The following is a 72,089-nucleotide window of genomic DNA, read 5'->3' on the forward strand; positions in this document are numbered from 1 at the left end:
GAAAAGTTCTATATATATCTGTTAACTCCAATTGGTTCAAAGCTTCAATTAGTTTCATTGTCTCCATGTTTAGTTTCTGTTTTCCTGACCCGTCCATTGGTGAGAGTGGAGTGTTGAATTCACCCACAATTATTGTGTTAGGTGCAATGTGTACTTTGAGCTTTAGTAAAGTTTCTTTTATGAATGAGGGCACCCTCATTCATGTATTTGGAGCATAGATGTTCAGGATTAAGAGTTCTTCTTGTTGGATTTTTCCTTTGACCAGCAAGTAATGACCTTCCACGTCTCTTTTGATGACATTAGATTGAAAGTCAATTTTATCTGAAATTAGAATGGCAACTCCGGCTTGTTTCCTGGGACCATTTGCTTGTAGAATTGTCTTCCAGCCTTTTACTCTAAGGTAGTTTTTGTCTTTGACACTGAGGTGTGTTTCCTGTATGCAGCAAAATGTACGGTCCTATTTACGTAACCAGTCTGTTAGTCTATGTCTTTTTATTGGGGAATTGAGTCCATTGATGTTAAGAGATATTAAGGAGTCGTGGTTATTGCTTCCTATCATTTTTGATTTTAATTTTATACGTGTGTGGTTATCTTCTTTGGGTTTGATGAAAGAAGCTTAATATTCTGCTTTTTCCAGGGTATAGTTTCCCTCGTTGTAATGGTGTTTCCCCCCTATTATCCTTTGTAGGGCTGGGTTTGTAGAAAGACATTGTGTAAATTTGGTTTTGTCATGGAATATCTTGGTTTCTCCATTTATAGTAATTGAGTGTTTCGCTGGGTATAGTAGTCTCAGCTGGCATTTGTGTTCTCTTAGAGTCTGCATGAGCTCCACCCAGGATCTTCTAGCTTTCATGGTCTCTGGTGAGAAATCTGGTGTAGTTCTGATAGGTCTTCCTTTATATGTTACTTGCCCTTTTTCTCTTACTGCCCTAAGTATTCTTTCTTTCTTTAGTATATTTGGGGTTTTTATAATTATGTGTCGAGAGGTATTTCTGTTCTGGTCCAGTCTGTTTGGAGTTCTGTAGGCTTCTTGTATATTCATGGGCATCTCTCTCTTTAGGTTAGGGAAGTTTTCTTCCATAATTTTGTTGAAGATATTTGCTGGCCCTTTAAGTTGTAAATCTTCACTCTCAGCAATGCCTATAATCCTTAGATTTGGCTTTCTCATTGTGTCCTGGATTTCCTGGATGTTTTGGGTTACAAGCTTTTTGCATTTTGCATTTTCTTTGACTGTTGAGTCCATGGTTTCTATAGTATCTTCGGCATCTGAGATTCTTTCTTCTATATCTTGTATTCTGTTGTTGATATTTGTGTCTATGGTCCCTGATTTCTTCCCAAGGTTTTCTATCTCCAAAGTTGTCTCCCTTTGTGCTTTCTTAGTTGTTTCTACTTCTGTTTTTAGATCCTGGAAGTTTTTGCTCAGTTCTGTCATTTGCTTGTTTGTGTTTTCCGCTAATTCTTTAAGAGATTTTTGTGTTTCCTCTTTCATGACTTCTGCCTGTTGATCAAAGTTCTCCTGTATTTCTTTAAGTGATTTTTTTTTGTTTCCTCCTTATTGGCTTTTGTATTCTCCTGAATTTCTTTCAATGATTTTTTGTGTTTCCCTTGTAAGGGCTTCTAATTTTTGATCCATTTTCTCCTGAATTTCTTTAAGTATGTCCTTCATGTGTTCCTGTACCAGCATCATGACCAGTGATTTTAAATCCAAATCTTGTTTTTCTGGTGTGTTGGGGTATCCAGGACTTGCTATTGTTGAAGAATTGGTTCAGATGCTGCCATAATGCCTTGGTTTCTGTTAGTAACGTTCCTACGTTTGCCTTAACCATCTAGTTCTCCCAGGTGTTAGATGGTCTTATTGTCACTGGCTGGTGCTTCAACCTACTGTGGGTCTTTAAGGTTATCTCTGCAACAGTGGATGACTGGGTTTCCTCTGGCACAGATTACTGATATGCTGCCTTCCTCTTTTGTGCCTTTGGAGCCCTTCTCAGTCTTGCCTCAAGTAATGTTATACTTGCGTTGTCAAGGTCAACCAGGTGTTCTCTGTCTGCTCTATTATGGAGCGAAGATGGTGTGGTGGGGGTCACTTCCTCTGTTGATTCTCACATAGGACACAGGTCCTGCGATGGACTGGCTTGCAGATGAACCGCTTATGTGCTCAGTTCCTGAGTGCAGGCAGACCCCTGGCACTCAGGAAATCTAAAGCTCAGGGTAATACAGTACCTAGTGACCCTTTTCTGTCCTGGCAGGCAGCGAGTATGGCCGCAGGGCTTCTCTCCTTCCACAGCTCTCTGGGCAGGACACAGGCCCTGTGCCCTGCAGGCTGGCAGACAAACCTCCTATGTGTTCAGTTCATGAGTGCAGGCAGACCCCTGGTGGTTTGCACCACCAGAGATCTAAAGCTCAGGGTGTTACAGTACTAGTGACCCTTTTCTGTCCTGGCAGGCAGCGAGTATGGCCGCGGGGCTTCTCTCCTTTCACAGCTCTCTGGGCAGGACTATCATAAGTCTTGATGTTGGGGTGCTGAGCTTCCCAGACAGCATCTTGTTACCCAGAATGTTGAATGGAACATCTTGGAAAGGGGAGGGAGGGGGGAAGGTATGGACTCTGAAATCAGAATGGCCAAGTTTGCTATGTGCATGATGTGTTACTTGCTTCCCTGTGCCTTGTCTTATCCCAGTATAAAAGGGATATTTATATGTTCTCTATAAAAGGTGGGTCCCTTCCATTTTATTTCTTATAAAGGGAATCAAATGTGACTTTGGGAATCTTTCCTTTGTCATCTGACACTGCCCTTTCATCAGCTCTAATTTCTGGCTCCACAATCAACAAGTAGGCTCACTGTGAACTCTAGGGAATGTACCCATTTTCCAGGTATTTTTCTACGTCTCTCTTACCAGCTGTGTATAAGTAGACCCAAGTAGTTCTCTATTCCAAGCGTTGATCTAGTTTGATTGATTTACCCAGTTTAAATAAGTAATTATGAACTTCTATATGTTACTTCTGCACTACATAATTGAAAATGAGACCCTGTCCTCAAGGAGCTGATAAGTGAGTGGAAGAGACAGGTAAGCCAACAGACAACAATAGTGGAACCATCTATTGCTAGGATATATGAAGATATAGGTAAGAAAGGGCATTTAAGCCAACCTGGGACTTAACTGTGGAATTCTAGGTGAAAGAGACATTTATATTGCCATCTCAGGATGAAGAGAAACTGGCCAAGCAGAGCCATTGATAGATTTAGCAGAGTGAATGTGAAGGGTAATGGGAAGTGCAGAAAGCATATCGTGTCATTGGATGGTCTAGGATTAGGGATGGGTTGAAATAACCTTGGAGCTGTCTCTTCTGGGGTTCCTGAGAGACTGATGGGTCTGGAGGCATCTCAGAGAGACAGAGCATAATTAAGGATGAGTGTAAAGAATTGTCCTTTTGTGGAGTATTAAAAAACATTTTATTACTTTTCAGATACTATTCTGAAATAGTCCCAGTGTGATACTTCTAGTGGTTAATGGGTAGATGTTTTGTGCCTTTATGTGTGGAGAGGGGCAAATAGTAGAGACAAGTCACTTCCCTCTTATCTCATGGCATGATGTTAAATCTGTTTTATTTGTAGGATGTGTATTCTTGAGGCTCAAGGACTTGGAAGAATAGACTGTGGCATCTTTAACCCAGCTAGGTCCTCCTACCCCCCTAAATTGCTCAGGTATCTCCCATTAATACTAAATGGTATGTTTCTAATTTGAACAGGGGTTAGGCCAGTTGTCTGGAAGGAGGGATTTATAATACTTGTAACAGAGATGAGGACACCTGTCTAACAATGGAGAGAATAACTGTATGTTTTACATGGACAGAGGCCAGTATATCTCCCAAACTGGTTGCTGCTTTGCCCTCTTTTGACATATACATCTTCCTTGCCTATCTTCTGTGCACAAGAATCATGGTACTCCATGATGGAGTCTCTTGGATCATCCAGTAAGGGCCAATGGTCAGTGACTTAAGGTCTATCTTGGTTATGTAAGACTCATCTAAAACCTGTAAATGTGACTTCTGAAGAGTTCTGTCTCTTTTCTCCTGCTCTTCCTCTCTGTATCCCCCAACTCTTTTATATAGAATCCAAGGCTGTTCTGTTTGATCTGTTTCTAGTACTGAGAGTATTTGCAATTATATCCCAGTTGAGCTATTCTTGTGTTACTCAAGGCTGATGTCTCTTTATACCCTGTTACTTTCCTTCTAGCACTGCCATTCATCCCCATCTTGGAACTGGAATTCCCTTTTGCCAAAAGACATCTCAGAGGTCACCTTGTTCATCTTACCCATGATAGTATGTGAGTTAACTTGTCAAGACACAGAGCTCTGTACAAACAATCTCTTGTGCACTATGTAAAAAGTCACCTGTCAATAAAATAATGTTTGGCCAATGAGCTAAGGCAGGATAAGAGGAGAGGAGAGGAGTAGGAGAGGAGAGAGAAGAGTTTTGGGATTTAGTCAGGGCGGGGAGATTCTCCTGGACACAGAGGAATATAACTATCATTGCTTGAAACTAAGGACCAGGTAACCAGCCACATGGCATGAGTTGGGCTATATTAAATGGGCTAACTGAGTTATGAGCTAGCAGAAATGAGCCAAAGCTATTGGCCTACATACATATTCATATACAAGAAATCTTAGAGTCCTTATCTAGGGATAACTTATGTGCTGTTGGGAAAGCCCACAGTTAGAGCTCACTGTTGTGGCAGGCACATCACACATCTCAGTTCAGTATCTTTCCTTTATGTATCACCAGCATTATCTTTCTTCCCTTCATGTTTTCACAATTGGTATAAAAATGAGAACTGGAACTAACATGAGTTGCTGATACATTATACTAAGTGTGTTGCATAGATGTTTACCCATCGATCTATTGTTGACCCCAGGCCTTCAAATGGGGCATTGACATTGGCCGTTAGGGAAGGGAGCAAACTCAAAGAATGAGTGCAGCAGATTGAACTGGAGTTTGGAGCAAGGTCCAAAGCTTGGATTTCTTCTGCTGGGAATTTGGACTTTGGCCTGTTGCACACAGACCTGACATCATAAGGCCTTTAGACCAGAGTCAGGAGATGCTGCTCTTTGCTATTAATATCTTACAGACATTGAACCTAGGTTTGACTCTCCTTTTGTATTTTCTACTGCCCACATTAGGTTTCAGGCTGAGTCTCACTATTTAGGATCTGCATTAGCTTACTCCTAATTAAGCCTATGGACTGTCTTTGCTAATGTGGATAGAGGACTGTCCCCTTGCCTGATGTCCTTCTTAGGGAGCACATTTTCTTATACAGCCATCTCGGTTCTCTCTCACATTTATTCTTAGCTTGTGGATACTTAAAGAATATTTGCTGACTATGGAAGGAATAATTTTAAAATGTAAAGTTCACCAGTATCAGAGAGGGAGCTCACATTCTTTCAGCTTGCCTTTCACAATGCCATCTTGAAATGACCTCTTGACTTGGAAGCTTGTAGGAGGCACATCTAATAGCCATTTGGTGTTCTTAGTGAGACTACCAGCAAAGGTGCGTGGAAAAGGTTGTATGACAAAATATTGTACATTTTTTATATATGTGTGTACGTATGTGTATACACACAAATACTCATAGAGATACACAACTTGCTCTCTGGTTTCTGTTATGGGATGTGGTAGCAAAGCCTTCAATTCTTTTCCTAGGCATTGACCCATCAGATAAAAACACTCTAGCTGAGACACCTCAATTGGTTTTTGACTCCTATTAGAGAATTGGAATGTACAGTTTAAAGGGGAGAATGCAATTATTATCATAGATTCACTGCACTTGGGTCAGGTTTTGGATCTTTTCCTGAGCTTTGAGGTGAGGTGCTTTTTTGCTTGTGAGTTCCATTGTACTCATGCATGGTTCTGCACGGTTTCTTATTTTTCTGAGTTTACCATGGCATGCTTTTTCAGCATGTTCTTTCATGTTCAGCCCCCATTGCCTTCTTTGGTGCATATTTTAAGAACATTTCAAGTCATAGCATCTTTCTGTCACTGTGTCCAGAAAATGTAACTAGGCTTCTCCTTGAGATGGTCTCTGTTTTGTGTATGTATTGGCCCTTTGGATGTACAGAGTAAGACAGTGAGTGCTTTATTCCAGACTAGTGCTGTCTTGGTTTATACTGGATTAATTATTGACTCATTGTGAGTGCTCATAGAATTTCTTCCTCCAAGACAAGCTGTTCTTGGATTGTGTATTTTATGAAAGAAGTTCTTAGCACAGAGGAAGGGTCAGAAGGGCACTGGAGAAGAATAATTTGTCCACATGATTCTTCATTGTTTAGTTTACTGTTTTCCAGGTTTGAAGATCAAACCCCAAACCTTACACATGACAGGTAAGTTATTTGCTGCTAAGCCAGATCCCCATCTCCTGCTCCCAAGATTCCATTGGAGAGATTTGGAAGATGAGATTTTGGGGCTCTGAAGACAGGTGGAAAGCAACATTACCTGCAGATGGCAACACTTCTTTTTCCAAAATCTCATCTGTTCTTCAGGCCAATTGTACAACTTTTATTAAGGTATGTAGGTCAGGTCTCTGAAAGAGTTTAAATTATCTATCCAGAAAAGACTGGCTGTTTCCCCCTCTTTTCCAGTATAAAGGGGACTTCTCTGCCTGCTGGTGGACATTCACTTTAGATTGCTGTTTTCAGGGACATACTTTCTAATCTTTCTTCCTAGTCCACCTCTTGTCTTCTTCCCTGAACCCTCCATCTTTGCCCCACACCCTTTCCTGAACTCCACCTCATCTAGTAGTTTACCTGCTCCTAAAATTTGTGAGTTTCTTATTGTCATGCATTCTGTGATGTGTCCTTTAGAGTTCCTCGTGGTTTATCCTTCTCTAGTCTCAGAGTCTGAGGCACAGTTCAAATGGGCCTGGGAGTTCAATGGAATCACCATGTACTGCTGTATTCATTTAAAGGCTGCAATTACACCCAAGAGGGTAGTAGCTGCCCTTTTGTATAGGGATACCCATTGTGTCATGGTGCATTCTTGTGAGTTGTTTTGTGGGTAGTCTTTGCTATTTTCTACTGTAGATATACACTGGCATAGTATCAAATGTCAAAGATAAGGTGAGGGAGTTTCTGAGGTGAAATGACAAATATTGTCTCTCTCCCACCTAAATTATTGAGATAGAATGGCTGGTAGAGCTGGGTAACAGTCCCTCTCTTCAATCTTCCTTCTTATGCTTACCCAGTAAATGGCAGGAATGAGGGGAAGATATGGATATGGCCTTCCCCTCTCTGGAACTCATTTATTGAGTATAAAGGATTCCTGAATAAGGTGGATTTTTCCTCTTCATTTTTTTTCTAACAGATTTTCTCCCCCTGTTATGTTGTAAGATTGATTTCTATCTTCAAAATGTGTTCATGAGGATGAGGGCTTTTCAGTGAAAGCATTACAAATCACCCACAAACCTCAGGCATCTTTGGAAGGAGCAAGGCTGTTTCTCTAAAACCCATTTTTCATGGAGAGCAGTACCACCTGCCATCTTCCTGCATTTCCAATTTCAGAATGTCCTTGTCTGTTTGGAGCTCCGGTGTGTGAATTTCAGATGAGCCCGTGCCAGCTTTTAAATTCACACGGTTTGAAGAGAGGATGCGGTGGCAGCTGACGGCAGCTCTGTGGCTGAGGAAGCCTGCCTGAATCAGAAGCCTGGATTCCAGTGAAATCTCCGCCTTGCCATCGCAGTGTTCTGGCTTGTCATCAGGCAGACCATATCAAAGTGACTTCACAGCAATCAACTGATTGACTCCTCCCAGCATCCTGTGGGTGAGGGAAAGAAGGAAGCCAAAAGCTTGAATGGTTTTGAGAACCTTGGCTCAAAGCAAGATACTGGTAGAGCTGGCACAAGAATTCCATTCTTCTTCATTTTACCAAGGATACAAGGCCTGGAGCATGGTATTTAGAACTCTGCAGAAACCTCCTTGGCCTGTTTAGCAGCAAGGAACTGGAATGGAATCAGAGAATTAGCATCAAGGTATCTGGTTTTTTAATTAGCCATCAACTTATCTTTATATTAAATTCCTGCCATAATATTTGACTTCCCGTAGGTAGTCAGCAAATGTTTGTAAAAGTGAGTAAGATCTCTTCTAGGCTCTGACAAAATAGAACTCTGCCTGGGCGAGTTAAAGCAGAGAGATTAGAGAGCAGCTGCAGAGGAATGACCCTGAGGCTCTGAACAGGACAACAATAACAACAACAACAACACCAACACCAAAATATGATGCAAAATGAGCCCTAGGACTTCTCTATCTCATACACAGACCTTCTGTGCTTTGGATACACATAGACACAGACACAGACACAGACACAGGCACACACACACGCGCGCACACACACACACACACACACACACACACACACACACACACACGCACACACACACACACACAATTAGTTTTTTCATTACCTGCTTAGATACTGGAAACCCCTCTGAGAAAAGAACAACTGTATTCCATTACACATTTATTTCCCACAGTGACCATTGTGGCTTTGGGGTACATGGCCCAGGCACAAGGCATAAAGAGTTTAGAGGCATAGTTGTTGGGATTTGATTTCTGCCTCCATGCCTGATGCTGTTCAACTCTTTAACCTTTTTATTGGGCTCATTGTTTTCTGGCTGGGAATAGATGTATCCTAATCAACCACGCACACTAGCTTTGTTGTTGGTGTTTTCTTGCTTCATCCTACATAGGGCATGGTGTTCTTTCACTGAGTAACTGAGTCTGCAACTTCGCATCTCCTTTGACTGTCACCTGTACAATATGTTGTACAGCTTCTAGTCTTGCTTGTTTTTTTTTATATGACAATTCCTACTCACTAAGATTTAATAGGGGTAAAATCATTTACAAGTTGGAAATATAAAACCTTATCAAAATACCAACCAAAGCAGTTTTGAATGCAAAACAAGTTGGATTAAGTCCATCCATGTATGGACTTGATGAGGAAACAGACTCTGGAGAGGTTTTGTGCACACCATCTTTTCAGAGAGCTGCTGATTGAGTGGAGCATACAACCAGGTCTTCTCATTCCCCCTTCTTTTAAAAGTTGCTTTTAATTTGTAAATAATAATAATAACAATAATAATAATAATAATAAAAAATCAGGTATAATATGGAGCCTCAGGACTGATTAAAGTGTGCTATCTCATATAGGTCTTCATTCTCCCTTCTCACTGAAACCTAATACCTGACAGAAACAACTTACTAGAAAAAGTATTTGTTCAGTTCAAGGTGTCATGAATGGGAAGGCATGGCAGCCCATGGGAGCCTTCATGCATTGTGAGTGCAGACTTCCATGTTCTCCTCTCCTTGCCTGACTGAACAGGGGGGAGAGAGAGAGAGAGAGAGAGAGAGAGAGAGAGAGAGAGAGAGAGAGAGAGAGAGGACAGAGACACTGAGAGAGACAGAGACACAGAGACACAGAGAGAACAGAGAGAGAAAGAGCAAGAGAGCTCAAGTCTTGCCTCTTAAAGATCTAATAACATCCCAAAATAGCTTCCTTAGCTGAGGATCAAGTATTTAAAGACACAAGCCTGCAGAGGACATTTCACACTTAAACAGTAAGGACATATTTAACTTTTAGAGATACAAACCTTTCAATTTACACTTTGTTTTTTTCAGAATTCATTTTATTGTTGCTGGCTTTAGTCACTATATTGATCTGTTGAATGAGTATTTATCATCCAAATGAAAACAGGTGTTCTTTGACAAGTACTTCTTAATTTTTTTCTTCTCTTGCTGTGACTTTATGGCCCCTCCTTCTTCAACATATAAAAACATCTAAGTTCACTGAGTTGGTATCAGGATCTTTAGAAATGTCTTCTCTAGCTTAGTGGGCACACTCAATTCTCTGTCCCTTGTCCTTCTTCACCCTGGGATCAAGGGGAGGAATCTCAGAAGCAAGAGTTTTCACCATCAAATACTGTTATCTCAAGAGTCAAGGCCATGGGCCATTAGCAAAAGCATTACAGCTAATTCCTACAAAGAACTTTGATGTGATTCCCATGGCAACATGACCAGAGTGGAAATGGCAGTTGTAATGCATCAGGGAGCTGATTGTCAGCTGTAGAAGACCAGAGACCATAGATATAAGGAGTTCCTTGGGACCCATGATCTTATACTGGTGATGCTGGATGCCAGCCAAAGTTTGTAAATGAATGAGCCTGAACAAAGTTGATTTGTTAAGCTGCAGAGAGAGAGAGAGAGAGAGAGAGAGAGAGAGAGAGAGAGAGAGAGAGAGAGAGTCAGATTTCAGATTTCATCTGGTTCTTGTAAATGATTGAGCTCCATATTGTTTTTTAAAAACTGATTTTTCTCTTATACAAAGCATCCTGACTACAGTTTCCCTTCCTTTCACTCCTCAGTTTCCTTTGCCACCTCCTCCAGATCTACATTCTCTCCATCTTCCTTCAGAAAAGAGCAGTTCTCCAAGAGACAACAACCAAACACAATAAAACAAGACACAATAAGACTAGGCAAAAGCTCTAATACTGGCAATCCAACAGGAGGAAAAGAGTCCCAAGATCAGATAAAAGAGGGGCTAGAGAGATGGTTCAGTGGTTAAGAGCACTGATTGCTCTTCCAGAGGTCCTGAGTTCAATTCCCAGCAACCACATGGTAGCTCACAACCATCTGTAATCCAGATTTGATGCCCTCTTCTGGTGTGATGAAGATAGCTACAATGTACTCATATAAATAAAATAAATTAATACATCTTTTTTCATTCTGTTTTGGAAATTATGTTCTTTAATTGAAAAAGGAAGTAAAATAATTTTATGATAACATTTTGAAGATTTATGTGGAAAATATTTCTGGTAAGATAGTAGAAATATATAGAAAAACATGTTAAAATTGACAATTTTCATGGAAAATTTAAGAGTAAAGTGGTAGAGATAAAAAACATTGCTAAATTAATTGAAAAATGAAATAGAAACATTTTATGATAGAACTGAAGATTTACATGGAAAATATTTCTGATAAAATTGTAGGAAAATGTAGAAAAACATGTTAAAATTGAAAATTATCATTGAAATTATACAGATAAAATGGCAGGCATAAAAATAATTCTAAGTTGATTGAAAGTAGAATTATAAACATTTTTAGGTAAAATTAAAGATTTACATAGAAAATATGTCTGATAAAGTTCAAGAAATATATAGACAAACACATTAAAATTGACTATTTCATGGAAAATTATACAGATAAAATGGTAGACAAAAAAACCTTTCTAAATTAATTGAAGATGGAATTAAAAACATTTTATGATAAAATCAGAGATTTACATGGAAAACATTTCTGATAAAATAAAAGAAATATATAGAAAAACATGTTAAAATTGAAGATTATCATGAAAATAATATATATAAAATGATAGACATAAAAACATTACTAAATTAATTGAAAGAGGAATTACAAACATTTTATGATAAAATTGAAGATTTACATGAAAAATATTTCTGTTAGTCTATGTCTTTTTATTGGGGAATTGAGTCCATTGATGTTAAGAGATATTAAGGAATAGTGATTGTTGCTTCCTGTTATTTTTGATGCAATTTTTATGTTTGTGTGGATATCTTCTTTTGGGTTTGTTGGAAGATTGCTTTCTTGCTTTTTCTAGGTTTTAGTTTCCCTCCTTGTGTTGGTGTTTTCCATCAATTATCCTTTGTAGACCTGGATTTGTGGAAAGATAGTGTGTAAATTTGGTTTTAATCATGGAATATCTTGGCTTCTCCATCTGTGGTGATTGAGAGTTTTGTTGTGTATAGTAATCTAGGCTGGCATTTGTGCTCTCTTAGGGTCTGTGTGAGATCTGCCCAGGATCTTCTAGCTTTCATCATCTCTGTTGAGAAGTCTGGTGTGATTCTGATAGGTCTGCCTTTATAAGTTATTTGGCCTTTTTCCTTTACTGCTTTTAATATTCTTTCTTTGTTTAGTGAATTTGGTGTTTTGATTATTATGTGCCGGGAGGAGTTTCTGTTCTGGTCTAGTCTGTTTGGAGTTCTGAAGGCTTCTTGTATGTTCATGGGCATCTCTTTCTCTAGGTTAGGAAAGTTTTCTTCTATAATTTTGTTGAAGATATTTACTGGGCCTTTAACATGTAAATCCTTGCTCTTGTCTATACCTATAATTCTTAGGTTTGGTCTTCTCATTGTGACCTGGAGTTCCTGGATGCTTTGGGTTACTAGCTTTATGCATCTTGCATTTTCTTGGACTATTGATCATCAATGTTTTCTATGGAATCTTCAGCACCTGAGGTTCTTTCTTCTATCTCTTGTATTTTGTTGTAGATGCTTGCATCTATGACTCCTGGATTCTTTCCAAGGATTTCTATCTCCAGAGATGTCTCACTTTGTGATTTCTTTATTGTTTCTACTTCCATTTTTTAGATCCTGGGTGGTTTTGTTCAGTCCCTTCCCTTGATTTTTTGTCTTTTCCTGAAATTCTTTAAGGGATTTTTGTGTTTCCTCTTTAATGGTTTCTTCCTATTGACCCATGATCTCCTGTATTTTTTTTAAGGGATTTTTGTGTCTCCTCTTTAAGGGCTGTTGACCAGTGTCTCCTGTATTTCTTTAGGGGAGTTATTTAAGTCCTTTTTGAAGCCCTCAATCAGCCTCATGAGATACAATTTTAAATCCAACTCTTGCTTTTCCAGTGTGTTGGGGTATCCAGGACTTGCTGTGGTTGGAGAACTGGGTTCTGAGTAGCCTTGGTTTCTATTGTAGGGTTCTTGTTCTTGCCTTTTGCCATCTGGTCATATCTGGTGCTAGTTGGTCTTGCTGTCTCTGGCTGGAGCTTGTCCCTCCTATGTGCCTGTAAGCCTGTGTCTGTACTCCTGGGAGACCAAGTCTCTTCTGTCAGGATCTGTGCACAGAAGGCTGTGGAGCCACTTGGCTCCCTGGTGCAAATGACTGTGGGAAAACTTCCCTCCCAGCTGCTCCACTGATCATATGCCCTGTGTGCTCCTAGCTGTTTCCCTCCAGAGAGAGGGTGGAGATCTCACCTCCAGGCTCAGAAGTGAAAGCACTGTTGGGAGATCACTCTCTCCTGGTGGGCCGTGCACAGAAGGCTCTGGAGCTGCCCAGCTCCCCAGTGACAAAATTAATACATCTTTAAAGAAAAAGAAAAAAAAAGAGGGCTGGAGAGATGGCTCAGTGGTTAAGAGAGCTGACTACCAGAGGTCCTGAGTTCAATTCCCAGCAACCACATGGTGGCTCACAACCATTTGTAATGGGAGTTGATGCTCTCTTCAGTGTGTCTGAAGACAGTGATGGTGTACTCACATACATAAAAAATAAATAAATTTTTTTTTAAAAAAAGAAAAAAGTGTCAAAGACATACTCACTCCTACAGTAAGAGAAGTCCCACAAAAACAAGCTAAGCTAATGGCCACGACGTATATGTAGAGGACCTGATACAGACTCCTGAAGATCCCTATGCTTGATGCCTTAGGCTCTGTGAGCCCATATGTGCCCTGCTTAGTTGATTTAGTGGGCCATATTCTCCTGGTGTCCTCTATCCCCTCCGACTCCTACAATCTTCCTGCCCCCATCTTCTGTGGGACTCCCCAAGCTCTGTGAGGTGATCGATCCAATGGAGACCTCCAATTTAGATTCTCTCTTCATATAATGTATGGCTGTGGACTTCCACATGCACTCTCATCTGCTGTGAGAAGTCTCACCGATGATGACTGAACAAGGCATCCATCTATGAGTATAGCAGAATATCATTTTATTGATTGTCTTTGTTTGGCTCTGCTCTGGATCTCTGGGCTATTTGGTCTCAGGTTCCTGGCCATCCAAGCAGTGTCCAGAATTGGCTCCATTCCTGGAATGAACCTCAAGACATTGGTTGGTTATTTCCATAATTTCTGCACTACCATTGAATCAGCACATCTTGCACCAAGGACATATTATAGGTCAAAGGTTTTATGTCTGGCTTGGTGTCCATGTTACTTTTTTGATAGCCTGCAGAGTCCCTCCACCTACTAAAGAGACTATAAGTTAGGAGAGAAGGCTCCACGAAAGCAGTCTCCATGTTCTGGAGCTCTACGTTGCTGGATCTCTCCGTGTGGATGTTGTTCTCAGGATTAGAACCCCACTGTCATCTTGCTGAGAGCAACCCTCTGTCCTAGCATCAACCTGGGTTATTTAGGGATCTCCACAGAACCCTCTTGGCTAACAACAACCAAATGAAACCCCATCCCACCATTGGAAACCTTTAATGGCTACAAGAGATGGCCAGACTCAGTATGCCCTATTACTAGGAGTCTTCACTAGGATCATTCTCATAGTTTTCTGCAAGCTTCCACTGCACTAGGTTTCTACACCCCCTAAGTGTAAGTGCTCCCCAATTCTAACTGTCACTACTTGTATTCCTTACCTCCATCCCATCTCCTCTACCTCCAATCTGATCTCTCTTGTTCTGTCTTTACTTACCCCAGTTCACTCACCAAATCTATTATTTTTCCTTCTCCAAGAAATCCATGCATCTCCTCTAGAGCCTTCCTATTCACTTAACCTCTCTGGTTCTATAGATATATACAGCTTTTTTTTTAAACAAAAAAACCATTTATGTAGCAGCTAATATATACTTATAAGTTAATACCTACCAGATTGTGAAGTGGAAACTTAAGGATTCTTTCGAATGTTAATTGTGTCAGATGGTGTTTTGCTGGGGCAAAGACATGAAGGAGTATTTTCCTGAATCAGACACAAGTGAAAGGATTTTTCGCTAAAGCAAACATGTGAAGGAATGTTTCACTGAAGTGGACACAGGTTAAAGAAGGCATGATGAAAGATTCTTTGCTAATGGCATGCATGTATTGGTCCACCTTACATTGTGTAGTTGAGCTCCTTTTGTAGGGACTCTATAGAGAGAAATGTAGCAAAAAACTTCTGATGGTGTACTGTGGCTTCTTGCCGCTTCCTCAGACTTAGGCCAGTTGGGAGAGTGATGTCAGCTGACACAAACTCACATGGATTTTGTTAGGACAGACTCATGTGCTGAGGCAAGAGCCATGGAGAACATGTGATGTTTGGAGGGAGGATAAATAGGACTCAATAGACTGAGAGAGGGGCTTTGTGGTAGAGCTAGCTTTGCAACCATTCTTGGTCTCAAGTCTTCACTAATCTTTGCTTCATTGAGAAAGGCACAGCTAAGAACTTCTGCTGGTATCCCTAATGGTCCTGCTCCCTCCTGCTGATTCATGCCAATTTGGCTGAGGCCTAGCTATTCCTGTTAGGTTATGCCACCACTGCTGCTATTCTGACTCTACCTAACTGGGTATATCTATGAAATGTTTACAAGTGGGTTGAGCTGCCACTGCTGACCTGTGAACTGAACTGATAATTTCCTGACAACACAGATGGGATTTGTTCCAAAGAACCATTTCTAAACACTTCCCCTGTACCATAATAACCTTTCTTTTCCATTACCCCTAGTGGGTGGTAGACTAGAAGGGAGCTTAAAGCCTTTAAGAACCATCATTAAAAGCAAGATTTGAAAAATGTAAGCCAACAGTATTTTCTTTCTGTGTCTGGATTACCTCACTCAGAATATTTTTCCAGTTCTATCCATTGCCTGCAAATTTCATGATGCTATTTTTAACAGCTGAGTAATACTCCATTATGTAACTATACCATGATTTCTTTGGATATTATTCAGTTGAGGGACATCTAGGTTGTTTCTAGCTTGTAGCTATTATGAATAAAGCTGCTATGAACATAGTTAAGCAAGTGTTGTGGTAGGATGGAGTGTCTTTTGGGTTTATGCACAGGAGTAGTAATAGTTGGGTCTAGAGTTTGATCTCAATTTTCTTAGAAACCACTATATTGATTTCCATCTATACAAGTTTTTATTTCCACCAATAATGGAGGAGCCTTCTTTTTTTTTATTCGATATATTTTTATTTACATTTCAAATGATTTCCCCTTTTCTAGCCCCCCACTCCCCAAAAGTCCCATAAGCCCCCTTATCTCCCCCTGTCCTCCCACCCACCCCTTCCCACTTCCCTGTTCTGGTTTTGCCGAATACTGTTTCACTGAGTCTTTCCAGAACAAGGGGCCAATCCTCCTTTCTTCTTGTACCTCATTTGATGTGTGGATTATGTTTTGGGTATTCCAGTTTTCTAGGTTAATATCCACTTATTAGTGAGTGCATACCATGATTCACCTTTTGAGTCTGGGTTACCTCACTTAGTATGATGTTCTCTAGCCCCATCCATTTATCTAAGAATTTCATGAATTCTTAGATATGAATGATAGAATTTCATGTTTCTAATGGCTGAATAGTACTCCATTGTGTAGATATACCACATTTTTGCATCCACTCGAACTCTGCCTCCCACCAGTCAGTTACGAGGCCTCCATATTGGTTCTCGGTCGCCAGAGAAATCAGACTGAGGTACGCAAATATAACCCGAGACCAACATCACAGGGGTCTAAGCCCGACGGGCGTTGGCCTGCACCCAGGCCCTGGGCTGATCGGGGGGCCACCGGGGTGCAAACCTGGCCAGGAGGTTGTTTGCCCGGGCTGGCGCACGGGCGCGCGCCGCCGCCATTTTGCCTACAGGAAGCCAGAGAGACCTAGCAGGCAAAACCAAACCAACTAACAGGCATAGCCCGAGGCGGACATAGCAGGGGTCTCAGACGGTCAGGCCCTGGACTGCCCCCAGGCCCTGGGCTGCTTGGTGGGCCATCTGTGTGCTGACCCAGCCAGGAGGAGTCTTCTTTCCCTTTATTCTACATCCTCACCAGGATGAGCTATTGCTTGTGTTATTGATCTTAGTCATTTCCATTTTGATGGGTATAACATGGAATCTCAAAGTAGTTTTGATTTTCATTTCCCTGATGGCTAAGGATTTTGAATGTACCTTTAAGTGTTTCTCAGCTATTTGAGTTTCCTCTATCGAAAATTCTCTGTTTAGTTCTGCACCCCATTTTTAATTGGGTTATTTGGTTGGTTGATATCTAATTCCTTGAGTTCTTTATGTATTCTTGAGTTCTATATACGTTCTTTATATAGAAGATATTAGTCCTTTATTGGATGTGGTATTTGTGAAAAATCTTTCCTCATTATATAGGGTGCTACTTTGTCTGCTTTACTATGTCTTTTGCCTTACAGAAGCTTTCCAGTTTCATGAGATCACATTTATTAATTGTTGATCTTGGTGTTTGTCCTATTTATGTTCTAGTCAGGAAGTTGTCTCCTGTGCCAATGCATTGAAGACTATTTCTATTTTCTCTTCTATGAGGTGCAGTGTACCTAGTTTTATGTTGATATCTTTGATTCACTTGGACTTGAGGTTTTTTTAAATTTTTTATATTCGATGTATTCTTTATTTACATTTCAAATGATTTCCCATTTTCTGGATCCCCACTCCCTGCAAGTCCCATAAGCCCTCTTCCCTCCCCCTGTTCCTCCATCTACTCTTTCCCACTTCCCTATTCTGGTATTCCCCTATACTGTTGCATTGAGTCTTTCCAGAACCAGGGGCCACTCCTCCGTTCTTTTTGGACATCATTTAATATGTGGATTATTTCTTGGGTATTACAAGTTTCTAGGTTAATATCCACTTATCAGTGAGTGCATACCATGATTGATCTTTTGAGACTGGGTTACTTCACTTAGTATGATGTTCTCCAGCTCCATCCATTTGTCTACAAATTTCATGAATTCATTGTTTCTAATGGCTGAATAGTACTCCATTGTGTAAATAAACCACATTTTTTGTATCCATTCCTCTGTTGAGGGACACCTGGGATGTTTCCAGCTTCTGGCTACTACAAATAGGGCTGCTATGAACATAGTGGAGCATGTGTCCTTATTACATGCTGGGGAATCCTCTGGTTATATGCCCAGGAGTGGTATTGCAGGATCCTCTGGAAGTGCCATGCCCAGTTTTCTGAGGAACTGGACTTGAGTTTTGTAAAGAGTAAAATATGGTTCAATTTGCATTCATTTACATGCAGACATTCAATTTGACCAGCACTATTAGTTGAAGATACTGTCTTATTTGTCTGGCATGTGTGTGTGTTTTCTGGCTTCTTTATCAATCATCAAGTGTCCATAGGTATGTGGAGGTATGTCTGGATCTTTTCGTTGATTACATTGATCAACATATCTGTTTTTATGTCAATACCATGCAGGGTTTTTTATTAGTATGTGATACAACTTGAAATCAGGAATGGTGATACCTCCAGCAGTTCTTTTACTGTTCAGGATTGTTTTAGCTATCTTATTTTATTCTTAGTTTGCTTTGTTTTTCCTTATGAAATTGATAATTGTTCTTTCAAGATCTGTAAAGAATTATGTTGAAACCACACACCTTTATGTTGCACACACCTTTAATACCAGCACTTGGGAGACAGAGGCAGATGGATTCTGTGATTGAGTCCATCCTGGTCTACCGAGTGAGTTTCACGATAACCATGATTACACAAAGAGACCCTGTCTTGAAAAAATCAAAACAAAACAAAAAAGTAATATGTTAAAATTTTAATGGAGAGTGTGGGAGATTTTTCTACCTTCTGATATTTTCTTCAGTTTCTTCTTTCAAAACATGAGGTTTTGTCATACAAGTCTTTCAATTGGTTGTGTAGAGTTACAACAAGATGTTTTGTATTATTTGAGGCTATTGTGAAAGATGTTTCTTTGATATCATTCTCAGTCCATTTTTCATTTATATATAGGAAGGCTACTTTTTTTCAGTAATCATGTATCCAACTATTTTCTAAAGGTATTTATCAGCTGTAGGAATTCCCTGGTGGAAATTTTAGGGTTACTTATGTATACTATCATATCACCTGCAAGTAATTATACTATACTTCGACTTCCTTTCCAATTTGTAGCCATTTGATCTTTAGTTGTCTTACTGCTCTTGCTAAAATTTCAAGTATTTTATTAAATGCATATGGAGAGAGTGTCTTATTCTTGATTTTAGCAGAATTTGTTTGACTTTTTCTCAATTTAATTTTATGTTGGCTATAGGCTGCTGTAAGTTGTCTTTACTGTGTTTGAGTATGTCCCTTGTATCCCTAATCTCTCCAGGACTTTTTTTTATCACGGAGGAGTGTTGAATTTTATCAAAGACCTTTTCTGCATCTAATGAGATAATCATGTGTTTTTTCTTTCAGTTTGTTTATATGGTGGATTACATTTACTGATTTTATTATATTGAACCATTGCTGAATCTCTTATATGAAGCCTACTTGATCATGTTGTATGATCTTTTAGATGTTTTTCTTAGATTTGGATGCAAGTATTTTATTGACTATTTTTATATCTATGTTCATAAGGTAAAATGATCTGTAATTCTTTTTTCTTTGTTAAATTTTTATGTAGTCTGGGTAGCAGGATAATTGTGGTCTCATACAATGAATTGAACAATGTTTCTTATATTTTTCTATTTTGTACAAAACTTTGAGGAAAATTGGCATTAATTTTTCTTTGAAAGTCTGGTAGAATTTTGTACTAAAACTGTCTGGTCCTGGGCTTTTTGTGATTGGGAGAACTTTAATGATACTTCTGTTTCACTAGGGGTTATAAGTATATTTAAATGGTTTATCTGATCTTGATTTAACTTTGGTAAGTGGTATCTATTGAGAAAATTATCCATTTCTTTTAGATTTTGCAATTTGGTAAAATACATATTTAATTTTCTTTATGTAACTGTCTCATGTTCTTTTTTATTGGATATTTTATTTTTTTACATTTCAAATGCTATCCACTTTCCTGATTCCTCCCCCCAGAAACTCACTTTCCCATCTCCTTCCTCCTGCTTCTATGAAGATGTGCGCCCACCCACCCACCCACTGCCACTTCCCTGCCCTCACATTCCCCTATACTGGGGCATCGAACCTTCATGGGACCAAGGGCCTCTTCTTCCATTGATGCCTGACAGGGCCATCCTCTGCTACATTTGCATCTGGAGTCGTGGGTCCCTCTATGTGTACTCTTTGGTTGGTGGTTTAGACCCTGGTAGCTCTGGTTGGTTGATATTGTTGATCTTCCTATGGGGTTGCAAACCCCTTCATCTCCTTCAGTCCTTTCTCTAACTCCTCCATTGGGGACCCTGTAATCAGTTCAATAGTTGGCTGGAATACATATTTTTAAAGTATATCCTTATGGTTCTTTGGATATCCTGTGTGTCTGTTTATATGATCTCCTTTTCATTTCTGATTTAGTTAATTTGGATAATTATTTTAGTTAGTTTGGATAAAGACTTGTCTATCTTGTTGATTTTCTCAAAAGATCAACTCTTTGTTTCATTGACTCTTTGTATTGTTCTCTTTGTTTAAATTTTATTGATTTCAGCCCTCAGTTTTACTATTTCTTGCCATTTACTCCTTTTGGGTATAATTACTTCTTTTTGTTCTAGAGCGTTCAGGTATGCTGTTAAGTTGCTAATAGGAGATCTCTCCAGTGTTTTATATAGGCACTTAGTGCTATAAATTTTACTTTTAGCCCTGCTTTCACTGTTTCCCATAAATTTGAATATGTTGTGTATTCAGTTTCTTTCAATTCTAGGACTATTCTATTCTAGACTAATTCAAACCTATTTCTTAGATATTAACGTGACTACACCAGCTTGGCCTCATTTACTTAGAATATCGTTTTAAACCATTTATCCTGAGGTAACGTCTATCCTTGATGTTGAGATGTGTTTAATGAATGCAGCTGAAGGATCCATCCTGTTTTCATATTCCATCTGTTAGTTTGTTTCTTTTAGGGGTAGTGTGGTGGGATGTATTGATACATTGATATTGAAAGATATCAATGACCAATGACTGTTGATTCCTGTTATTTTGTTATTGTTGTTGTTGTTGATGATGGTGGTGGTGGTGGTGGTGGCATGTGTGTATGTGTATGTGTGTGTATGTGCTTGTGTGTGTTTCTTTTATTTTGTTTTTGCTGGTGTGAGATTACTTATTTCATGTATTTTCATGGGTGTAGTTAGCCTCTTTAGGTTGGTAATTTACTTCTAGCACCTTCTATAAGTTGGATTTGTAGATAGATATTGCTTATTTTTGATTCTGTTATGGAATATCTTATTTTCTCCATCTATGGTAATTGAAAGTTTTGCTGGGCATAATAGTCTAGTCTGGCATCTGTGGTTTCTTAGAGTCTGTAGCACATTTGTCTAATACCTCCTGGATTTTAGAGTCTCCATTGAGAAGTGGCATGTAATTCTAATAGGTTTCCTTTTGTATGTATGTGTTATTTGGCCTATCCCCCTGGATCTTTTAATATTCTTCATTTGTTTGGTATATTTAGTGTTTTGATTATTATGTGGCAGAGGGACCTTACTTTCTGGTCTCTTTGGTGCTATGTGTACTTTTTGTACCTTTATAGACATCTCATTCTTTTGGTTAGGAAAAATTTCTTCTATGATATTGTTGAAAATAGTATCTGGGTCTTTGAGCTGGTATTCTTCTCCTTCATCTATTTCTATTATTATTAGGTTTTTTTTCACAGTGTCCTAGATTTCCTTAATTTTAAAAAAAGATTTATTTATTTATTTATTTATTTATTTATTTATTATATATCAGTACACCGTAACTGTCTTCATACACTTCAGAAGAGGGCATCAGATCTCCTTACGGATGGTTGTGAGCCACATCTCCTTACGGATGGTTGTGAGTTGCTGGGATTTGAACTCAGGACATTCAGAAGAGCAGTCAGTGCTCTTAACCACTGAGCAACCTCTCCAGCCCTCCTTAATGTTTTGTGTCAGGAATTTGTAGATTTAATTTTTTTTTAACCTTATGTATCCATTTTTCATCTTCAATGCCTGAGATTCTCTTCTCCATCTTATATGCTGTTGGTAAAGCTTGTCTCTGTAGTTCCTGATTAAATTCTTAAATTTTTTTCCCAGAATTCTATTAGTTTGTGTTTTCCTTATTGCTTCTATTTCCACATTCAGGATCTGGACAGTTTTATTCATTTACCTCAACTGTTTGTTTTTCTTTGGCTTCCTTTAAGGAGTTTATTCATTTCTTCTTTTAGGGCCTCTATAATTTTCATATAGGTGGTTTTAAGCTCTCTCTCTCTTCTCTCTCTCTCTCTCTCTCTCTCTCTCTCTCTCTCTTTCTCCCTCCCTCCCTCTTTCTCTCCCTCCCCCCCTCCCTCCTTCCCTCCCTCCCTCCCTCCTTTTTGGTTCAGTTATATTAGAATATTCAAGGCCTCATATGGCTAGGTTGGCTGGTCTCTAGCGAAGACATATTGTCCTGACTGTTATTGTGTTCTCAAGCTGACATCTAGGCATCTGGATTTGGAGTGACAATTGGTCTAGGTGCTGATTTCTGGATTTGCCTTTGTTGGGTAAATGTTTGTTCCTTGGTTTCAGTTCCTTCTCTGGATTTTTAGAGTGTGTTTAGGCTGTGTGTTTTCTGTTTTCCTGATTCACGTGGGTGCTATGTTCATACGAAATGATGGTGTTGAAGCTGGGATACAGGTATGAGTGGGGGAAGGGAGAACAGGACAGAATAGACTGTAGGATCACAGGAGACATGAAAAGAAAGGGAAGAGGGTTGCAGCTGGTGTTATGCTGCAGAGCTAGGGACTAGGGACAAGCCTAGGCATTGGGTCTGCTGGGAGAACAGAGAGAGCAGAGCAAGCCCCATTTATAGAGTATGACATGAAACCATTTTACTTTGTGTCATGGACACTTACTGCCACATGTTAGTGTCTCTTTCTTCTGGGAACTGCAACTCTCAACTCTGTGTTTCTTGCAGACCCATGTTCTATCAAAGCAATCCTCCATTCTAGCCTCAACTGACGGATCCAAGCTTGGAACCATGATAACCCAATTCAGAAAGTTCCTACTTTCTCTATCGAGTTTAACTGGGATCAGAGACTAGTTGGTTTGAAAAGATAAGAGGTTAAAAATGAACAGTTCTGGGTTGCAGCTGAACTTCATCTTTCATGTCTATCCACACATGAAGCAGAGGGATGAAGCAGACGAGGGGGGGGGGAGAGGAATTGGAGGTACATGTGTCACTGACTTGAGTGGTCATTAAATCTGGTGTGGATTCTATGAGACAGGTATCTCAATATACATTTCTCCTCCTAACCTATTTCAGACTGAGTGTTTGCTGCCCGTAGACTTGACTAGCTCACTTATTTCATTTTAACTTTGTCATTAGCCCTGGTGCTTGTAGCTAGTCCATGGGTGTTTGGATCACAGTGCTGATGAAACCCAAGGTTGCCCTTCAGTGAAACCCCACTGTTTACCATGGTTAACATTACTCAGTTTCTGGGCTCATTTTTCATTCTTTTACAAATAGTCATTTAGATTTTTCTGACAAATTTCAACTCTTAGTTGATCCTTTAAAAATGTGTAGAGGATCTAGTAGCTGCTAGGATGCTTTAAGACCAGAGTCCAAACTTTTAAGCCATAGAATCACAGCTCTGTGAATAGATAAAAAAAACTTTAGGGCTTTATGCCCCAGTTTCATTCCTGGCTCTTCCCATCTTCAATTTGTTTCTTTCTCAGGATGTACTTGTTTTCTGAGCTCCCAGCCTGACCTTTGACTATGGCACTCAACCAGTATCATCTACACTGTGACTGTAATTTACTGGCAATATTTCCCACTTATTGCTTAGGTTCCCAATTTGCCATTTTTGAGCCTGGAGTCAACTGGGGCCTTGTTTGAGTGAGGCCTCAGCTTTATGTACCTTTGGTAATAAAAGAAAGCATATAAAAGTGTAAAACACCATTGAAAAGCATATGGTTAGAGCAAGTACGCCTCATCATCAATTATTCTTTTTCTAGTCAGATGCCCACTGTATACCCTAGGCTGTCTTTAAACTCGTGATCTTCCTCCCTCAGTCTCCAGAATGCATGTACCAACACACTAGGCTTAACCACTGATTTTGATCATAGGTCAATAACATCATATTTCCCACAGAAGTGGCCTCTGTATTCACGTTCAGATGAGCTCAGCTTGCTATAAATTATTCTAGAAAAAAACACAGCAAGGAAAGACAAATACCTGTTAGTGTTTTACCATCATATAACACAAGTCATGTCATCCAAATAATACTTTCTTAACGTGCCCTTACTTTTAACTATATTAACATCCATTTGAAAGTCAAAGGATAAGAGAAAATAGAATATGTTGTTAAAAATGTATAAACAACATTCTACCAATTTTTTCTCATGCACATCAAACCACTTTGAACAGCAAACTATTCTTAACACAGGAAGTATTTAACTCAGTATCATTCCCATTTGATATTAAAGGCATTAGTACTGGAGTCCATGCTGAATGGCTATAGCATTCAGTAAGCTAAGAGAATGAGTAGCTAAGCACTTCTGGAGTATGTCTAATCAGTGCTTGGCTCTTACCACGGACTGATACTACTGGGGGAGAGGGACTACACAATGAGATTGCTGCAGGGCTCTGTGAAGACCCGCCTCCTGTCTCCTATCAGACTGAAATGCTCAGTGAATATGTATGGGATGTGTGGAGATGTATATTACAGTATATTAAGGACTGCCATCCCCCACCAGGCATATGGACCCAAGGTTGCAGGGGCTAGCAGAAGATTCTAGTGTAAATATTTTCAATGTGACTGTTTATGTCCTTACAGGATCATTTTGAAGGCTGTTGGTCATCATATTGTTGTAGCGGTGAGTTAGTTAATCCTCTTTGAGCTCCCTCCCATTGGATGATTGAGTCCCTAACCATCTGACAGAACTCTCTGGATTCTCAAATGAAAGACACACACACACACACACACACACACACACCAGCTAATTTTGATATGCCTTGACTAGCTCAATGATTGGGTACTTCAAAACCTCTCCACAGCTAGCACACATTCCCCTCCACTATTCCTGATATAACACCTTTTAAAATCTAGATTTCATCTCTGTTACCCAAGATATAGTCAGGAGAGTGTCCCCATATTCTTACATGTCTGTTCTCTCCCCCGCCCCCCAATGTCATGGCAATTCTTCACCTGGAAGCTTGGCTTTTGGGAGTCAAATTAAGACAAATCTTTAAAAACAATCCCAAACATATCATAATATGGGTTGCTGTTTGCCAGCAGTCAGAGCAGGAGCAGGGTGGCAGGGTCAGGGTGGGGTGGAGGAGCAGAAGAACTAAGGAAGAGGTAAGGCTGCAGGGTGTATGTGTGTGTGTGTGTGTGTGTGTGTGTACACGTTAACTTATCTGTGTGCCATAAGTTAGACAAGACTTAATGAATTCAGTGCACTCTGTTGCAGCTGGATTGGCTAGTGGGCTCTGCCTGCTTCTGCCTGCAAATGCTAAGGTTGTGGGGAACCATGCTTGCAATATGAGGGTGTGGGGGAAAGTCTCATCTAGAAAAACTGCATGGTTTTAATTGTTTCTAAGTATTTAACTTCAGAGTCTGGACTCAGATCTGTATGATTTAACTTTGTTTTTTGGTATATGTCTAGAAAATTGTCCATTTCATCCAGATTTGTCCATTTGTGTCGAGTACAGGCTTTTGTAGTAAAATCCGATGACTTTTTGAATTTCCTCAATTTCTGTTGTTATTTCTCCCTTTTCATTTCTGATTTAGTTAATTTGGATACTGTCTCTGAGCCCTCTTGTTATTCTGTCTAAGGGTTTATCTATGTTGTTAATTTTCTCAAAGAACCAGCTCCTGGTTTTGTTGATTCTTTGTATAGTTCTTTTTATTTCTACTTGGTTGATTTCAGCCCTGAGTTTGGTTATTTCCCGCTATCTACTCCTTTTGGATGTATTTGCTTCCATCCTCATGGATTTGTAGGATTAATATACTAAAAAGTGCCACCTTGCCAAAAGCAGTCTGCAGATTCAATGCAATCCCCATCAAAATTTGAAATTAATTCTTAGAGTTAGAAAGAACAATTTACAGATATCTGGAATAACAAAACACCCAGGATAGTGAAAACTATTCTCAACAATAAAAGAACTTCTGGGGGAATCACCATTCCTGATATCAAACTGTATTACAGAGCAATAGTGATAAAAATTGTATGATATTGATACAGAGACAGGCAGGAAGATCAATGGAATATAACTGAAGACCCAGACATGAACCCATACACCCATGGTCACTTGATATTTGACAAAGGAGCTAATACCATCCAGTGGAAAAAAGACAGCATTTTCAACAAATGGTGCTGGTTCAACTGGCAGTCAGCATGTAGAGAAATGCAAATTGACCCATTCTTATCTCCTTGCACATAGCTCAAGTCCAAGTGGATCAAGGACCTCCACATAAAACCAGATACACTAAAAGTAATAGAGGAGAAAGTGGGGAGCTTTGAACACATGGGCACGGGGGAAATTTTCCTGAACAGAACACCAATGGCTTATACTCTAAGATCAAGCATTGACAAATGGGACCTAATAAAATTGCAAAGCTTCTGTAAGGCAAAGGACACTGACAGTAGGAGAAAATGGTCACCAACAGATTGGGAAAAGATCTTTACCAATTCTACATCAGATAGTGGGCTTATTTCCCATATATACAAAGAACTCAAGAAATTAGACTCCAGAGAATGAAATAACCCTATTACAAATGGGGTACAGAGCTAAAGAAAGAATTTTTAGCTGAGGAATATTGAATGGTCAAGAAGCACCTATAGAAGTGTTCGACATCCTTATTTATCAAGGAAATTCAAATCAAAACAACCCTGTAATTCCACCTCATACCAGTCAGAATGGCTAAAATCAAAAACTCGGGTGACAGCAGATGCTGACAAGGATGTAGAGAAAGAGGAACACTCCTACATTGCTGGTGGGAATGCAATCTGGTACAACCACTCTGGAAATCAGTTTGGTGACTCCTCAGAAAATTGGACATAGTTCTACCTGAGGACTCAGCTATACTACTCCTAGGCATATACCCAGAAAATGCTCCAACATGTAATAGGACACATGCTCCACTATGTTCATAGCTGCCTTATTTATAATAGTCAGAAGCTGGAAAGAACCCAGATGTCCTTCAACAGAGGATACAGAAAATATGGTATATTTACACAATGGAGTACGACTCAGCTATTACAAATGATGAATTCAAGAAATTCTTAGGCAAATAGATGGAACTAGAAAATATCATCCTGAGTGAGCTAACCAAATCACAACAGAACACACATGGTATGCACTCACTGATATGTGGTTATTGGTGCAGAAGCCCGAAATACCCAAGATACAATTCACAGACCACATGAAGTTCAATAAGAAGGAAGACCAAAGTGTGGGTACTTCAGTTCTTCTGAGAAGGGGAACAAAATACTTACAGGAGCAAATATGGAGATAAAGTATAGAGCAGAGACTGAAGGAAAGGCCATCCAGAGACTGTCCCACCTGGGGATTCATCCCATATATAGTTATCAAACCCTGACATTATTGTGGATGCCAAGAAATGCTTGCTGAAAGGAGCCTGATATGGCTGTCTCCTGAGAGGCCTTGCCAGAGCCTTACAAATACAGAGGTGGATGCTCCTAGCCAACCATTGGATTGAGCACGGAGTTCCCAATGGAGGAGTTAGAGAAAGGACTGAAGGAGCTGAAGGGTTTGCAACCTCAAAGGAAGAACAACAATATCAACCAACCAGACCACCCATCCCAGAGCTCCAAGGGACTAAGCCATCAACCAAGGAGTACACATGGCTCCAGCTGCATCTGTAGCAGAGGATGCCTTGTCAGCATCAATGGGAGGAGAGGTCCTTGGTCCTATGAAGGCTTGATGGGTGCCCCAGTGTAGGGGAATCGAGGGCAGAGAGGTGAGTATAGGGTGGGTGTAGGAAAACCCTCATAGAAGCACGGGGAGGGAGGATGGGATAGGGGATTTCTGGTAGGGGATAACATTTAAAATGTAAATAAAGAAAATATTCAATAAGAAAAACATAAAAAAGTACAGCTTTAATTTTTTCCAAATATTAAGCTTAAATTTTTGTTCCTTTTCTTCTCTGTTGAACATAACAAAATAATAGATTTCCTCAAATAATTACTTTGACATTCCCAAGTTTCATGATATATTACTTAATTTAAGTGTATTTTAATTTCCATAACTGTTTCATCTTTGACTCATGCATTATTTAGAAATATTTCCTAATATCATAATTATCTTTTCATCCATGTCTAATTAGATTTTAAAAAATCAAACTTTAGAGATTGAGTCTAGTTTGTATCTATATTCCAGTTACAATAATATAAATTTTAAATTGTATTTGTGTGTGTATGTGTGTGCATGTGTATGTGCTATATGCACATGTACATGTTTTTGTGTGTGCACATGCATTTGGAGGACAGAAGCCAATGTCATACGTGTTCCTCTATCACACTCCACCTCATTTTTGGAGGTATGTTTCCTCACTAAGCCTGGAGCTAACTGAGTGGCTAGGTCTGTGAGCTCCCATGATCCACCTCTCTCCATCTTCCTTTGCTAGTGTCACAGCTGAATGTGGCTATGCCTGGGTGAGTACTGGTGGTGTAACTCAGATCCTCCTGCTTCTGCAGCAAGCAGTTACCTGCAGCTATTCCCCTAGCTTCTAAGTTGTATTTCTTTAAATATCCAAAAGTTTTGTTTCCTTCATTATGAATTATTAATTTTTAGTAGCCCAACTCTTGCTAGCCTTTAAACCCATTGTTTAATTTCCTTAAATATTTTGTAATTATTATGATTCTGAATCAGATAATACAAGTATTTAATGTCTTGGGGGCCCATTATTAAAATACTTTTATTTATTATTTTAACTCTTGTTTGTGATATACTATTTGTTTAATAATGCTTATTTTGAGCTCATTACTTAAAAGTAATGTGTTAGAAATCTTCGGGGAGAGTTTTGGATGCTTCCATGCAGAGAAAAACAAGATGTGTTTGTTCTTTGCACCATTCACTTCAGAGCATTGTGAGAGAGGCCACATTTGGCTTGTTTCTCCCATTAAGGTTTTTTTTTTTTTTTTTTTTTTTTTGTACTCATTAATCATTAAGGGAATAGACCTATGACTGTAGGTCATAAATTCTTTTCCTTTTTCTTTTTTTCATGTGTACCTTTATATGGGTTTGTATACAAGATGCTGTTGCCCATGTGGGTGAACGTCTTCAGATACCCCAGGAGCTGGAGTTACAAGGGGCTGTGCGCTGCCCTGCTTGGTTCCTGGGAACTGAACTCTGAAAGAACAGTAAGAGCTCTGAACTGCTGAGCCATCTCTCCAGCCCCAAGTTATAAATTCCTCAGTGACAGCTGGCACCAAGAGTAGTGCTTTAATTTTCCCACCTTAGCTGCAGCAGAGATGGGGTTTCTCTACAGGCTCTGTTTACTGGAAGTCATCTTTTTCTCTAGCTCATTCTGTCAGTAATGCTACTGTCTGGTCTCTCTGAAACCTTGTGAAGCAGTTGTAACATTTTGGAATATATTGAGTTCATGGAAGATATATGGTATTATGAATTATAATTGTATATTGAAGTCTAATTATAAAAATAATAAAAATCAAATGTGTGATGTATCACTATGTATGATTTTAAAATTATACGGTTTAGTGATTTGCATGATAACTCCCACAATTGCAAAACAGTCCCAATGAGCATAGGCATGATTTGAAGGTGTCTGCAGCACTTTGATGTGGCACAAAATATCTATGATTTATTCTGTAGGCAATGGCAGAGATTGCTCTAACTTCAGCCATTACTTGTTTACATTTCACATACTAAGCAATTTTAATTTGAAAATAAAGATGTGATTTTTTTCTATTGAAATGATACAATTCTCTTACAAATACTTTGAAAGTTGATGGGCTTCAGGGTTAAGAATCCCTGGAAAGGACTGATGTCATTCATGCTCCCTTTTGGATGGTTTTCGGTCTTGGTGGGCCCTTGTCCTCCCATTTCCCTTAGCGTCACTGTATAGGGCCGCTTCTGGCTTAAAGCAGATATGGAAGGTGAATGAGGCGTGACAAAATGATAGTGGAGAAATAGAGCAATGGTGATTTATGAAGGGAATGAAGGGTCATAGTGGGAACCGAGCAAGGATGTGGTATATTTCATCTTTTTCTGGATACTGCTGGCATTAAGGGAGTCATCTGCTGCATGGCTGGAAGCAGCAGGGTATGCTACAGAGACCCTTTCTCTTTTGCTGTTGGTGTTAAACTCACATTAGTGGATCTCTCTCTCCCTCCCTCCCCGCCTCCCTGCCCCTCTTTCTCTGTGTGTGTCTCTGTCTCTGTCTCTCTGTCTCTGTCTCTGTCTCTCTCTCTCCCTCTGTGTGTGTGTGTGTGTGTGTGTGTGTGTGTGTATGTATGTATGACATGAATACGCAGTAAAGATTTGCTGAGTGGTTAAGGAAATAAATGTGCAGCCACGGGACCTAAAGGGTACGTCTGACTTTTTACTTCCATGGCTATCTGTGTGAACTATTAAAAGAATTTACAGGTTTTTTTTTTAAATACCCCTCCCTGTGAATATAGCGTGACCTGTGTTCACAGTGAATATTCTATCTACAGATCTATATATAGAGCTAACGCGTGACGTATATAGCAGCGACGGCTATGTAGAGATTTATTTAGCTCCAGAGATGAAGAGAGACTAGGAAAGAGCTCTTGTACAACAGCAGAAAGATGCCATCGTTTTCTACATGTTTAATTACTCTAATAAAATCATTTTAAAAGGAGATGCTGTGCAAGGTTGTCGCTCAAACATTCAATGTTGAAGTGCCTACCACACTTCACTGAAGTGAGATTAGTTTTCATTCTGTTTAATATTTTAACCTCAAGGGCAAAATCTGCCAGACTCCTCACTGCTGCAGTTACTTAGAGCCCTTGCCAAGTGGGAGGTGATTGGCTGTACATCAAACTTTGGGATGACTTTAGTTCCAATCATAGTTTCCTCATCTGTCATTATTCAAGGCACAGTTCCGAACCAGGGGGACAAATGCTAAACAAACACCCAGATGTGTCAGTGACATCTGCTGTTATGAAAACTTAAAACTGGGTCCATGCTATGTTTGTCCCTGCTCTAATTAGTCTTTCCCTCGTAAGACATGATTGCTCTATCACATCTGCCATTTATTAAAAAAACAAATTATATATTACTATCAGTGCTCCATTCACCTCTTAGCTATCACAGTGTAATAAGCAAGGGATGTGTTTTTTCAGAAATCCCACGGTTCCAGGAGGCCAAGATTCTGCAGAGAGAGCAAACAGAGCATCAGTAAAGGAGCAATTTCGGATGTGTGACATGCAGACACAACACTCCTGAACACATGCACACACACACTTTGGTGTGTACAACTGTGGGCACCCCTGTTGTTGTTCAGCTAAAAACCCAGAAAAGATACTTTTGTTTGCTGCTAAATTCATAGCCCCCATCACTGTTAATGCTGTTCCTTAGTCAGGGTTCAGGTTAAGGAATGAGGCAAGGTTTGGTGTTCTTATGAGATGAGGGAAATTGAACACAAAGGCTCACATTGTGAGAGAACCTAGGGAGCCAGAAACAGAGACTGGCCAGGAGATACCCAGGACCACTGATATTGGCAGAAGCCAGGCCCAGGCCCAGGACAGATTCCTTCTAGAACCTGCGGAATAGGAACCAAAGCTGCTGACTCAGTTTCTGACTTGTGGTTCCCAGAATATTGGGAGGATAAGCACAGTTCTAAGTTGCCCAGTTCAGGGTGTTTGTGACTGCAGTCCAGTGAGCTCAGCGACAATGATTTCTGCTGTCAGTGGGTTTTGGTTTTTAATAGTTCTTAGTATGATTTCCTTTATTTTCTCATTTGATCTCAAACCCAGAAATCTAACTGCAATACACTGTAGCTCTATAAGATTTGTGGTTTGAAACAGTATTTACTTTCTTTGTCTTTTAAGAATTATTATTAAAAAGTAACTTTCAAAACTATAGGCACCGTGGACTGAGGATATAGCTCAGATGGTACAGTCCTTGCCTGGCATCTATGAAGTCTTGGTTCCATCCTCAGAGCCACATAACCTGGGTGTGCTGCTGCATGCTTGTGACCTTAGCCCTCAGGGATGGAGGCAGGAGGGCTAAGGTCAAGATCATCCTTTACTACCAATGAGTTCTGGAGAGACATCCATCCTCCCTCATCAACTCTCTCCTTTCCTTCTTTCCTTCTTTCCTTCTTTCTTTCCTTCCTTCCTTCCTTCCTTCCTTCCTTCCTTCCTTCCTTCCTTCCTTCCTTCCTTCCTTCCTTTCTTCCTTCCTTCCTTCCTTCCCTCTGTCCCTCCCTCTTTCCTTCTTTCCTCCATGTCTACACATACAGAACACACACACACACACACACACACACACCATTTACACTGTATAGTTCTAAGGAGAGATCTATTGGATGATTATTGCATATATAGACCTACAGTCAGACACATGTCTTCTCAGAATCCTTTCCTTAGCCAGAGATGCTCTGCCCTAGGACACAGTAAGCTTGCTTCTTTCAAAGTACAACACACATGTACAACATGTACAACACACATGCACCACCATCTTTTCTTCAGGCCTTTCCTTTGTGGCTCTCTCTATGTCCCCCACAGATTGCAGGGGTCTGGAAGCAGAGCAGTTTGCCTCTTAATCTTTGTTTTCAGTATGCTGCCTAGCAAGAACAGGCTCTCAGCCTTAGAACGAGGTGTCTCTGCCCTCAAGGGCCCCGCAGTGCAAGCTGGCACCTTTTTACAGAACAGCATTGACAAATGGCAGCTGCTTTGTGTTTGAGCCCACATTTGTTACTGCGACTTTTAACAAGAAGTCCCTTTGCTACAGTGGCGCCTATACACCACAACATTAAGGATTGGCCTCTCACAGCTGAGAGAAAGGCAGGGAATACATACAGGTGTGGGAAGGTTCAGTGTGATAGTTTCAAATTCCTGGTTGTTTATGTTTTATACAATTCTCTCTGTTGCTGCAGCTTCAGGTAACTGTGGACGCTGTTACTTTAAATTAGTGCTGGTTTGCTATTGACTTGGGGTGGGGGGAGGTGGTACAGATCTGAGCTACTCCATGTTTTAGCTGATCTGGCTGGGAAGTAATGGTGGTGGCTGGAATGAATCCATTCCCCTCACTGGAACCTACTTGTCCAGGATTTATTGGCTGTGGCTGCTGCGTGTTAACACTTTTCTTGAAGTGGCCTTGATTATTTATTTTCGGGAGGTGGCCTTCTCACAGGAGCCCATCTGTCTAGTGTCAGCCTAGGCTTGTCCATCAGCTGCAGTGGCCGCCGTGGGCATGGTGCCAGCAGAGCACTGCAGGCTGAGTGGCTTTCTGTGCTTCCTCTAATCCCCCTGCCTTCCCCTTCCCCTTCCCCGTGCCATGTGTATTTCCATGATAAATCACCCAAGAAAGATTTCCAATGCATTTTGACAGGATGAAACTGTGCGATTCAGCTTGATCTCGTTAAGAGCCCCATGGCCAAATCCCCCCAGCACTGAAGGCAAGGAATGCTTGCAAGCTGTTCACGGCCTGTCTCCCTAGCTGAGGGAGAGAGACTTGACTGACACTCTGCTGACTTTCTGCCCTTGACCTGGAGGGGGGAGGGATGTTTACCGCATGTTTCACTTGCAAAATCATTGTGTAAGTTCAGTGGAGACATCTGTGTAAGGGCTGAGCACCTAGACCGCTGAAGCGTCCTTCCCTCGCTCTCTTCTTCCCTTACACGTGGCCATGCTAAGTGTAACAGACACTGGGATACATAATAAATATGGGCAAACTCCATGTCCTCCAGGAGTTCATAGTGTGATGCAGAAGAAAGATAAGCAGATGGATCATCACTACCAAGGTGGGCCTTGTAGTGGTGTAACAAAAATCAGCGTGAGGAGACCGGAGGGATGGTAAGGAAGAAGCCGGGTTTCCTGGTTGAAGTGATATGTAGTATGCTTTGAAGGGATGGGTAGAGTGAGTGAGCACAGTGGGTTGGGGCAGTGGCATACATGGGCAGAAGGGTTTGCCATAGCAAAGGTCTCCATGCTGAGATGCTTGTTTCAAACACAAGTTTTGACCAGGGGCCATGATTCTTATGTGTTTCACAAGCCAAGGATGTGTGCTTTCTGACTGACTCTATGCTGCCCCTGCTCTCTGTGGACCTTACATAGAGTTTTAGTATTCTGCTTAAATAGCCCACACATCTTCGATCTGCCCTTGCTTTGAATTCACTCCTCTTTTCTTGACATTATTAGCTCATGTTACTTTTTATTCACCATGCAGTCAGTTTAAAAACCAAGCTAAACCAAACAACACTCCACTCCATTTTCTTGGAGACAGATGGTGGTACCCATGATCAAGAAAACTGAAGCTAGGTTTAGGTCTTCTTATTTTTTAGTTATCAATACTTCCCAAAGAGGAGACCTGGGTTGTGTCCAACTGACAGACAACTCTCATTCATTATCTGTTACTCTTCTGTCTCCTCAAAGACAGAGAACAATGGTTTCCCAGCTCCAGCCATCTTAGAAAATCTAGCTCTATAGGACTAGAAGAAGATTGTTATTGGGTAACCATTAGTATACATGACAGACATGGAACCCATACAGAGATAAGATACCAGTAAATGCTGTGACCTTGGGTTTAGGAGCTTTCATCTGAAAATCAAAGTAGAAGTGGTGGTGGATTCAAATTAGTCCCCATCCTGTCTGCGGTGGCTCATATTTAGGGCTCTGTCATTGCTAGACAGCCAGCCACTTTTATTCTGCACTGGAGAGAGGAGGAATTTTTTTCCAGGCAATTAGCTTTAAAAAGAGTATGGTTCCTTGGCTTTACTGAAATGCCAGGAAAGATTATGAAACCTCTAAAGATCAGAAAAAAAAGCCAAGATGGTAAATGACATTTTATTCATTAGGATGGATTTCCAAGTTCTTCATGCCTCTAAAAATGTTTTGTCCTTTGTTCGTTGTAAGGGGTCTTTGGAGTTCCATTAGTCATAATAACAGCAATAAACCTGGCTTACTTTTGCAGTGTACTTTGCTTGAGTGTATGCAATTCAAATTATAAATGAGACTTCTTGTAGGGGAGAATAAGAAGAGAAGGCTTCAAAGAATGACTGTTCCCCCATCTTTGAGGAAATTTAATAATTGTGTAACATACTTTTTACTCCTAGGATGAAATGTCCAAACAAATCAACTTAAAGTACATGTTTATTTAGGTTCCTGGTTTCAGTTCAGGTCGACTGATTCCATTAATTTTTGGTCTGTAGCAAGCCAGAAACATTACAGCAGAAGGGCCTAGTAGCCCAAGAAAGTGGAAAAGAGAAGAATGGGGGTTTCCAGGGACAAGATGCCCCCTTCAGTCATGCATCTAGTGACCTACCGACTTCTAGTTATGCCTCACTTTCTGGTAGCCTATTCAGCTATAAATTCATCAACAAATCAATCATTCTTTGACATTAGTGCCCTTATACAATCACCTCTTAATAGTGATATCAGTTGGGGACCATGCCTTCAATGTGTGAGTTTGACGAACTCTTTCTGATCTAAGCCATAGCAATAACCAAGTTCAATCTGTGTCTGGAATCTGACTAGCTGTGAGCTTTAGGAGTTCACATCCCAGGGCCCACAGGTAGGCTTCTGAGCATTCTCCTTTGTCTCTACCACCCCAGGTGTCAGCTGCTACCACCGTGCCAATCCCCAAGTCCTCCCTGGAAAATCCCAAATGCTCTTCTTAGTCAGTTCTTCACGAGGTGATACATCACCCTTTCAGCCTTGGCATGTCTGCTTGGTGACTCATGCTTCCCAGGCTGCACAGTGAAGGGCTGATATTCCCATTACAACAGAGTGGGCAGGTACCTGTCTTCTTCCCCTTAAACCACATCTGCCATGCCTCCGTCCCTTATACTGACCGCTAATGCCAGCCTTCTCTTGAGGGCTGTGTTCTGTCACTATTTGAAGCTTTGTTCATTGTAATCATCACTAATATTTTGGTGTTTATAAAATCTCTTTGGCCTCTCGTGCCTATTGGCAAGCACTATAATCTAAGCCTCTTTCCCACCTATGCTATGTAGACAGTGAAGCAGCAAGATGTCTATGAATAGCTTGCATCCTCCTGGGTTTCTCTACTTTGTAAGTCCTAAGGGTCAAGCAAACATGCTCTCATAACATAGGCAGACATCTCAAAAGCTACTGGGCATGGTTCTTGATCTTATAGCTGACCATCCAGGCAGAGGCAGCAGGAGGCCCTCTGCCTTCTCCTGACCAGTGAGTGGTTTTTGAGACAGGGTTTCTTCACGTAGCCCTAGAATTCTGTCTGTAGACCAGGCTGGCCTTGAACTCACAGAGATCTGTGAGGCATCACCACACCCAGCTCAGTGAGTGTATAATGGAGAAAATTCAGCTGAATTCCAGATGTAAGGCACATCTAAGTCACATATTCTTTCAATAGGAAAATAGATGGTTTCACTCTTACTTTATGATTGCACTAGCAGGAAGGTCTTTGTCTAGGTTAACAAAGTCTGTTTATTCCTATAAACAGACACCATGACCAAGGCAAGTCTTATAAAGGACAACATTTAATTGGTGCTGGCTTACAGATTCAGAGGTTCAGTCCATTACCATCAAGGTGGGAACATGGTCACATCCAGGCAGACATGGTGTAGGAGCAGCTGAGAGTTCTACATCTTCTTCTGAAGGCTGCTAGGAGAAGCCTGGCTTCCAGGCAGCTAGGATGAGTCTTGAAGCCCACAATCACAGTGACACACCTATTCCAACAGGGCCACACCTTCTAATAGTGCCACTCCCTAGGCTGAGCATATACAAGCCATCACAGCCTCCTAAGGGCCAGGCAAGGCCTGTGCATTTATCCTTACTTGCTCCCTCGCTCTTCATGAATATAATCTTTATGTTAGAGACAAAGAAACCGGCGCTAGGAATGATGAAGTGATTTGCCTAAACTCAAACCAAGGACAATGACTACAATTGGGTTCATTTCAAGGTGCCTGGCTCCAAAGGCCCTGGTCTCTCAGCTCCATGATGACAGCTCTCCCTTTATACAGCAAGCAGGCCAGCTCTCAGAAGCACTGAGGTCATGAGCAGGCTTTATGAAAGCAGGCTGTCAATTTTTTTTTTGTCCTTAGTTATTTTGAATTGTAGGACTAACTACTCATTATCTTATTTGAGCCTCACAAAACATCTGTGAACTTGAGAAGGCAGCAGTTATTAAAATAGAAACTATAAATTGAGGACAGTGGAGCTTAGAAAGGTTAAATGATTTCCTCAATGCGGAAGGATAATGGAGATGGAAGAGCGCTCACTTCTAAGGTTTCTGGAGCAAATGCCTGTGCGTTTTCCCAGGAATATTTAGCATCGCATCTTTAAAGTAACACATATGTTCCTTTCGCTTGTGCAAGTGTGTGTTGTGTGCAGGGTGCACATGTGCGTGCATGTGAGTGTGTGGCCGTGCGTGCCTGAGGAAACCAGAGTAGAATGTTGAGTCTTCCTTTATCTACCCCCTACCTTATTTTCTTAAGACAGTATCTCTTAATCATCCAGAAGCATGTTCCTATGGTTATGCTGGCTCTTGAGGTATGCCTTTCTCCCTGGTCCTGTGATGGAGCTAAAGCACGTGTAGCCATGCCTATATTTTTGCAGGGATGCTGAGATTCTAACTCAGGGCCCCTGCTTTCCAGCATGCGCTCTTTATCTACTAAGCTGTCTCCCCAGGCCCCATGAGACTGTCTTATTTAGTTTTCTCTTGTTGTGAAGAGATACATAACAAGGCAGCTTATAAAGGAAAGCGTTTAATTGGGAGCTTGCTTATATTTAGGAGAGTGAGTCCTTGATCATCATCGCAGGGAGCAAGGGAGCAGGCAGGCAGGCATGGCGCTGGAGCAGTAGCTGAGAGCTCACAAGTGGGAGGCAGGCAGGAAAGCGGACAGAGAAGAGGGTGTGGTGGGGGGTCTGGGCCTGGCTCACATCCACCTTCAGTGACACACCTCCTCCTCCAGCAAGACCACACCTCCTAATTCTCAAAACAGTTCCACCAACTAGGGACCAAGCTTTCAAATGTAGGAACCTATGGGGGCCATTCTCATTCAAGCCAATACAAATACATATATTTTCTTATGAAAAAAAAATAAGGAAACACGATTCCAAGGAATAAAATAAACCGTCACATATAATTTTGTTTTCTCATTTACTTCTTTGTGGCACTGGGCTGTGGTGGCTCCTCTCCACTCTGAGACACGATGTGCTCCTCTGTAAGATGGTTGGGTCGGGCAAAGCACACACGAGGATCACCAATGTCAAGCTTTTCTTCTGTGGGACCCTCCCTCAAGCTCTTCCTAGAATTGACTGTGCATCTTGACTTCACAAACTGGAGGCCCAGTTTGTCCGCAGGGCTACTCAGAATCGTTACCCAGAATGACAGGGAACAAAGGCTCCCTTGGTTTATGTCACAAGAGGATATCAGGGTTGCTTTAGATAGAGGAGATCAAAAAAAAAAAAAAAAAAAGCATGTGGGTCGGCTTCCCTAAAACTGCTCACCACCCCTAGGCTCACACAGGGTAACTGTCAGGAGCTTTTTCAAAGAGTGCTCTGCTCTTATTGAGAAACATGTTCCTAGCCAAGTTCGTTTATTATTAATTAGGATTAAATGTTGTACTTTGACGGTGCTCGGTGTGGTCCTCAGCTCAGCTGGAAAGGAATCAGGGATGGGACACCTGGAGGCAGACAGTGGAGAATCTGGGTGAGTAGCCCGAGGTGCTGACGAGAAGGTGGCCAGAGCAGCCTCCTAAGGTCGGAATATGATCTCTAGTTTGTTCAACTCTTCAGTATTCTCAGATTGGCTAGTTCTTCATTGGCTTCTATTTGGAAATGCTTTCCTGGAGCTCAGAAGAATATTTTGGTCATGGTCTAGAAATCCTAGCATATAAAATTCACACAAAGAAGTGGGAATTCTTTGAATCAAAGATGGAGATTATTCAGATGTGACCTCTCCTCAGAATGAGTTTCATGACCTCACCAGGCCTGCTCTGCCTGCCCTGCTTGCACTTCCCGAAGCTCTCTGTGTGTGGCTTTTGTTTTTATCTTCTCTCTGCTCTTTTCCTTCCCCATCTCTCTGTCACAGCCCTGGGAGTTAGGAGTGAGTTAATCTCCAGGGGTCTTGTTAAAATGTGGATTTGGAATCAGTGGGTCTTACCAGAGTAAGGACTTGGAATCCCAGGTGGTGTGGCACTGTTATTCTTGTACTTCAGGAACCTGTTCTGAGACTCCATGGGATTCTGGGAGCTGGCTTGCCTGAGGATTAACCCCGTGCACAGCTGTGGAATCTCAAAGACCTGTCATCACAATGCTGTGGTTCAAGGTTAAGCAAAGTTGCCATCATTAAGGCAGCAGTTTGTTCTGGTTTACAGTCCCAGAGTGCTACTGCAGGTACACTCAGACCCAGAGTTTTCTCCGGCCCTCACAAGGCTTATTTTACCCTGAATGCTGCCCTTAAAGATTCTCAAGTCTTTGCTGCAGAGAGAGGCAGATGTCAGAATGCTTTGCCCTTTGCCTCTGTCCCTGTCCTGGCTCCCTTTAATGACAGAACTGAATTCCTCTGCATTTGGGGACACACAGGTAATGTCTACAGGACAGTTCTCAGATGTGGTGGACATGAGAAAGAAGTGGAATAGCATCAGATGTGATCAGTAAGCTGTTCTTGAAATTCAGGTCCAATATTGACTGACCTGAGTGTTTTTTTCAACAGACTCCAACTGTTTTTATTGGACTCCTTTCCCAGGTAATTTATTCTCCCACACATCTTGCTGGAATGTGGCAAGGGAAGTTTGCCTAAGACCTGGCCATAGGGCAGGCCTCTGAGGTGAGGTTAATTGCTGTGCAAATGTGATTTTAGCTGTATTTTCCTTAAGCAATCCAGGATGCTCCTTTGGCTTTCATTTCTTCCTTGGCCTCCTGGCAGCCAAGACATGCATTTTCCAATTCAGAAAGGTCTGTTTTTAAAATTGCCTGGCCTTTGATGCACTGTGTTGTCTTTAGTTGGAGGCCAAAAAGTTTAAGTCAATTGTTTTTATGTCGGTATACACAGATCTGATGCTAGAAATGTGAGATTCTTGGGTTCCTTGGGGAATATGGCATAAAAGGGTGTAGAAGGTAGTGGTTCAAAGCAAGTTTGTTTAGGGACAGGGCAACTGAGGACTGGAGAGTTGTATTGGTTGTTACCTGTGGCAGAGGATGAGGGCCTGACCTAACACCATAACAGCAGCCAAGAAGTTGTAGTGAGCTGTAGTGGAGGAAGGCCATACTTGGGGGCACCATACTGCTCTTAGCCTGGATAGGGGAAGAGGTAGGAATAGAGGAGGGAGGAGCTGACTCACAGTGTCCCAGAGTGGTGCTGAGATGTTTCAGAAGTGGGGATGGAAGGAAGTGTTACAGAATCATGTACCTTGCAGAAATTCAGCTATGTACAGACCAGCTGGGTCCCCTTGTTCCTGTCCTCCTAGAGTCTCTGCATGGGAAGGAAGGTCCTTTGCCGTATCCTTTGGCCCAGTCCATCACCTGGGCCAATAGTAAGGCTCCATAGCTAGACCAATGGCTCATGACATGTGGGCTGAGCTCTGTCCAAGCAGGTGACTGAGGTAAAGGGGTTCCTGAGGTTCTGTGCTTGGTGCGCACAGGGTGAGACTGTTAAGAAAGAGTATTCCTTCTATTTACATGAGGTGTGTTACTATTCCCTACTGACTGGAATGAGAAATGCTGCCCAGAGGCTCAAGCACTTGAAGTCTTAGGTCCTGGTGTGTGTGTGTGTGTGTGTGTGTGTGTGTTTATGTGTATGTATGTGTGTGTGTATATGTGTGTATGCCTGTGTGTGTATTTGTGTGTATGTATGTGTGTGTATATATGTGTGTATGCCTGTGTGTGTGTGTGTGTGTGTGTGTGTGTGTTGGGCTGCTGTAGAGTAAAACTCAGGTCCTCATCTTTGTGGGGCAAGCACTTTACCAGTCAGTTATCACTGTAGCCCAGCAATAAAAATAATTTATTCTCCATCTGCCTGATTTCTAGATTCTATATTCGAGTACAGAAGGGGTATGTGTGCAATTTATTGATTCTTCCAAAGTCTGTTATTGGTGCATGATCTGAGAAACTTTAAAAGAAAAGGTCTCGAATCTGAAGGGATTTCATAGTCTTGGGTACAGCCTGGGATTGTAGCTTTCATTATTAATTAATATCTAGAGGCCACGAGGCATTTTCTCCTTGGCAGCTTGCAGGAGCTCTGTATTGTGCTGTGTGGACGTTTTGTTTGCAGCAGTATAGTTGACTTCTAATAACCCTGGGCTTATGAGTGGCTTTAATGTGTTAAATAAGTGAGCCACACGAGGAAATGATCTCGGGTCATGCAGATTATGGCCGCTTGCTTCTTAGCAAGAGGATATTTTCATGGAGAATGTTGGAGCTTCCATGTGGAGGGGCTGCAGAAAGGGAGCACTCTTTCGTGGGTCTTAACAGAAACCAGTTTCTCTTACCATGCTGCTCATCCAGGCCCACCAAGACTGTTACATTCTCCTCCGAATTCACTGGGGGTGCGTAAGGTTTCTAGCTATAAATCAATAATGCCAGTCCTAAGTAGTCCATTGCTGAACTGGCGGCCCCAAACTCCATTAGCTGCACTAAGGGTCAAGGGAGAACATGGAGGGAACAGACATCCTCTAGTAGTGTACCTTGCCTTAAGAGGGGATCCTCTAAAACTCATAGCCCTGAGTGCCTCCAAAAAGAAAATGGAGAGAGCATACATTACCAGCTTAATGACACACCTGAAAGCCTTAGAACAAAAAGAAGCTATTTCGCCCAGGAGGAGTAGAAGGCAGGAAATCATCAAACTCAGGGCCGAAATCAATCAAGTAGAAACAAAGAGAACCATACAAAAAATCAACAATACCAGGAGCTGGTTCTTTGAGAAAATCAACAAGATAGATAAACCCTTAGCCAGAATGACCAAAGGGCACAGAGAAAGTATCCAAATTAACAAACTTAGAAATGAAAAGGGAGATATAACAACGGAAACTGAGGAAATCCAAAAAATCATCAGATCCTACTACAAGAGCCTATACTCAACACAACTGGAGAATCTGGAGGAAATGGACAATTTCCTTGACAGATACCAAATACCAAAATTAAATCAGGACCAACTAGACCATCTAAACAGTCCCATAATGCCTAAAGAAATAGAAGGAGTCATAGAAAGTCTTCCAACCAAAAAAAGCACAGGACCAGATGGCTTCAGTGCAGAATTCTACCAGACCTTCAAAGAAGAGTTAACACCAATACTCTTCAAACTATTCCACAAAATAGAAACAGAAGGAACACTACCCAATTCCTTCTACGAAGCCACAATTACGCTGACACCAAAGCCACACAAAGATCCAACAAAGAAAGAGAACTTCAGACCAATTTCCCTTATGAACATCGATGCAAAAATACTCAATAAAATTCTTGCCAACCGAATCCAAGAACACATCAAAACGATCATCCACCATGATCAAGTAGGCTTTATCCCGGGAATGCAGGGTTGGTTCAATATACGGAAATCCATCAATACAATCCACTACATAAACAAACTCAAAGAACAAAACCACATGGTCATTTCATTGGATGCTGAAAAAGCATTTGACAAAATTCAGCATCCCTTCATGCTTAAAGTCTTGGAGAGAACAGGAATTCAAGGCCCATACCTAAACATAGTAAAAGCAATATACAGCAAACCGGTAGCCAGCATCAAACTAAATGGAGAGAAACTTGAAGCAATCCCACTGAAATCAGGGACCAGACAAGGCTGCCCCCTTTCTCCTTATCTTTTCAATATTGTACTTGAGGTACTAGCTCGGGCAATTCGACAACATAAGGAGGTCAAAGGGATACAAATTGGAAAGGAAGAAGTCAAACTATCATTATTTGCAGACGACATGATCGTCTACCTAAGTGACCCAAAGAACTCCACTAGAGAGCTCCTACAGCTGATAAACAACTTCAGCAAAGTGGCAGGTTATAAAATCAACTCAAGCAAATCAGTGGCCTTCCTATACTCAAAGGATAAGCAGGCTGAGAAAGAAATTAGGGAAATGACCCCCTTCACAATAGCCACAAACAGTATAAAGTATCTTGGGGTGACTCTTACCAAACATGTGAAAGATCTGTATGACAAGAACTTCAAGACTCTGAAGAAGGAAATGGAAGAAGACCTCAAAAAATGGGAAAACCTCCCATGCTCATGGATCGGTAGAATCAATATAGTTAAAATGGCCATTTTGCCTAAAGTACTATACAGATTCAATGCAATACCCATCAAAATCCCAACTCAATTCTTCACAGAGTTAGAAAGAGCAATTATCAAATTCATCTGGAACAACAAAAAACCCAGGATAGCTAAAACTATTCTTAGCAACAAAAGAAAATCTGGGGGAATCAGTATCCCTGACCTCAAGCAATACTACAGAGCAATAGTGTTAAAAACTGCATGGTATTGGTACAGTGACAGGCAGGAGGATCAATGGAACAGGATTGAAGATCCAAAAATGAACCCACACACCTATGGCCACTTGATCCTCGACAAAGAGGCTGAAAACATTCAATGGAAAAAAGATAGCCTTTTCAACAAATGGTGCTGGTTCAACTGGAGGTCAGCATGCAGAAGAATGCGAATTGATCCATCCTTGTCTCCTTGTACTAAGCTCAAATCCAAATGGATCAAGGACCTCCACATAAAGCCAGACACTCTGAAGCTAATAGAAAAGAAATTGGGGAAGACCCTTGAGGACATCGGTACAGGGAGAAAGTTTCTGAACAGAACACCAATAGCGTATGCTCTAAGAGCAAGAATTGACAAATGGGACCTCATAAAATTACAAAGTTTCTGTAAGGCAAAGGACACCATCAAGAGGACAAATCGGCAACCAACAAATTGGGAAAAGATCTTCACCAATCCTACATCAGATAGAGGGCTAATATCCAATATATATAAAGAACTCAAGAAGTTAGACTCCAGAAAACCAAACAACCCTATTAAAAAATGGGGTACAGAGTTAAACAAAGAATTCTCACCTGAAGAACTTCGGATGGCGGAGAAACATCTTAAAAAATGCTCAACTTCATTAGTCATTAGGGAAATGCAAATCAAAACAACCCTAAGATTTCATCTTACACCAGTCAGAATGGCTAAGATTAAAAATTCAGGAGACAGCAGGTGTTGGAGAGGGTGTGGAGAAAGAGGAACACTCCTCCACTGCTGGTGGGGTTGCAAATTGGTACAACCACTCTGGAAATCAGTCTGGCGGTTCCTCCGAAAACTGGGTACCTTACTTCCAGAAGATCCTGCTATACCACTCCTGGGCATATACCCAGAGGATTCCCCACCATGTAATAAGGATACATGCTCTACTATGTTCATAGCAGCCCTATTTGTAATTGCCAGATGCTGGAAAGAACCCAGGTATCCCTCAACAGAAGAGTGGATGCAAAAAATGTGGTATATCTACACAATGGAGTACTATTCAGCCATTAGAAACAATGAATTTATGAAATTCTTAGGCAAATGGATGGAGCTAGAGAATATCATACTAAGTGAGGTAACCCAGACTCAAAAGGTGAATCATGGTATGCACTCACTAATAAGTGGATATTAACCTAGAAAACTGGAATACCCAAAACATAATCCACACATCAAATGAGGTACAAGAAGAAAGGAGGAGTGGCCCCTGGTTCTGTAAAGACTCAGTGAAACAGTATTCAGCAAAACCAGAACGGGGAAGTGGGAAGGGGTGGGTGGGAGGACAGGGGATGAGAAGGGGGTTTGCGGGACTTTCGGGGAGTGGGGGGGCTAGAAAAGGGGAAATCATTTGAATTGTAAATAAATTATATCGAATAAAAAAAAAAAAAGAGGGGATCCTCTAACCCTCTCCCATTATGAGGACTCGTGTACTTTTTGTTTTGTGCCTTATAAGGCTTTCTACAGGAGCTGAGCCGAGAGGTGAGTTGAGTTGTGAACAAGCAGTGAGGGGTGGTGTGGGGGGTTGTTTCACGTTTGAGAAGAAAAATGACTTAGAAAGCTCTAGAAGCTAAAGAAAGAAAGGAGCAAGTGAACAAGTAAAGTGGGGGAGGGAGGAATAAAATCGTTTATAGAGCTGGGCTTCAGTGTGAGCTGGGCTTTGGGTGTGTGTGGGGGTGTTGCTGAATGAATGTTCCTGCTCTCTGAAGCAGGAGGGGGGCTGCTTACCTACTGACTTCTGTTCCTTAGAGCTTGAGAGCACTCTTTTTGTTTTGGTGCGAGGGCTGAGTCTTCTGAGGACTTAGAAGAGTGGTTCTCAACCTGTGGATGGAGATCCCTTTGTATATGTGTGTGTGTGGGGGGGGGGCAGGTTATCTAAAGATTCTTTCATAGGGGTCACCTAAGACCTTCAGAAAACAGATATTTACATTATAATTCATAACACTAGCAAAATTACAGTTATGAAAGAGCAACAAAAATAATGTTGTGGCTGAGGTCACCGTGAGGAGCTGGGTTAAAGGTTGCAGCCCTAGGAAGCTTGAGAACCGCTGCCTTAGAGTTCTGAAGCAGAGAAGCCCCAGGATTTGAGAGAGACATGAGAAACTGCCCACTTGTGTTGTACCGAAATCCAGCAAAGTGGCCCCAAGATATCCTGCTACAGTGTATTAGTTGTATAAACTCCAAGAGTTCAGTTTTTCAGACCCATAAAATAATAGTTGATTGTAATAATACAAGTGCCCAGAGTCCCTACTCTGTAGAAAGTATATCATCAAATGGAACCAGAGTAGGAAATGATCCTAATGGAATGATTTCAGATCCCAAAGGTTTAAGAGGATTAGACCTGGAATTCTCAGTTTCTCCAAATCAAATTAGCCCAGGAAATTAACAATGAATGAAAATAGTTTGGTGGCTATATTTCAAACCACTCCCAGAATGGGAGTATGAACTAAATCAAAACAATGGAAATATGATTAAGGTATAATAAAAGAAAATGTTTCTCATGAGACTGAACTGTAAGATATGGAAGTTTAAGCAATCCTGTCTATGATAGCATTTAAGATATAATTCACAAAGACCTAGGACGGGCAGGGGATGTAGGTGTTTGTACCAAAGAACTGCTACGCAAGAATGCAGTCCCAAACAAACAGCTTGAATTTGAAAATGAAAATATGGCACTGAATGAAGGAAAAGTATTCATGTCACCAATCATCATGTGTGAGAGAGCCAGATGTGCTGTGATGAGAACCATGTGGTGAGCCTGCCCCTCCCTATGCAGCAGGCGCCACTCTTTCTGTTGCCTCTGCAATGACATCTGCTAAATTTAGTTTCAAGATACAGAACTTCCCCAACTTGGACTTCTGGGCCCATCGATCTTCATCTGGATGTAGGTGGTTTCCCCTTCATGAGATCTAAACTTAATGTCACCTAGTTTTCTTTACAAACTGCATGATTCAAGTGCCTCGTCAGAAAACATCAGCGTAACATGCATCACCTGCTTCCTACACGTGACACTTCAAAGTCTTCTGGCTTCCCCTTGTAGGTTTCCTGCAGGTAACCATTTTGTTTTCAGACATACTGAAAACATGGCAGTCTTGGGATCTGCCACACCTCTATCCTCACAGCTACCTGAGCCTGGACCAGCATTGCTTTCATAATTGTGAAACATGTCCTTGATATCCTTGGAGGTCAGTGACCTGTGCATATGTGGTAGTCATTGTTCCCCACCAAAGCATGATCCACCTTCACCACCTTCCACCATTGTAGGAATGAGTGCAAGGACTTGGGAAGAGGCATTCCTTCCCCCAAGATTCTCCCATGACACTGTGACTTCTGTAGTACTATGCTACTCCTGGGTCTGGCTTATTCTAGTCCTCACTAAACATCAGAACAAAGAGAGAAACATGGAAGTCGAACAGATGAAGATAAAAATCACTGTAATCCTCTCCCAACTGATAATGTGCTGTGGTAACCATGTGACCTTTCCTTTGTCTAACCATCGTTTAGTCCCATGCCTGTAGTCATGAGCAGAGCTGGACCAGCATAGACCACTAAAGCCTATGGACTTTACAGCCTAAAGACAGCAGATGTCTTTCAGTAGGCTGGCCCAAAGACAGAAAGAAGAGGCAAACGTGACTTCTCACAAATTCCTCCGCCGGAAGTTGGCACTATTCTTTTAGTGGGCAGTGAGTGAGGTGAGAGCTAGCCAAGACAGTGAATCGATAAAGGCTTATAACCTGGTGACTCTTTAAAATCAATATGTTAAAAATAGTTGTTTAAAATTGATATAAAGTAAAGGGGAGTTTTAATATTCTGCTAGTTCGTCTAGTTTTTCTCTCTTCTTTTACATTACATTGTGCTGTGATAGTTTTGTGTTTCTTCTAAATGCCTTTGATTCTTTAACAGTGGGGCGCTTTCAGAGATTGTCACATGGGTCATACCATTCATCTTATGCTTCAGCTTATTTAGGTTCTCTTTTGTTTCTCAGTTTCTACGCCAGTCATGATTGGATAACCTTAGTCACTTCAAGTTGCAGGGGACAGAAAGGATCTACATAGAAATGTTTACTAAGTCCTACTCCAAATACTTTAGGATTGTTCTATATAGATAATTTTCATTTTTTGATTGTTTCTACTTTATTCATTTTTGAACCAAATAGTTTCTTCAGAAGCATAATGAGGAGCTTAGGGGATTGGTGTGGGATAAAGCCATTGCTTGCTGTAAACACCACATGCATTGCAGTGACTGCTATTACTAGATTGCTGTAACTGGGGCCTAAAATGTGATCAGGTACCTTGTGAAAATAGTCTACACCAAGAGGTGAGTACAGTAAGGAGGGCCCTTTTATAATCTCACTCGATGCTGCCCACCTCTGTCTGTGTGAGTCAAACAGCATTCACTTTGCTTGTGACAGACATCATTGTGTGTTGAAATGAACAGTGTATTTCTTACATAATTCTGGATGTCCTTTATCAGCTGACCTCACTACTGTCACCTATTTCTGAGTCAGCACTGAGTTGGAGAGAACAAGAGAAACTGCTGTACAGCAGTGCGGAAGAATGTCCTGGCTCAAAGTTAGTGCTGTCAGGATTATTCGCTTGAGTATTGGGTTCTGAGGCTGGTAGCCAGGGTAGAAGTGGCAACAGAGAGTTCACTTAAATGGAAGATCTTCAGGACTAGCCAATAGTTAAATGTGGAGTAGATTCTGGATAAGATGTTTATATGATAGCCTTTCACTTCACAAGCAGTGGCATTATTGTTAATAGAATTCCCAGAGGAATCAGAGCAGAGTTGATATCAAATAATCTTTTCTTTCATTGATTAAAATAGACTGTGTATTTATTAGCTAATGTAGTTACAATTAGTCACATTGAACTAGAAAACATTTCGAATATGGCTCATGAGACTAAGGGAGTGAGTTTAAATATTACATACATTTTTGTACATTTCTTTTTTATTAATTTATTTACTATACATTCTGATTGCAGCTTCCCCCCTCCTCTCCTTTCAGTCCCTTCCTATTACCTCCTGTACCCCACACCCCTTCCACTGTCTTCCACCTCTTCTCAGAAAAGGGGAGGCCTTCCATAGATATCAAGAAGCCTTGGCATATCAAGTTACAGTAAGACTTGTGCATCTTCTACTGAGGCTAGACAAGGCAGCTCTGTTAAGGAAAAGGGATCCAAAGGCAGGCAATGTAGTCACAGATACAGCCCCTGCTCCTGCTTTAGGATACCACATGAAGACCCAACTGCACAACTGTTACATATGTGCAGAGGGCTTAGGTCCATCCTGTGGATGCTCTCTCATTGGCAATTCTAAATATTATTTAATTTTAATTAATTTAAGTTTAAAGTTGTTACTACATGTAGTTAATACTATTGTATTGCTCCATGTAAATCTACACTAGTCCTTATTATGGTGTAGTAATTACTTCCAGATCTTTGTAAAGTCTTGGTGAATGTTTCTCTATCCTGAGTGGCCAGAGCTCTACTTCTTCCCAGAACTGTGTCAATTGTAATAGTTTATTCCACTTAATATATATATAAATTTGTTTATTTGATATTTCATACAGTATTTTAATCATATATACCCCTCTTCCCTGGATCCATTCACCTGCTTTTGTACTCACCCAACTCTGTGTTCTCTCTCTTAAAAAAACATTCCTAAGAGGCAGTCTCTAACCCGACACACAGGTGAGACATTTCCACCTCCCTGCTCCAATACCTCTGCCTTCGAGGACCCCTTAGCAGCTTCCTGGGCTCTGCCCTGCCCTGTGGGAGCTCTGTCTTCTTTCCAGTCCACATCTGCACTAGCAGGGCTCATGGAGCAGTGCACTGTGCCCCACCCCACAGCTCTGCCTGCCTCCCAAGAGGCACAACTTACTCAGTGAGAGAGTTGTGTCTTGCTGGACACAAACAGCAGTCACAGACCAGCACATCACACCCAACCACACAATTCTACCTGCCTCCCAGGAGGTATACTCCAGTTCAGGACACTCACACCAAACAACACCAGAGACAACTAAATAGCGAAAGGCAGGCACAAAAACATAATCAATAGAAGCCAATACAATATGGTACCACCAGAACCCAGCTTTCATACTACAGCAAGCCCTGGATATCCTAGCATCTGAAGAGCAAAACTGTGACCTTAACACCCATCTCATGAAGATGATAGAGGCCTTTAAAGAGGCTAAATAATTCCTTTAAAGAAATACAGGAAAACATGGTCAAACAGATAGAAGCCCTTAAAGAGGAAACAAGTAAGTTCCTTAAAGAAATACAGGAAAATACAATCAAACAGGTGAAAGAGATGAATAAAACAGTCCAAAACCTAAAAATGGAAATCGAAGCTACAAAGAAAACACAAATGGGGACAAACCTAGAAATGGAAAACCTGAGAAATAGAAAGAGAACAGAAACTACAGACACAAGCATTACCTACAGAATACAAGAGATGTAAGGGAGAATTTCAGGCATAGATTTTATAGAAAGAATGGATACATTGATCAATGAAAATGCCAAATGTAAAAAGTTCCTAACTCAAAATATCTAGGAAATTTTGTACACTATGAAAGGACCAAACCTAAGAATAACAGGAATACATGAGACTAAAGATTCAAAGTGCAAAGGGCCAGAAAACATCTTCAACAAAATCATAAAAGAAAACTTTCCCTAACCTAAAGAAAGAGATGGCCATAGATGTACAAGAAGCCTACAGAACACCAAATAGATTGGACCAGAAAAGAAAATACTCTTGACAAATAATAATTAAAACATTAAATGTACAGAACAAAGAGTATTAAAAGATGCAAGAGGAAAAGACCAAGTAACATAGAGGTGATCCTATCAGAATTATGCCTGAGTTTTTTAACAGAGACGCTAAAAGTCAGAAGATCCTGCACAGATGTCTTGCACACTCTAAAAGACCATAGATGTCAGCCCAGACTACCATACCCAGCAAAACGCTCAATCACCATAGCTGGAGAAACCAAGATATTCCCTGACAAAACCAAATTAAAAAAATATCTTTCAACTAATCCATCTATACAGAGTATAATAAAAACCTCTGACACAAAGAGGGTAACTATACCGAAGAAAACACAAGAAATTAATAAACTCACAGCAAAACCAAAGGAAGAAGATCACACACTCTCAGTAATATCTCCAACATCAAAATGTCAGGAACTAGCAATCATTGGTCATTAATGTCTCTCAACATCAATGAACTCAACCCACCAATAAAAAGGTACAGGCTAACAGACTAGATATATAAACAGGATCCATCATTCTGCAGCATACAAGAAACACACCTCAGGAACAAAGATAGATGCTAACTACCTCAGAGAAAAGAACTTGAAAAAGGTTTTCCAGGCAAACAGATCCAAGAAAAAAGCTGGAGTAGCCATTCTTATATTTAATAAAATAGACTTTCAACCAAAAGTGAGAAAAAAAAAAAAAGATGGGGAAGAACACCTCATACTTATCAAAGAAAAAAATCCACCAAGATGATGTTTTAATTCCGAACTTCTATGCTCTAAGTGCAAAGGTACACACATTTATAAAAGAAATGTTATTAAAGCTCAAATCACATATTGAATCCCACAAAATAATAGTGGGAGATTTCAACACCCCACTCTTTTTTTTTAATATTTTTATTTTCTATATTCTTTGTTTACATTCCAAATGACTTCCCCTTTCCCGGATCCCTCCTCCCCATATGTCCCATAAACCTTCTTCTCTCCCTCCATTATCCAATTACCTCCCTCCTTTTTCTCTTATATTCCCCTCCAATGCTAGATCAATCCTTTCCAGGATCAGGACCCTCTCCATACTTCTTCATGGGAGTCATTTGTTATGCAATTTGTGCCTTGGGTATTCAGGACTTGTGGGCTAATTAATATCCACTTATCAGAGATTGCATTCCATGTGTATTCTTTTGTGATTGGGTTACCTCACTTAGGATGATATTTTCCAGATCAAACCATTTGCCTAAAAATTTTGTGAATTCATTGTTTCTAATTGCTGAGTAGTATTCCATTGTGTAAATATACCACATTTTCTGTATCCATTCCTCCTTTGAGGGACATCTGGGTTCTTTCCAGCTTCTGGCTATTATAAATAAAGCTGCCATGAACACAATGGAGCATGTGTCTTTATTGCATGCCGGGGAATCCTTTGGGTATATGCCCAGGAGAGGTATAGCAGGGTCTTCCGGAAGTGTCATGTCCAGTTTTCTGAGGAACTGCCAGACTGATTTCCAAAGTGGTTGTACCATCTTACAGCCCCACCAGCAGTGGAGGAGTGTTCCTCTTTCTCCACATCCTCGCCAACACCTGCTTCAACACCCCACTCTTACCAATGGACAGGTTATCAACACAGAAAATAAACAGAGAAACAATGAAATTAACAGATGTTATAAACCAAATGGATTTATCAGAGATCTACAGAACCTTTCACACAAAACCAAAAGAATATACATTCTCAGCTCCTCAATGGAACCTTCTTCATTTTGACCATATAATTGGGCAGAAAGCAAGCCTCAACAGATACAAGAAGATTGAATTAACCCCTTGTATCCTATCAGATTGACATGTGTTAAGGCCGAACTACAACAATAGATATAACAGAAAGTCCACATACTCATGGGAACTGAATGACTCAAGTAAATGATAACCTGGTCAGGGAAGAGATAAAGAAAGAAATGAAAGACTTTTCTAGAATTCAATGAAAATGAAAGCACAACATACTCAAAGTTATGGGACACAATGAAAGCAGTGCTAAGAGGAAAATTGATAGCACTACGTACCTTCATAAAGAAACTGGAGAAATCTCATACAAACAACTTAACAGCATACCTGAAAGCTCTAGAACAAATAGAAGCAAATACACTCAAGAAGAGTAAATGACAGGAAATAGTCAAACTCTCAGCTGAAATCGATCAATATAAGCAAAGAGAATAACACAAAGAATCAACAAAACCAAGAACTTGTTCTTTGAGAAAGTTAACAAGATAGACCAACCCTTAGCTAAACTTAAGAAAAGGCCCAGAGACAGTATCCAAATTAGCAAAATCAGAAATGAAAAGGGAGACATAACAACAGAAATTGAAGAAATCCAAAAAATCATTAGCTCTTACTTTAAAAGCCTGTACTCTAAAAACTTGGAAATATAAATGAGATGGATAAGTTTCCAGACAGATACCACACATCAGTCAAATGAAGATCAAGTAAACCATCTAAAGAGTCCTACAACCCTCAAGGAAATAAGAGCAGCCATTAAAAGTCTCCCAACCAAAAGGAGCCCAGGACTAGATGGTTTTAGTGCAGAGTTCTACAAGACATTCCAAGAAGAGCTAATATCAACATGTCTTAAACTATTCTACAAAATAGAAACAGAAGTAACTGTACCTAACTCATTCTAAAAGGCCACAATTACCTTGAGACCTAAACCACACGAAGACTCAACAAAGAAAGAGAACTTCAGAAAAATTTCATGTATGGACATTGATGCAAAAATACTCAATACAATTCTTGCCCAGTCAAATTCAAGAATATATCAAAAACATTATTCACACAATCAAGTAGGCTTCATCCTGGAGATGCAGGGATGGTCTAATATATGAACATCTACCAACATAATTCACCATATAAACAAATTGAAAGAAAAAAAACACCTGATAGATGATCATTAGATGCTGAAAAAAAAACTTTGACAAAATCCAACATTCCTTCATCTTAAAAGTCTTGGCAAGATCAGGGATTCAAGGCATATACCTAAACATAATAAAATAAATATACAGCAAGCCAAAAGCCAACATAAAATTAAATGAAGTGAAACTTACAGCAATTCATTAAAATAAGGGAAAACACTCCTTCCTATTTATTCAATACAGTTCTTGAAGTTCTAACTAGAGAAATACAACAAAAAGAGATCAAAGGAATACAAATTGAAAAGGAAGAAATCATGATATCACTATTCTCAGATGATATGATAGTATACATAAGCGATCCCCAAACTTCTACCAGAGAACTCCTACAGCTGATAAACAACTTCAGCAAAGTGGCAGGATATAAAATTAGCTCAGAAGAATCAATAGCCCTCATTTATACAAATGATTAACAGGCAGAGAAAGAAATTAGGGAAACAACACCCTTCCCAATAGCCACAAATAATATAAAATATCTAGGTGTAATCCTAATCAAGCAAGTTAAAGTTCTGTTCAACAAGAACTTCAAATCCCTGAAGAAATTGAGAATATATCAGAAAATGGAAATATCTCCTATGCTCATGGATAGCTAGGATTAGCATAGTGAAAACTACCACCTTACCAAAAGCAATCTACATATTAAATGTAATCCCTATCAAAATTCCGACAATTTTTACAGACCTTGAAAGAACAATTCTGAACTTTTTGTGGAAAAACAAAACCACCCAGAATAACCAAAACAATCCTGAACAATGAAAGAACTTCTGGAGAAATCACCATCTCAGACCTCAAACTGTACTATAGAACAATGGTGATTAAAAACTTCATGGAGTTGGTACAGAAACAGGTTGATCAATGGAATAGAATCAAAGACCTAGAAATAAAGCCACACACCTATGGACACTTGATTTTTCTACAATGAAACCCAAACCATACAATGGGAAAAAAGCATCTTCAACAAATGGTGCTTGTATAATTGAATATCTGCCTGTAGAAGAATGCAAATAAACCCACATTTATCACCCTACACAAAACTCAAGTCCAGGAGGATCAAGGACATCAACATAAAACTGGACACACTAAACTTAAATAGAAGAAAAAGTGGCACACTTTTGTGCCTTGAATGCATTGGCACAGAAGACAGTTTCCTAAACAGAATGCCAAGACATTTTCCTAAACAGAATACCAATGGCTCAGGTTCTAAGATCAACAATTGATAAATGGGATCTCATGAAACTGAGAAGATTCTTTAAGGCAAAGGACACTGTCAATTGGAAAAAATGGCAACTTATAGATTGGGAAAAGATCTTTACTAACCCTACATCCGACAGAGGGCTAATATCCAAAATATATAAAGAACTCAGGAAGTTAAACTCCAACAAACCAAAGAATTCAATTAAAAATGGGGCATAGATCTAAACAGAGAATTCTCAACAGAGAAATCTTGAATGGCAAGAAGCACTTAAAGAAATGCTCTTCCTTTCCAATTTGTATCCCCTTGACCTCCTTATGTTGTCTAATTGCTGTAGCTAGAACTTCAAGTACTATACTGAATAGATATGAAAAGAGAGGACAGCCTTGTCTTGTCCCTGATTTTAGGGGGATTGCTTCAAGTTTCTCTCCATTTAGTTTGATGTTGGCTACCGGTTTGTTGTATATTGCTTTAACTATGTTTAGGTATGGGCCTTGAATTCCAGTTCTTTCCAAGATTTTTAGCATGAAAGGATGCTGAATTTTTTCAAATGCTTTTTCAGCATCTAATGAAATGATCATATGGTTTTTTTCTTTGAGTTTGTTTATGTAGTGGATTGCATCGATGGATTTCCTTATATTGAACCATCCCTGCATCCCTGGGATGAAGCCTACTTGATCATGGTGGATGTGTTCTTGGATTCGGTTGGCAAGAATTTTATTAAGTATTTTTGCATCAATATTCATGAGGGAAATTGGCCTGACGTTCTCTTCCTTTATTGGATCTTTGTGTGGTTTTGGTATCAGCGTAATTGTGGCTTCATAGAACAAGTTGGGTAGTGTTCCTTCTGTTTCTATTTTGTGGAATAGTTTGAAGAGTATTGGTGTTAGGTCTTCTATGAAGGTCTGATAGAATTCTGCACTGAAGCCATCACCATTTGCAGATGACATAATAGTCTACTTAAGTGAACCGAAAACCTCCACCAGAGAACTCCTACAGCTGATAAACAACTTCAGCAAAGTGGCTGGTTATAAAATCAACTCAAGCAAATCAGTTGCCTTCCTATACTCAAAGGATAAGAAGGCTGAGAAAGAAGTTAGGGAAATGACACCCTTCACAATAGCCACAAAAATTATAAAGTATCTTGGTGTGACTCTAACCAAACAAGTGAAAGATCTATATGACAAGAACGTCAGGTCTCTGAAGAAGGAAATCAAAGACCTCAGAAAATGTAAAAATCTTCCATGCTCGTGTATTGGCAGGATTAATATAGTTAAAATGGCTATCTTGCCAAAAGCAATATACAGATTCATGCATCCCCATCAAAATCCCAACTCAGTTCTTCATAGAGTTAGAAAAAGCAATTCTCAAATTCATCTGGAATAACAAAAAATCCAGGATAGCTAAAATTATTCTCAACAGTAAAAGAACTTCTGGGGCAATCAGTATCCCAGACCTAAAGCAATACTACAGAGCAATAGTGTTAAAAACTGCATGGTATTGGCACAGTGACAGGCAAGTGGATCAATGGAATAGAATTGAAGACCCAGAAATGAATCCACACACCTATGGTCACTTGATCTTCGACAAAGGGGCTGAAAAACATCCAGTGGGAAAAAAGATAGCCTTTTCAACAAATGGTGCTGGTTCAATTGGAGGTCAGCATGCAGAAGAATGTGAATTGATCCATTCTTATCTCCTTGTACTAAGCTCAACTCCAAGTGGATCAAGGACCTCCACATAAAACCAAACACACTGAAACTAATAGAAAAGAAACTGGGGAAAACCCTTGAGGACATGGGCACAGGGGAAAAGTTCCTGAACAGGACAGCAATAGCTTATGCTCTAAGATCAAGAATTGACAAATGGGACCTCATAAAATTACAAAGTTTCTGTAAGGCAAAGGACACTGTCAAAAGGACAAAACGGCAACCAACAAACTGGAAAAAGATTTTCACCAACTCTACATCTGATAGAGGGCTAATATCCAATATATACAAAAAACTCAAGAAGTTAGACCCCAGGGAACCAAATAACCCTATTAAAAATGGGGTACAGATCTAAACAAAGAATTTTCACCTGAAGAAATTCGGATGGCTGAGAAGCACCTTAAGAAATGCTCAATATCATTAGTCATTAGGGAAATGCAAATCAAAACAATCCTCTGAGATTTCACCTCACACCAGTCAGAATGGCTAAGGTTAAAAACTCAGGAGACAGCAGGTGTTGGTGAGGATGTGGAGAAAGAGGAACACTCCTCCACTGCTGGTGGGGTTGTAAGATGGTACAACCACTTTGGAAATCAGTCTGGCTGTTCCTCAGAAAACTGGACATGACACTTCCAGAAGACCCTGCTATACCTCTCCTGGGCATATACCCAAAGGATTCCCCGGCATGCAATAAAGACACATGCTCCATTATGTTCATAGCAGCCTTATTTATAATAGCTAGAAGCTGGAAAGAACCCAGATGTCCCTCAATGGAGGAATGGGTACAGAAAATGTGATATATTTGCACAATGGAATACTACTCAGCAATTAAAAACAATGAATTCATGAAAGTTTTAGGCAAATGGTTGGATCTGGTAAATATCATCCTAAGTGAGGTAACCCAATCACAAAAGAATACACATGGAATGCAATCTCTGATAAGTGGATATTAGCCCAGAAGCTCTGACTATCCAAGGCACAATTAGCATAACAAATGACTCCCATGAAGAAGTAAGGAGAGGGTCCTGATCCTGGAAAGGCATAATCTAGCATTGGAGGGGAGTATCAGGACAGAGAAAAAGAGAGGTGATTGGAGAATGGATGAAGAGAAGAAGGTTTATGAAACATATGGGAAGGGGGGAACTGGGAAAGGGGAAATCATTTGGAATGTAAACAAAGAATAGATTAGCACATCTCTCAACATTCATCACAGAAGAAACTTTATTTTTCAGTAAATGGTGATGAATACGGACTCCCTAAAGTGGTCAAGGCACAGGGAATAAGGGCACATGGTGCTCAACCTTGAGCGGGACAGCTATAGCACATTTCCTCCCTTGTTCCACTTTCAGTGAGTATCGGGAACACTCTAGGACTCACACAGCTCTGCTATGTGTGTTAGTGGTACAGATCTTGGCCAGGGACCTTGTGAGAGCCTCTATATGGTACAGTGCTGTGGACATACTATGATTAGAATAGGAATCTCAGTGGCTTTTGATCCTGTGTATTTTGATGTCATTTTAGAGGTGACTATAGACGTTAATTCTTGGGATTGAAGATAGATTATAATACTGGCTTTGGATTCCTTTGTTTTCTCTCCCTAAAGTACTTTTTTTCCTCCTCGTTCTCTTGTCACATTCATCTAGTGAGTTAGGTGCACATCTTTTCCTAGCTGGTCTAAACTACATAGGATCAGGGGCTACATCTTTTTCATGTCTATGACTTCACCATCGTAGAATCGGATGGGTGCATAGTGACATCGTATTCATCAAGTTATGGAAGAACTGATGGAAAGGGGGAGAGTACATGGACTCTTATCTTGGCAGGCAAACTAGTACTGCAAAACTGAGTAAACGGTCAAGTGGGTTATTGGAGGGAAAGAGATGCTCAATCAGATCTCAGAGTCAACAGTGAATAAATACATCATGTCCCAGCACAGTCTCTGTGATAGCTTGAGATTATGTTGGGTGTTTGTCAAAATGCTGAGAAGTGATAAAAGTTAGAAATGAAGAGTTTGTGATATGGCTATACTTCTTCCTGTGTGTCTCTAACATCAGGATGGCAGGGAAGACTAGAGGAACAGGTTCAATTGCAATGTGTTCTCATGTCTGTGGCAGTCATAGTCTATACACACTGGCCAGCTCCTATGTTAGGCATTAAAGAAGTACATTATACATACCAATCCCTGGCAGTGACCTTGTGAGGAGGAGATCTCCCCTTACATTCTTGTGCTGGAGTCAGCGACGTGTGTGACTGTGGCCAGATTTTGCATGACTCTAGGAATCAGAACTATCATGTTTTCATGATAATATATTTCCAGCTGACTGCCCCCACTAGCCTCTGACCTAGCATTTTTTTTAACCCAGTCAAGTTGAATATGGAAATTGACCATTAGGCTTACATAGGCATGAGGTAAAAGGATAATGAAGTAGTTGGTTCCTAAAATACGTTTACAGAATGTTACCATAAATATTAACATATGTACTTCACAGACAGGATTCTATGAAAGAATGTGATCTCTAAAATTCTAAGGCATTTGTCTATTTTGGAGGAGGTCTATATGATATCTCTGCCTCTGCATATGTGTAGTTGTATAGGCTGGTAAGGCCAGATTTTTTTCTGATTCAAAAATATGTATTCATTTTCCACTATTTCCATATTAACTAGACATTGTTCTAGGCAGAAGCACACAGACACAGCTGCCAATGAGGATGACGAAGGCCCTGCTCCCATGACCTTATACAATAGTGGTGACTTTAAGTTAATGCTAGTGATGATTATTACAGAGATTTTTTTTTAATAAGGTCCTCTCAAATGCCATCTTTGAAGAGATGTGTGACTAGAGAGTTGGATCGAGCAATGTGAAGGACCATGAAACTATCTTTCAGAAAAAAAGAACAAGAGTGAAGATCCATTTTTGTTTTCCTTCAGGAAATGTTGTGCTAACCTTTTTTTTTGTGGGGGGAGGGGTGTTCCAAGAAGGAGCCATAAGTCCAGCTGTTCTGTTTTTCATCTTCATTTGCCATTTAAGAACTCGTCAGTATCTCAAAGGAAGGCACAGGGCTGCCTGCCCTGGGAAAGACAAATGGATGCTGGAGACTGGGCATTTTTATCGCATGACTCACACATACACCAGACTGCTGCAGCAAAATCTTACTTTTCTTCTGTGGAGTTCTTTAGTACACAGTGTCCAGTTTTGGTCTTTTAATACATCACAGTGAGTTTGTCATTTTTGCAAAGGCTCAGTCAGGCATAGGAGTCCCTGTAGCCTTACTTTTTAGCAATACTATATTTTACCTGAAAACACAAGGTTTTTATGGAATATTGCCCCAGCAGCATGTAACCAGTCTCTCTTAAGTTTAATCACCTGCTCGGTGCATCTGTTTTCTAATACCTCACATGTGAGAGTTTCTGGAATTCTGGGGTGGGTAAGGGCTCTCTCCGGTCAAGTTCATCAACCACTTAATAGCAATATAATGCCTCTTTAGGGGTCTCAGCTTACCCATCTGTTAAATATCTATAGATATTTCTTGATGTTAAATTTCTCTTCCATTTGGAAATTGGTGAAGTATAGTTAAATGACTGTAATTTACCTGGCTAATAGGTGAGAGATGTTCAAAGCGCCCGGTGAGTTTACTCTCTGATAGAGGGTTCATCTGGCTTTGCTAGTAGAAACATCCGTGTCAATGATCATTCTGCCAAACTTCCTGGTGGCAGTAGGACACTAAATTCTGGATCTTGAGAGGGTCATCAATCCTTTTACTGGGTACAGAGTCTGGGAGAAGAAACAGAGTGTCCAAACATTCTACCAAGTGGCTCTCAAACGTGGTGCCCTGTGGCATGTAGAGAGCACCAAAAATGCCTGGAAGCTTAGATCCCTAATCAGGCAGCAAGGCCTGCCTTCTGAAAGTTTGGAGTGTAGACTGAAATGAAGCTCTCCAGGACCAACCACTCACAGTTTAGGAGGCAGTGGTGTAGGACTGGTGGCTGTTACCAGCAGGCTGTGCAAAACAAGCAGAACCTACAGACCCATATGGCTGGCAGTTAAACAGTTCTCATGCTGAGCATTCTATTCATCCTAAAAAACCTCAGAAAGAAGTTTCTCGTTTTTAAAGATTATATTAAAGACAGATTTATTGGGTGACTGCTCTCAGGGGAGTTCACTGGGCCCAAGAATTGAATCACTATGGGGGTGCTGGGAGAGAAAGAGAAAAAGGATGTGTGCATGCTAAGAGAGAAGAGAGGAGAGAGGAGAGGAGAGGAGAGAGGAAAGAAAGGGAGAGAGGGAGTGAGAGAGAGAGAGAGAGAGAGATGCTTTTTCCACATCACAGTCTATTAGTTGCTCTTCTCCCTGCTGTGAGGAAACACCTGACAGAAGCATGGAAGGAAGGAAGGAAGGAAAGAAGGAAGGAAGGAAGGAAGAAAGGAAGGAAGGAAGGAAGTGCTTGCTCATTTTTGACTCGCAGTCTGAGGACACAGTTGATTATAGTGAGGAAGGGATGGTGGCAAGAGATGAGGTGGCTGATTATAGTGCATCCATAGTGGGGAGGAGGAAAGAGCGGGAGAGGAAGGGAAGGAGAGAGAGTGGGGAGAGGGGCAGAGGGGGAGGGAGAAATACGAGGGAAGAAGGGAGGGGAGGAGAAAGAGAGGGATAAAGGAGAGAGAGGAGGTAGGGGAGAGGGGGAGGGAAAGAAGAGATGGGAAGAAAGGGAGGGAGGGAAGGAGAGAGAAACAAAGGAGGAGAGGGAGAGAGATTGAGAGAAGGAAGAGAGAGAGGAGGGGAGGTGGGGAGGAGAGAGGGAGAAAGAAAAGATGAGAGGGAGGAAGGGGAGGAGAGAGGGGGAGGAAGGGAACAGGGGAGGGATGGAGGTGAGAGACGGAGGGAGAGGACAAAGGGAGGAAGGGAAAGGGTGAGTGAGGCAGCACTCAGCTTGTTCCTTCCTCTTCATTCAGCCAGAAATGGAGTTCACAGAATGGCACCGCCCACATTTAGGGTGGTTCTTCCTGCGTCAGTTAACCTAACTTAGACATGTGAGAGGTTTGTCTCCTAGGTGATACTAGATCCTGTCATGTTGACAGTCAGTATTAACAGATCCCGATGCGCAAATCCCTATTCTGTCTTAGATTTGTGGCAGCCTCCTCATATGGCTATTGTTCCATTTAATCCTCCAACCAAACTAAATAACCAAGAGCTCCTATCTTCCACTTGAGGAAGTCTCAGAGTCTGGAGAAGTTACTCAGTGCCCTCCAGACAGCAAGTGCTGGCTCAGGAGTGATGCTACACAGCACATTGTAGATTCATTTGTATTAAAATATTAAGATATTTTATTTCCAAACCTTTAGTTATTAAACAGTCACTACCTCTTTTTTTCCCAAGCTCCTCAGACTCTAGGGATGCCCCCATGATCTAACAACTAATTAATGTCCAGCACTACATAATACTTCCAGAAGCCCGCCTCAGCCATTCTTAATTCTGACCTGTTGATGCCTGAAGATCTAGCTCTACTTGGGCTCAGGGAAAATGGACACTCGTGGGCTACTCAGAGCTCTAGCTAGAGCTCAAGTCTGGCTCTGTTGACTATAAATTGAGTCTTGTCAGTTTGCTTTATTACAAGACTCCAGTATCTTTTAGGGAATGAAGTATGAAATAATAGATTTGTCAATTTTATATTTTAGATAATCAACCTTTAAACTTCATATAGTTTATTTCTCAGCAGACAATTTAATATATACTCCTTATATATTTTAAGGAGTATATATTACTTCTGTGGTTAAAAGCTTGATGCTTTTATCAGATAAAAGTGTGTAAGGAAAGGATCACTGCCAGTTTGGTTCTGATACTGTGCATTTGTGAAGCTTAATATTTGTTAGCATGGAAAATAGCACAGGCTTATAGAAGGAGTGTAGGCTTTTGTCCCCGTGCATTAAGTCCCTCCACTTTCACAGCCATTCTTTGGACAGAAAAGCCCACTGGCAGAAATGTCCTTGAATTCTAATCCTTCTAATGGCACTGCTGCCAACAGGCAAAATACCATTTCTGCTTGTCGAATTCAAGATCGGAGGAAATCGTTCCAGGACCAAAGGAAGATCTACAGGCGGTAAATGCCCCATCACTGCGGAGCCTCACAGATGCAAAGGAAGTTACGTTTCTATCAGTCAAAGTGTTTTAGATGCCTATCCTGACCCAGGTTATGGGAGGCTCTGAGGATACAGAGCTAAAGCCAATTTCTTTCATACAGACTGAAAGGCTAGTAGAGAGACAGAGCAGTAGAAATAATTATAAACACTAATGTAGAGATTGTGGAATTTGAGAATGGGAAGGGGCTATGTAAGTTAGAAATTACTACCCAGCATGCCTAAGCACTCTTCCTTAGGTAGCATGATCTTCTCTTTCTTACAGAAGTGATTTATACATTTGAATTTTATGTTTGTGGGTGTTTTGTGCACATGCATGTCTATGCATCATGTGAGTGCAGTGCCTATGGAGGTCAGAAGAAGCTACCACATTTTCTGTAACTGGAGTTAAAGATGGTTGTAACCCCTGAAACATGAGTCCTGGGAATGGACCCTGGATCTTCTGCAAGATCAGTGAATGCTCTTAACCACACAGCCATCTTCTAGCCCCAGGATTCTCCATTTCCCCCCTTTAACTTATGTATATGTACATGTGTGCATCATGTTGGTGTAAGTGTGTGTTTGTGTGAGGTCAGAGGACAACCTTAGAAATACTACCCACTTCCTTTGATCCAGAGTATCTTATTGACCATCAGCTTACAAATTAGGCTAGACTGGCAGGCTAGCCTCCCAGGGCCCCTCCTTTCTCTACTTCCACAGTGTTAGGATTATAAGTAGATGCTACCATGCCTGGCTTTTTATGTAGATTCAGAGGAACAGGGTCAGATATTCATTTGGGAGAGGCAAACACTTCACCGAGTGAACTCTCTCACAGATACTATTCATTTTTCTTTTTCCAACAGAAATGTCCAACACTGATTGAACCCAAATTTGGGACTTACTGTGTAGGGCACAGTGGAAAGATAAAGGGGTCATATTATCCCAACTTGTACCCAAAGCATCTTTTGAATAATGACCACAGTGTATAGGCTGATTAGTGTAATATGTAAAACTGAGTTTGGGAAAAACTGGGGGTTTGAGAAGTTCAGTGGCTTGCACATCACAATAAGACCCAAGGTCAGCTGCGGAAGTGAGGACTGTTGGTCTTCAGGGAACTGCATGCTAGACAGATGAAATGTGGCGAACCAAGGGGTTGACTGAACTTCTGTGGGCAAGGCTTTGGCTGAGGGATGAGGGAGTGTTTGTGAAAAAGCCAAGGCTACTGTGGGATGTGTAAAGACAGGTAGAGAGGGGGAAGTTGAAGGAGTTGAAGGTCTATAGTTAGAGTGAAGAATTCTCAAGAATGAAGGCAAGAGAGGTGACTGATGATTGCTCTGCCGGATTTTGACTCATTGAGTTGAGGATGGAAAGGAATTAAGATGGCCTATGTTTCCTAAACGATGGCTCCAGTGAAGTAGTTTCAGAAGTCAAGATGGAGTCAGGTGCAGAATTCAGGCGTATGAATGTGCTGTGGTTGAGGTTCCAAAGAGGAGGTAGAAGACCTAGGTACTTTTGAATATCTATCCTTGTCCACCCAGGCAGGAGGAGGGATCGATCCACTCCTAGAATCTTCACTCAGGATTGCAAAGCTCACATACCTTGGAGGATCCAACTGAAGCTTGGGTAGATTCCTTCCTAGAGAGAATGGTGCTCCCTATTCTAGCCGAAGGGGGTTTCTCAGAGCTTGCCCACATGTAGTCAACACAGTCAGCTAGCAACAAAGTTCTTTTTTTCCCCCCTGGGAAAGTCCAGGCCTACTCATATTCAATTAGCTCCAATTTCTTTAAAATGTTGAAAAGCTGAAGAAGAGGGGAAAAAAGGTGATATCTGTTATCACAAATCGACATTTGCAGGAGGACTTTCTGCTAATGTTGGTTCATACTTTAAGACTTTTCAGTTGTCTTGGGTAAGTCTAGAAGTCTCCTTCTAAGTAGAGGAACTCTTGAAAGATGTTCCAAATGGGATGCTCAATGTATGCCTGCTGGGTAAGTGGCAAGGCTGTGACCTTTGTTGTCCATGGCAAGATGGGGGCTCTGTTTCTTCGGTACTAATGTACCTTTCTCCAGTCTTCTGCTTATACCCTTGATGTCTCTACCTGCTCCCATGAAGCTCTAATATCTTGCATCTTTCTCAACTGGTGTCGCTTTCTACAAAATATGCCTTGTCCAGTGCATCCTTGAGATGATTGTAACGGTGTGCAATTCCACCAGCACTTCTTATTTTCTAAAGGATAGTGTGTCATCTTCAGAGTGTGGCATTCAGCATCTTCCATAACATGGCCCATACCCTTTCCAATTTGACTCTCCTCTAGAGAAATCTTTTGCAGACAAATGGACCTGTTGAGTGCCATTCATGCATGGTCCTTTCTCATTTCATTTTTATGTCTTCCCTTCCACTTTGCTCTCCCACACCCACCTCTGCCTTCTAAATCTGGTGCATGTCATGATATTGATTGCAAATGCAACGGGAATTCTCTAAAATGAACTCATCCATTCAGATACATTTCTTGTGTTAATGCATTGACTTGGCAACCACTTCAATGGTTCTTGGCCATAGTAACGATAACAGCTAAATCATATATACTAGTCACTATTATATTTTTATAACAATATCTCATTTAGCATACTTAATGAATCTAACTCAAGCAACAGTATTTTAATACAAATGTGGACAAAAATAGGTATATATAGTTTTGCCTTTCTTTCTTTCTTTCTTTCTTTCTTTCTTTCTTTCTTTCTTTCTTTCTTTCTTTCTTTCTTTCTTTCTTCCTTTTTTGTATCTTTTATACTAGACATATGAATTGCAAAGCAATTGTGATACAGCAACGACTGGGTTATCAAAAGATGGTAGGGATATAGCAAATCACTGGAGACGTGCTGTTTTAAAGGAACACACACTTATCATCTCACAGCTTCTGCAAGCCTGAGTCAGGGCATGGCATCCCTGCATCCTCTGCCTGCAGTCTCACCAGACTGAAAAGCCGGCGTCAGTCAGAGAGCATCTCCTGAGGCTCATGTTTTCTGAAGCTTCCTTGTTCCTAGAAGAATCAGTTTCCTTGAGATTGTGGAACTGAGGTCTCCATTTTCTTGCTAGATGCTGGCATCATCCTTTTTAATCTCTCAGAGCATGTTTATTTCCATTGTCCCCAGTGAGGGCACACCAAGCCCACACCACATTCCCTATCTCTTACTTCTTTTTCTGAAACCAGTGAGAGAAAACTTTTAAAGAGCGCCTGTGATAAGGTCAGACCTGCATGAATGCTTTCTCTTCTGATTAACTCTAAGTAAACTAATTAACAACTTTAATTACACTGACAAAAATCTTTTTGCTTCATAATTTAGCAGGGTAGCAGTAGTGGTGTTTTATATTGCACAAACCAGGGAAGAAAAGCACAGAAGAGTGTCACTGGAGGTCATTTTAGGATTCTGCCAGACTCTAGAATGAGCAATTTACTTACTTTGGGGCTGGAATGGAAGGATGGAGCTGTAAGCTTCTCAAAGGAAGAGATGGGCAAGCACAACAGTAATGGTTTACATTAGCTGACCAGGAGGAGCAAGGGGGGCATGATCTTGGAAGAAGGGGGCTCCAGAACAATATGGTAGGAGTGATGTTTGGCATCAGTGTTATTTTTGTTCCCAATCTGTATTGTACTGAAGCCTCGAGTTCATTTCTTGCTTTCCCCCTCCAGTTATTGATATTTCCTATGTGCTGTAACCCATCCATCCATTTCAGGTGGCAGCTGGGACAGCCTGGGCTTATGGCTTCAGGAAGGAGATGGATAATGCACAGCTTTTGTGTTCTAAATTAGGTGTTGAAAACTCACAGTAGAACCTGTAGATCAAAAGAGAAAGCTTTTTTTTCCCCTAGTCTCAAAAGTTGACCCTGAAAGACTCAGATTCAGAATGTAGAATTATAAGTCTATAGATATGTCAGAGCTAGTTTTTTTCCAAATGGGAATGTATGAAGTGTTTCTGGAAGAGTAGATGAGAGTTGACAATAGAGTCAGGAATGGTGTGGACAACCCCCCTGTATAGAGTTTTGCTTAAGTGGGAACAATGGTCACCCATGGGGCAACGGAAACTTACCCTCTGAAGGTCTGATAGGAGAATCTCTTGAAATGGGAAATAGATAAATCCATAGGAAAAAGGGCACCCAAATTTGTTTGCTGCCCAAGGCATCCCAGGGTGAGCATGATCCCGTAAGACTTAGAGATGCCTTTTTCATAGGGAGGAAGCAATAAGAGCTAGAGATACTTCTAGCAGAGAAGTAAATTATATTTTAGGGACAGTAAATTGGCCTGGGACAAGCCTTACATGGATTCTGGGTACTGTGTCATGTCCAGTCTTCTCCCCTGCCAGACACACCAGTTTGCCCTGGCTAGTGAGTCTTCTAGGAAGAGATTCTAGACAACGACTGTTAAAAGATCCATTGTTTCAAGTGGATAGAGTAGAGACAGAAGAGAGGGAGAGTTGAGCCTGGCTTTCCTGTTCTGGAGTCTTGTTGGTTTGATTAGAGAAGGAGTTTATGGGTGGGGGTGGCTGTGGGTGCCATCTGGACAAAGGGTTCTGACCCAACATGGGACTTTCTACCAGACCTGAGCAAAGTCAAGTGTAAGTCAGTGGCGGCCATTGGCCTGAAGATGAGGTTCACCAAGGTCCAGATTCAGGCCTCCTAAGAACCCAAGACCCAAAACAGGTGCAAATGGGGAGTCAGTGATAATGTCATTAGGGATAACAATGCTCATTTGAATAGGGCCAGGGGAGGGAGGATGAGAGAGAGAGAGAGAGAGAGAGAGAGAGAGAGAGAGAGAGAGAGATGCACTAATGTCCTTGTCCACTAACCTGGCCCAAGCATTTGGTTAGCTGCTTTAAAATTGAGCTACAATTCATTTTATATTTTTTAAAAATTTAAATTACATATGTTTATGTATTTGTGTGTTTGTGGGGGGTCAAATGCTTTAGCGTGTGTGAAGATCAGAGGACAAGTATAGGAGTTTGTTCTTACCTTTATATGGGGATCTAATTCTTGTCATTAGGCTTGGTTGCAAGCACCTTCCCCCCTGAACCTTCTTGCTATAAATGAGCTACAGTTCTTAGAAGAGGAAGCCAAAAATCCAGAAGAGACCCAGCAAAGCCTGGTCTGACCAAGGGAAAACTAACTTGACTAAGACTGAATAACCACCTCTAATTAGAGTTGAACCTTGGATCCTAGAAATCATGTTTAACTACAGAAACACGAACAGCGCTCGACTCCTAGATAGCTGAGATTGTGGCTTGGGAATTGAGCTCATGGTATATGTCAGAACACAGTGAAGTCATTATGGCTAAGGAGTAAAGCAGGAAGGACTTATGCTGGATTTTAAAAGGATTAGCGACATGGGCAGGAGCTGACAGTGGGCAAGTTAGGAGAAGTCAGCATATACCACGGACAAGGGAGAGGTACAAACAGGACAAGCTGAGAATGAAGCCTGTCAGGGGCAGGGGTTTCATTTGGTAAGGACAAGCTGTTGGACACGAATGGCCTTGCTAGGTCAGGAAGAGGATGTGTTGAATGATAAACTACAAAGTTTCTGTAACTCAAAGGACACTGTCCAAAGGACAAAACGTCAACCAACAGATTGGGAAAGGATCTTCATCAACCCTAAATCTGACAGAGGGCTAATATCTAATATATACAAAGAACTCAAGAAGGTAGAACCCAGAGAAACAAATAACCCCATTAAAAAGTGGGGTACCGAACTAAACAAAGATTTTTCACATGAAGAACTTCAGAGGGCTGAGAAACACCTTAAGAAATGTTCGACATCATTAATCATTAGGGAAATGCAAATCAAAACAACCCTGAGATTTCATCTCACACCAGTCAGAATGGCTAAGGTCAAAAACTCAGGAGACAGCAGGTGCTGGCAAGGATGTGGAGAAAGAGGAACACTCCTCCACTGCTGGTGGGATTGTAAGATGGTGCAACGACTTTGGAAATCAGTCTGACAATGAAAGCAGTGCTAAGAGGAAAACTCATAGCCCTGAGTGCCTCCAAAAAGAAAATGGAGAGAGCATACATTACCAGCTTAATGACACACCTGAAAGCCCTAGAACAAAAAGAAGCTATTTCACCCAGGAGGAGGAGAAGGCAGGAAATCATCAAACTCAGGGCCGAAATCAATCAAGTAGAAACAAAGAGAACCATACAAAAAATCAACAAAACCAGGAGCTGGTTCTTTGAGAAAATCAACAAGATAGATAAACCCTTAGCCAGACTGACCAAAGGGCACAGAGAAAGTATCCAAATTAACAAACTTAGAAATGACAAGGGAGATATAACAACGGAAACTGAGGAAATCCAAAAAATCATCAGATCCTACTACAAGAGCCTGTACTCAACACAACTGGAGAATCTGGAGGAAATGGACAATTTCCTTGACAGATACCAAATACCAAAATTAAATCAGGACCAACTAGACCATCTAAACAGTCCCATAATGCCTAAAGAAATAGAAGGAGTCATAGAAAGTCTTCCAACCAAAAAAAGCACAGGACCAGATGGTTTCAGTGCAGAATTCTACCAGACCTTCAAAGAAGAGTTAACACCAATACTCTTCAAACTATTCCACAAAATAGAAACAGAAGGAACACTACCCAATTCCTTCTACGAAGCCACAATTACGCTGATACCAAAGTCACACAAAGATCCAACAAAGAAAGAGAACTTCAGACCAATTTCCCTTATGAACATCGATGCAAAAATACTCAATAAAATTCTTGCCAACCGAATCCAAGAACACATCAAAACAATCATCCACCATGATCAAGTAGGCTTTATCCCGGGAATGCAGGGTTGGTTCAATATACGGAAATCCATCAATACAATCCACTACATAAACAAACTCAAAGAAAAAAACCACATGGTCATTTCATTGGATGCTGAAAAAGCATTTGACAAAATTCAGCATCCTTTCATGCTTAAAGTCTTGGAGAGAACAGGAATTCAAGGCCCATACCTAAACATAGTAAAAGCAATATACAGCAAACCGGTAGCCAGCATCAAACTAAATGGAGAGAAACTTGAAGCAATCCCACTGAAATCAGGGACCAGACAAGGCTGCCCCCTTTCTCCTTATCTTTTCAATATTGTACTTGAGGTACTCGCTCAGGCAATTCGACAACATAAGGAGGTCAAAGGGATACAAATTGGAAAGGAGGAAGTCAAACTATCATTATTTGCAGACGACATGATAGTCTACCTAAGTGACCCAAAAAACTCCACTAGAGAGCTCCTACAGCTGATAAACAACTTCAGCAAAGTGGCAGGTTATAAAATCAATTCAAGCAAATCAGTGGCCTTCCTATACTCAAAGGATAAGCAGGCTGAGAAAGAAATTAGGGAAATGACCCCCTTCACAATAGCCACAAACAGTATAAAGTATCTTGGGGTGACTCTTACCAAACATGTGAAAGATCTGTATGACAAGAACTTCAAGACTCTGAAGAAGGAAATGGAAGAAGACCTCAAAAAATGGGAAAACCTCCCATGCTCATGGATCGGTAGAATCAATATAGTTAAAATGGCCATTTTGCCTAAAGCACTATACAGATTCAATGCAATACCCATCAAAATCCCAACTCAATTCTTCACAGAGTTAGAAAGAGCAATTATCAAATTCATCTGGAACAACAAAAAACCCAGGATAGCTAAAACTATTCTCAGCAACAAAAGGAAATCTGGGGGAATCAGTATCCCTGACCTCAAGCAATACTACAGAGCAATAGTGTTAAAAACTGCATGGTATTGGTACAGTGACAGGCAGGAGGATCAATGGAACAGGATTGAAGATCCAGAAATGAACCCACACACCTATGGCCACTTGATCCTCGACAAAGAGGCTGAAAACATCCAATGGAAAAAAGATAGCCTTTTCAACAAATGGTGCTGGTTCAACTGGAGGGCAGCATGCAGAAGAATGTGAATTGATCCATCCTTGTCTCCTTGTACTAAGCTCAAATCCAAATGGATCAAGGACCTCCACATAAAGCCAGACACTCTGAAGCTAATAGAAAAGAAACTGGGGAAGACCCTTGAGGACATCGGTACAGGGAGAAAGTTTCTGAACAGAACACCAATAGTGTATGCTCTAAGAGCAAGAATTGACAATTGGGACCTCATAAGGTTACAGAGTTTCTGTAAGGCAAAGGACACCATCAAGAGGCAACCAACAAATTGGGAAAAGATCTTCACCAATCCTACATCAGATAGAGGGCTAATATCCAATATATATAAAGAACTCAAGAAGTTAGACTCCAGAAAACCAAACAACCCTATTAAAAAATGGGGTACAGAGTTAAACAAAGAATTCTCACCTGAAGAACTTCGGATGGCGGAGAAGCATCTTAAAAAATGCTCACCTTCATTAGTCATTAGGGAAATGCAAATCAAAACAACCCTAAGATTTCATCTTACACCAGTCAGAATGGCTAAGATTAAAAATTCAGGAGACAGCAGGTGTTGGAGAGGGTGTGGTGAAAGAGGAACACTCCTCCACTGCTGGTGGGGTTGCAAATTGGTACAACCACTCTGGAAATCAGTCTGGCGGTTCCTCCGAAAACTGGACACCTCACTTCCAGAAGATCCTGCTATACCACTCCTGGGCATATACCCAGAGGATTCCCCACCATGTAATAAGGATACATGCTCTACTATGTTCATAGCAGCCCTATTTATAATTGCCAGATGCTGGAAAGAACCCAGGTATCCCTCAGCAGAAGAGTGGATGCAAAAAATGTGGTATATCTACACAATGGAGTACTATTCAGCCATTAGAAACAATGAATTCATGAAATTCTTAGGCAAATGGATGGAGCTAGAGAACATCATACTAAGTGAGGTAACCCAGACTCAAAAGGTGAATCATGGTATGCACTCACTAATAAGTGGTTATTAACCTAGAAAACTGGAATACCCAAAACATAATCCACACATCAAGTGAGATACAAGAAGAAAGGAGGAGTGGTCCCTGGTTCTGGAAAGACTCAGTGAAACAGTATTCGGCAAAACCAGAACGGGGAACTGGGAAGGGGTGGGAGGGAGGACAGGGGAAGAGAAGGGGGCTTATGGGACTTTCGGAGAGTGGGGGGGGGGGGCTAGAAAAGGGGAAATCACTTGAAATGTAAATAAATTATATCGAATAAAAAAAATTAAAAAAAAAAAAAAGGAAATCAGTCTGGCGGTTCCTCAGAAAACTGGGCATGGCACTTCCGGAGGACCCTGCTATACCACTCCTGGGCATATACCCAGAGGATTCCCCAGCATGTAATAAGGACACATGTTCCACTATGTTCATAGCAGCCCTATTTGTAGTAGCCAGAAGCTGAAAAGAACCCAGGTGTCCCTCAACAGAGGAATGGATGCAAAAAATGTGGTATATTTACACACTGGAGTACTATTCAGCCATTAGAAACAATAAATTCATGAAATTCTTAGACAAATCGATGGAGCTGGAGAACATCATACTAAGTGAGGTAACCCAGTCTCAAAAGATCAATCATGGTATGCACTCACTGATAAGTGGATAATAACCTAGAAACTTGGAATAACCAAGAAATAATCCACATATTAAATGATGTCCAAAAAGAACAGAGGAGTGGCCCCTGGTTCTGGAAAGACTCAATGCAACAGTATAGGGGAATACCAGAACAGGGATGTGGAAAGGAGTTGATGGAGGAACAGGGGGAGGGAAGAGGGCTTAATGGACTTGTGGGGAGTGGGGACCCAGAAAATGGGAAATCATTTGAAATGTAAATAAAGAATACATCGAATAAAAAAAAGAAAAAATATATTTATGTAATTATAAAATAAAAATATGTAATATATATATATATAAAGAACTTAATAGGGGAAAGTAAAGCAAATGAA

This window comes from Apodemus sylvaticus, chromosome 7, assembly GCF_947179515.1.
Source record: "Apodemus sylvaticus chromosome 7, mApoSyl1.1, whole genome shotgun sequence".
Classification (NCBI taxonomy): domain Eukaryota; kingdom Metazoa; phylum Chordata; class Mammalia; order Rodentia; family Muridae; genus Apodemus; species Apodemus sylvaticus.